The following is a 60,948-nucleotide window of genomic DNA, read 5'->3' as shown; positions in this document are numbered from 1 at the left end:
GGTTCTGGAAGGCAGTTTGAGAACCAAGCAGTTTGGAAACCGAGCAGTGTCTTCCCATAGGAAATAATGTAAATGTTATTAATTGGTTCCAGCACCCACCAATAATTACCTACAATACTCATTTATTACACTGATAAGTGCTCAGTATAATCACTACAGTACAGTACAGAACAGCACTATACTGTACAGGACATTAAACATAAGAAATGTTCATCAGAACCAGCAATTATAGTACAGTAATCACCAACTCCTCACCCATCCTTTACTCTATAGCGTCCCCCCCATCCAAGCACTGTAATTTATGGGAGATGGTGGTGCACTGCCTGTACTACTACTGCACTGTATATGCACTCCAGCAGTCTTATACAGCACTGTACTGTATGTGAAGCCTCACCACTGCTTAACTCGCCAGGTACAACCCACCATCCACGCTCGCAAAAACGTTCAAAAAACGTTCGAAAACCGAGCAAAGTTCGAATTCCAAACACTACTTCTAGGTAAATTTTCGTTCGAATACCGAGCAGTTCGAGTTCCAAAGTTCTTTTTTTCTGTGTGTGTTCTTAACTTTTGTATAGTAAAATTTTTCTTTATATATTACTTTTGGATGTGCAGAGCGTATCTTTTCCTCAGATTCTTTTCTTTTTTGTTGTCACCAGTCATGTGCTGTCACCAGGATTATTGGCATAAGCCTATTGGTTAGCGCATGAGGGTCTGGTTTCGGCTGCATGTGGGGATGTACAGGGGGGCTATGTTCACACTACGTAAGTCTCCGGACGTAGCGTGTTCCGTGAATAAGCGGCCGGAGACTTACGTAGTTTGCGTACAATGGGAAGTATGGGAAGTATAGGAAGTATAGGAAGTACGGCTGCACAGTTCACACTACATACTAACTTACGCCCGCAGCGTAACATGCGGTCCCGTACTTAGTGGTGATTTCTTCTTTTTTGCAGCTTTTTGTGCCGATCTAAAAGGTTCTGTGGGGTGTCCGGGGCTAGGCGAAGCTTTCCAAGTAAAAGACCGCTGTCAGATCGCTATGTAGGGCGCTTGGGAAGCGTAAGTAGACTTGTGGCGTAAGTTTGGGCTCTGTACATAGCCGGCCGCAAGTAGCGTAAATCCCCGGCCGGAGTTTAACGCGTATATGTCCGGCCATGGAAATATGCGGCCGGGCATATACGCAGTGTGAACATAGCCTTTAAATGTGGGAACACTAAGACTAATCAGATATCAATATGATGTTCAGAAACTAGAAAATCATGATGCTAGTTGGAGAGTGAAGATGGGGCGTCTGCAGGTTTAGTACCGGGGGCAGCAGCAGCTGTTATTACAGCCCTGGGTACATTTGAAGCAGATTTCATCCTGCCGGTATGTGAAGGCGGGTAGCGCCGCTACAGTACTGGTGTCAATTGGGGAGAAGTTAACTGCTGAGGGGAGCAGAGGTGCTGATTAGCACGGATGAAGGAGGCTTTGGCGGGACGATCCAGGTCCAAGCAGGAGATAATGCTGTGGGGAGCTGCTGGGACGCGGGATTGCCGAGTTAGAAGTTGGTGAAACCATGGAGTGGAGTTGGAGTGGATGCCGGTGGCAGAGAGATTTAGAAAGGAGGAGGGCCCGATAGAGCTGACAAAAGGCTGACAGTGTGTGCAGCGAAGAGGAGTGGGAGAGGTACACATACTGTCGGCTATCTCTTGGAAAAGAGGAAACGTGAGAAGCTTGTGATGTGTGATTGAACCTGTTGCACTTGTGTTGCTATCAGTAGGTGCATTGACCCTGTGCTATCTGCAGTGTTTTGCTACCAGTATATACAGAGAACTCTAACTACCTGCCGTTGCGTTACTACTAGTATATACAAGGACCCTGTAATATCTGCAGTTATGTTGTTACTGTAATCTGTACCTATTAGTATACACAAGGACCCTGTAATATCTGCAGTTATGTTGTTACTGTAGTCTGTTGCTATTAGTATACACAAGGACCCTGTAATATCTGCAGTTATGTTGTTACTGTAATCTGTACCTATTAGTATACACAAGGACCCTGTACTACCTGCAGTTATGTTGTTACTAGTATTTACAATGACTCTGAACCACCTGCAGTTATGTTGCTAGTAGTATAAACAAGGACTCTGTATCACCTGCAGTCGTGTTGCTATTAGTATATACAAGGACTCTGTATCACCTGCAGTCGTGTTGCTATTAGTATATACAAGGACTCTGTATCACCTGCAGTCGTGTTGCTATTAGTATATACAAGGACTCTGTATCACCTGCAGTCGTGTTGCTATTAGTATATACAGTACAAGGACTCTGTATCACCTGCAGTCGTGTTGCTATTAGTATATACAGTACAAGGACTCTGCATCACCTGAAGTTGTGTTGCTATTAGTATATACAAGGACTCTGTATCACCTGCAGTCGTGTTGCTATTAGTATATACAAGGACCCTGGACTACCTGCAGTTGTGTTGCTAATATTATATACAAGGACTCTGTATCACCTGCAGTTGTGTTGCTATTAGTATATACAGTACAAGGACTCTGCATCACCTGCAGTCGTGTTGCTATTAGTATATACAGTACAAGGACTCTGCATCACCTGCAGTTGTGTTGCTACTAGTATATACAGTACAAGGACTCTGCATCACCTGCAGTTGTGTTGCTAATATTATATACAAAACCCTGTACTATCTACAGTTGTGTTGCTAGCAGTATATACAAGGAGGTACCAGATCCGGAATACTGGATATTGAAGGGAATGTATTATGTTAAACATTTTTTTAGAGGAGGAACATTGATGCTATGAAGAACTAGGAGATATAGCAAACAGGACGATATGTAAACTAAGGTATTACCAGTTAAGAAGTGCGACTAGTGTGATTAATGGAAAGGAGAGATTAGAGATACTATTCGGGTGTAGATATTAATACATGAACAAACAATAGGGTACTAGGGCGTGTAAGGTGTGAAACTGAGAACACTGAACATCACTGGTGGAAATGTAAAAAATTAGACAACTTTTGGGAAGATACATTTAACAGCATGAGAGCTATTTTTGAAATCAATATTGGCGATAAATTCCTATGTGCAATATTGGGGGTAATGGAGGGACAACAGCTTCTGAAGGTTAAAAAAGGGGTTGTGTATAAATGGCAGCTAGATTATTAATAGTAAGGAACTGGGTGTCAATAAGAGCCCCGACAAATAAAGAGTGGAAGGAGTACCGTATTTTCCAGGATATAAGGTGACTGACCGTATAAGACGACCCCTGACTTTTAAGAAGATTTTCAGGGTTTCAGGTGAGTTACTGTTTGTTGGCGCCATGGGGTTAGGTCCTCTGGGAAATAAGGACAAATGAATGACGGCTGGTTTTTTTTTTGTTTTTTTTACTTTGGAATTTTCATTGTGGTGTTATCCTATGTTGATGTTTGGAAATGATCAGTGATGCAGTGTTTCCTTTTCTTCTTTTCAGATGACATGATATTGCCATTGTGTTTCCTTTTTTATTTTATTTTTTTATCTTTAAACAATTGTTTTTTAAATTTTCTATGGAAAAATAATATATATATATATAAATTTTTTTTTAAAGTCTGGTGGTGGATGGATCATTAGGACCTAACGCATGGTATACGACGTGGACACATTGTATATTTATTTTAAAGCACCAATAACTCCACGGAGCTGATCATATGATGAAGGGTAAAACATAAAAAAGACAGAAGCAAGTACAATTGACAGAGAAGACGACCGTGCACCACGAGGGCTTACAATCCACCATTTATTTTGTTGTTCTCTTTCAGGATAATAGGTAATAGCTCAAGAACTCCATAATACGTTTTTTTCAATTGTCGTGGAAAGTACAAGCAGATGCCAATGCTGTGGGTATGAAAAAAGGAAAAAATTGTAAATTATGTACATAACACCTCTCTTGTTGGTGTAGTAAATGTGTGACAACATCGCCTCATGTCCTTTCACATGACTGTTGATGACTGTTGAAACTAATCCTGATGGATCTTTCTTTATAGTCCTGTTATGGTCCTCATACACCTTACAATTTTGTTGGCTGTACCCGCCCACCGCTCCCAGAGGGTTCAGCTCAAATGATGTTGGTAAAGATAGAGGTCGAATGTGAAGGAAAATTACTGCCCTAATTCTTTGTTCTGGGGAAGATAAGCCGCAGCCAGAACTCTCTGGCTGCGGCTACCCCTCCCCTCCCTAAAAAGATCACAGTACAAAAACAACATCATAGACAAACAAACAAAACAAAAAAACTAAAGATGACGGAATTCACAGTAATAAGGAAGCAAAACGCTTTGTTATCCCTGCAATCCGCTTATCAGCCTGCTTCCATTTACCTGACTGCCGCTCCTCCCCAGGTGATGGGAAAAGCTGGATCCAGTCCTGAGAAACGTCTCCCTCTTTCCTAGGAATGGATCCAGCTTTTCCAGCACCCGGGGAGGAGCGGCACAAAATGACAGTGAGTTAAATGGCAGCCAACTGATGAGCGGATTGCAGAGATAACGAAGGGCTTTGTTAGAAAAAAAACTCAAAGACTCCTATTTGCTCTGGCTTTAAATATATATTTTACAGATAAAATAAATCATTCACTTATTTTCTAGGCAAAAAGTAACTAGCGCTGTTTACTGTGATAGACAGGAGTGATAACTGAGTATACCTGATAGTGGTAAGCATTGGATATCTTTGTACACGGCTGTGTGATAAGGTTCACCAAATAAATCATGCATGATTGGTTTTTCTATCATCCTGTCAAACTCGATCAAGCATTGGGTGCCATCACTGAAGAGGAGGTTTGGGCCAATACTTGAAGAAAACATCTGAAACATGTCCTTCTCAAATCCTATCCGCCCAAAGAGAGACTGGAGAGGAGACAAAGATGGAGTTACAGGTCTGATTGCATGTTGCAATACTTACCTAATGCACCAATAGAGCAAAGCAAAATGTACTATACAGCCACTAGCATAATAATCTGCATATTGCATCTCAACATTCTTACTATGTTGTAAATGTGATTTTTACACTCACAAAAATCCACAGCTGAAATTGGTGCACAACCCAAGAGAGAATGCCATAAAGGTACAGAACCTGTAGGGTGGCTAGGCCTTGCAGTGCCATAGCCAGGTGGGCTTGAGGGATCCCACAGGCTTTCCTTAATTCTTTGCACTGGTCTGGCTACTGGAAGGGGAGGGGGGAGCCTTTACTTGTTTTTTTTTTGAGATGTGTGATGCTCGACAATTCGATCAAATATCAAACCCCATTAAAGTAAATGGGGGGGGGGGCGTGGTTTGCCGTCAGAGAGGAAGGACGCACGGGATTGAGCTCCTGCACAGCTGACCGGCAATTATTGTTTTCTACCGCGACTGATCTACTTTTATTGCTTCTCCGTGGTTCCTTAATCTCCGATGCCGACTCCCGGCTCGAAAATGACATCGAGGAAGGCTTCAGCGGCAGGAGCGAGGAAGATTCAGTTCTCCCTCCCTAAGGCCAGAGCAAAGCAAGATGGCGCCGGCACCCTCCCGAGTTCTCAACGAGACTGGTTCTCCCCAGACAACGGAGCGACTTGGCATTCTTCCCGGCCAGCTGATTCTCACAGTGGGCAGCGACAGACTGTACAGGGTAAACAATTACCCCCTCCTTAACCCAAAAGAAAGAATAGGAAGAGGAGAGGTGCCGACTCTGCAACGGGTCAGCCACGCTCTGCCGATAAGGATCATCAGCAGCCACAGCGGCAGCAACAGTATTCTTTGTCTCCTACTGCTGCTCCTTTTCCGATGCCCCCTTTTTCTCCAATTGCTGATCCTGCCGTGCATCGGTCACTCTCAGACCTCTGTCTACCAGCGCTGTTTTCAGAGACATTAAGCCCTCCTCCTGGACCTAGAGCAAATTCGCCTTCTGTTGCTGGCTTTCAGACAACAACTTCTTCCACCTCAGAGGCTGTTACATCTCCCAGCCTGCATTCTCCCATGTCTGACATACATGACCTATTAGATGACGTTCCTTCCAATGATGACTACCCTGTTATGCTCCCTTTGAAGAAACTTTTAAAAGCATTTAAAGCGTAACTGTCATTTTTTTTTATTGCAGAAATCAGTAGTATAAGCGATTTTAAGACACTCTGTAATAGGTTTCATCAGCCAAAAAAGCCTCCTTCTGTACTCAAGAAGCAATCTCCCAGCCTCCCCCCCGACTTCTTATCTGTGCATTATCAGGCAAACACGTCTTCATTACAGAGAAGCCAGTGAAGACGGGTTCTGCTCTCTCCATTGTAAGCCTATGAAGGGGGGAGGGGCTGAGGGAGATGAGGAAGCAGGAAGAGGTGACATGAAGGTCAGCTGTTTGTAGACTCTCTGAGCACCTAAAATGCTAAATTCAGGTGTCAGAAAGGTCAGTGCTTATCTATGAACTTACTGAGAGAAGATTGCAGGGTGTTGTGCTGTGCAGGACTGCTCCGTGCTCAGTCACTCCTAACAGCCCCTCCCCTCTCCATAGCCACATAATGGAGACAGAAATCCTGCTTCTTGTGAAGGGAGGGGGAAGGCTGGGAGATTGCTTTTTCAGTACAGAAGGAAACTCTTTTGGTTTATAAAACCTATTACAAAGTTTCTTAAAATCGCTTGTACTATAGATATTTAATGTTTTCAGAAAAATGACCCTGAAATGACAGTTACGCTTTAAGAACTCTTTTAGGGTATATTCACACGAACGGGCTCGCAGCGAGATTCTCGCTGCGAGCCCGGCAGGTCCTGGCAGTTCCCATACACTACATACTTGCTGCGGTCTAAACGACCGCAGCGAGTATGTAATTCTGCCGTTCTTAACCCCTTCTGCTCCCGGCCGGCTCCCCCGCTGTAAGCATACTTTACCTGTCCTTGCTGCACGGGGTCCCGGCGTCCTGCTCTCCCGTCCGGCCAATTAGTGTGTTGCCCAGCCGCAGCCACTGATTGGTCGGACGGGAGAGCAGGACGCCGGACCCGTGCAGCAAGGACAGGTAAAGTATGCTCACAGCGGGGGAGCAGAAGGGGTTAAGGGCGGTATAATTACATACTCGCTGCGGTCGTTTAGACCGCAGCAAGTATGTAGTGTATGGGAACTGCCAGGACCTGCCGGGCTCGCAGCGAGAATCTCGCTGCGAGCCCGTTCGTGTGAATATACCCTTAAAGCGGACTTGGACCGTGCTGTATCATCTATCATGGACTCCATGCGCTTAGCACTGAATAGAATAAATTGTTTTGAAGACACCTTGTCAACTGTCATTAACGAACATAATGTGCTCCTTGCATCGCATCGCCAACTGGAAGCAGAGCTGATGACTGTTAAAAGACAACTAGCTGTGGTGGACAACCGCACATGGGAGTATAACATTAAACTAAGGGGAGTGCCCGAGAATATTCAAGTACCTGAACTGCCGAACTTTGTGCGGGGATTTATTACACACGCTGTGCCAGATGTCCGGCAGACCGAGCTATCCATTGATTGGGTGTATCGTGTACCTAAACCTAGTTATGTTTCCCCAGAGGCTCCAAGAGATGTCATCGTAAGGGTTCACCATATTCGCACCAAGAGGATGTTTCTTACAGCTACCAGACGGCAGAATGCAATGTCGCCCAAGTATGCACATATCTCAGTCTTCCCCGACCTCTTTGCTTACACACTGGCTACACGAAGACAATTTTTGCCAGTTACTACCGCTCTACGGCAGAAGGGGATCCCATATAAATGGGGAAAATCAGATGGTCTCATCATAAATCAGGACTCAAGCCCCATCTTGATCTCAGATGTCTCTGCTGGACTTCAATTTTGAAAGATTGCAATATTGCTCCATATAACAACTGTCCCATACCGGCAACCCGAAGTGGAGATATGATGCCTTAAGACTGCAGCGTTTTCCTGTGCGGGCTCTATCGCAGTGGACTTTAGCTCTACTATCTTTACACCTTTTTCTCCGACTTGAACTGGACTAATTCCCCCTTGGCTGCGATGACTATTCCATCTCTTTTTCCGCAGCTGTCACTCCTCTATGATTGTAATTTGCCTACAGTTACTTTTAAATGTTTGCTTTGATTTGCTTTCATACATTTCCGAACCATGTTTGGCTACAATAACAGATCTACATCTGCATATCTTCTCAGCAACCCCTAGTTAGTGGTATGTCGTGGTCATATACGTTAACGCACCAACCATCTGCCTATTCGACTACTTCAGTTTGTTAAGCTTAGTTGTATCACTTTTACTTTCTACTATAACCACTAGTAACACAGTAGGCTGTAGCGTCATTGATAGTATTGCATAGGAGATTGCATTGGCTTCCAGCCATCCACTCCCAGCAACATATTTTGCTTCATGTTAAGTTGTTATTGTGTAATTGTATACCTGCTTTGACTTTTATTTCGCAACAGAGACTTTTATCGCTTCTATTTGCACATCGTTTTACATTTATGATTGTTTTCAGCATAATTTGTTTTGCTACATTTGTTGTTTGCACCTTACCTGCATTGTAATATTTTGAAAATTTTTTATAAATAATATTGAAACATTAAAGTAAATGGGAAAAAAAATAGCTCACAACAGGCTATAAGATCATTTAGATTTAAATCGAAATCGGAAAAAGAATCTTTTGAGTAGTGCAATGCTCGATCGAATAGCTACTCAATCAAGTATTGCTCGCTCATCTCTAATGTAATCATGGTTTCCTCTGGTCATTTTCTAGTGCATCTTTCTGCCATGCTGAGAGTTGTTCTGATGCAGATAGAAATAGCAGACACAGGGTTGCAGTTAAATATATCTAGCCAACTTCTTTGCTTTGCTTAATTAAGCATAAAAACAACAATGTTTAACAGTAATCCCAAAAAGTGAGTAGTAGGAGACTGAAGCAGAAGAATGCTCCTGTAATAACACTGCGGGGAATGGGAAGGTCTCTCTCTTTTTGACAATCCCCTGTAGTATCACATTAAGCAAGACATCCAATTTATTCTGCTTTTATATACATTTATAGCCAGTTTATGTGGCTTTGCTGCCTTAATAGTAAAGAGGAGGTTTTTGATAGACAAGCTAGAGAACTATTCCATGAGCTGTTAGAGAAGGGTTAACTGATTAAGGAAGATCACTGGAAAGCTAATGGTCCATTTACACGGAGCGATTTGCCCAATCGATCGTTTATCGATTTTAAAGCAACGATTTGATTTTTATAACGATCAGCATTTAGACAAAGTGAAAAATAGTTTAAAAAAATCGTTATTGTGATCGTTTTAAGATCGCTCACACATAAGGTGAATCGGTGAAAGACTGTTTACACAAAGCGATCTGGGAATTTTTAGCAAACGACCAAAGACAATTTGAGAATGCGTTGAAAGATCACAATGAACGATTTCTTGCTCTTCACTTGATTGTTCGCTGTGTTAACATGAGACGATTATCGCTCAAATGCGATCGTTATCATGAAAATTTGAACGATAATCGTTCCGTGTAAATGCACCATAAAACACATACCCAGAAAAAAGTAATGAGAAGTAGACGCTGAAAAAAAGAGCTCCACCTGCCAACATGAATAATGTGATCCAGTTTACAATCCGGTGTCATTGGCTCCTTATAGAAATGGGTGGAGACTTGGGAGAAATTGCTGCCAGGCCCCCTTTGCTTTAATAGTTTGGGTGATTCCACATGTGACAATACCAAATATGTTTTTAAATTTTTTGTATTTTTTAAAATTTAAAAATAGGAAAAGGAAGGTGATTTAAACTTTTATTATACTGTAGGATTTTTTCAAATGTATTAATAAATTGATCTGCATTGATCCACTATCTTGACACTTGCTACAGGCTGCTGAAGGCTTGTACCCTGCAGCAAGTCCGTATCAGTCGCAGAGTAGAGGCAGCTCTGTACAACAGATCTGCTCCCTGCGATCTCATGACCCCTGAGGGAGCGCAGTAGGTAAGAATAGGATGTTTATTTTTTTCTATGCAACGCCAGCAATAGCTAAAACTCTTTGAATGCCCAGAGTACCCCTTTAAAGGGGAACTCCAGGTAGAGGTTAAAAAAAATGAAACTTCTGCAGAAGCATAACTCATTACTTACCTCTCTATCCCAGTTTTGAAACTACCAAAAATCCATTTGTTTTGGGGGGTTTTGTTCTGTATTGTGTCTCTGTACTTCCTGGTTGAGCAGTTCCCAGAATTCAGAGATGGTGAATCATTTAGGGGATTGGGGGATCCAGCCAAGCCTCCTGTGACATCACACCCTGCCCCCTGTCTGCATCATCAGCAAACACACACAATGTGAGACAGAGGCATGGAGGATTTGTCTCCTAAGGTGGGAGAGCAGTGGGGGCAGGAGACAATGTGAATTGGCACAGAGGCCATTTTTCTTCACATCCTGAATTTCTATTAGCTACCAGTGTGGCAGAACCGCACAGGTATGGTAATACATTATATAGACACATCTATATAACTTTTAATGTACTTTTAATGTGGAGTTCCCCTTTAAATACAATTCTACTAACATTGGTCGAGCAGTCCCTGTAAAGTTATACTTACTTGCTGGTTAATAGTAGTCCTTACAACTTTACTGAGACTCTCCGGACGGGTAATGACAGTTCGAGGGGCGATGCCTGTTAATTGGCACTTTCTGTAGTCAGTGACAGGGGCTCGAGATCCGTCACGACATAACAGCTCAAAATCTGCAGATTTTAAATCCTTTGCCCAAGGTGCTGGATTTTTCCCTGGAAAACAAGTGACATTAAATGTAGCACATTATCCAGTAATATACAGTAAGAATTATTAGTTACACCCAAACATTGGTTGGATATCAAACATAACATCATGTGATTAGCTGAATGAGCTCCTTCAACCATCAAGACTGACACCAGGAAGTGCTGCGCAATGTGATCGGGCTCTGACAGAATGGTTTTGGTGGGATAACAGGGAATGTGAGTACTTTTTTTTTTTTAACCTCAATTTCAATCAAGGATGAATTTCAGCATGTCTGAACTGTTGTTCACCCAAGAAGATCTTTTGAATGCTGTGAAAAATCTGTAGTGGAGGACTGGAGGATTTGCAGATTTATTGAGGACCTGTTAAAGTCCATGGGTAGTAAACTCCATTACAGATTTTACAAACCCCCATAAAGAGGTTATCCAGGCTTACAAAGTCAGCACCCCTCTTGTCCTCAGTTTGGGTGGGGGGTTGTAGCTCAGCTCCTTTAATGTGAATCAAGCTGAATTGTAATACCACACACAACCTGAGAACTGGGGTAGTGCCGATTTTGTAGCTCTGTTTTTTGTAATCCTAGATAACCCCTTAAAAGCAAATCTGTAACCTTCTGATCACTTATTAGGCTGGTTGCACCACTGGCTAGATATCAATGAAAGCATTTAGAACATACATTTTTGAGTCTGTATTTTTTAGAAAAAAAAATTTTTAATTCCCTGGGCCCGAGCACCACTATGCCTCACCATGCTGTATACAGAGCATACATGGCTAATTATGCTGTGGTATACATGGCTGTTTGTGCAGTTATACAGCACGGCAAGGAATTGCAACACTTGGGCCCTGAGAATAATAGGCTCCGTCTCTTTGACATCATTCACAGCCCAAATAAAGGAGTTTTTTTTTTAATCAAAATAAAAACACAGACTGAATGCTTTCACTGCAGAGGTGTTGCTAGCTCAGTAAGCAATAAGGGATCACAGATTCACTTTAAGGGTATGATAGATAGATAGATAGATAGATAGATAGATAGATAGATAGATAGATAGATAGATAGCAAATTTCATGTTCCATCTGTAATCTTTTTTTATTTCTATTTTTATAAGAAAGAATAAAACATATTCGTTTCTTTACCATCTGTGTTTTGGAATACAGCCATGTGCGGCACAAAAGCCACGTCTGCTTTCTCCACCAGACACCTGCAACCAAAGTAAAAGTTAATCCCGTCTACTGAACCCTGTAAAAATTTAAAAAAAAAAAAAAAAAAAACATTAACAAATTAAAAAAAATATATGATGACCACTGCCAGACGCCTTTGCTTGAGACATGGAGATCATGGGACCCCCAGTTTTGTAATAAATTAATATCTTAATAAATTATTATCCTAAAGAGGAGCTCCCTTCTTGCCGACATTTATGGCATAATTCTGTAGATATTCCATAGTGTGGCCAATGCGGTACCGTGTCTTTAATACAAGCTGTACTGTATGTATTATTATTGTTAACTTTGCCTTTGGACCCAGAGATAAGCCTGAACATGTTCTATATTACAAATGGGTAGACATAGATGGCTTTATATGCAGGTTATATGGTTCTGCAAGACTCCATATTTAACCCTTTAAAGAAGCAGTCCAGTTTTTTTTTTTTTTTAGAAGAATCTCACACTATACTGGACATGTACTGCTGTATTTGTCAGGAAATCTCCATAGAGCCATATTTACCTGACAGATATGTCAAAGGAACACTAGGTACTATTTAAATTTAGTTTTAATTATTTTTATGATGAGACCCTATAGCTATGTTCACAATATCATAAATTCATTGTTGATCTCTTGAGGTTTACTCTTAGTAGGAATGTATTCACATTTGACCACCATTTGAGAGGAGTAGCTATGGGGAGCCCTAGTGCCCCCATGGTAGCCAATCTCTTCCTGGGCTGGTGGGAGGAACTCCTTGTGTTTAATGATGACAATGGCAGTCACACAGAGCAGGTAGGCCTTTGGTAACGGTATATCGATGATATTTTTATCATCTGGAATGGACCAGTGGCACTCTTTGTGGATTTCATTAATACCCTAAATAATAAAGCGGTAGGTTTCAAATTGACTTATGAGATTCACAGGGACAAGCTAGCTTTTTAAATGTCCTGGGGATGCTGGGGGAAATCTGGCTACCTCAGTATCATAAACCAACATTTACAAACTCACTACTTCATTGGCAGAGTAGCCACCTGGAAAGTACCTGCACATGAAACGGAACTGCTTCTCAGAGAGGGAACTTAAACCCCAGGCCAAAAAAAAATGTTCCTGGCATGTGCTTTCCCCAATAAAATACTTAAAGAGACATACCACCTAGCAAGGAAAAGGGACAGATCCACACTCACACCCCAACGCAAACAACAGGACACCTTAACTACATGTGTTATTGGGAATTTTGATGCAGAGGCCTCCCAGATCAGACAGATCTTATGTAAGCACTGGGATATACTTAGACTCGACCCAGATCTACAGGACAAGATAGGCCCACACCAGAGGTCATCATTAGAAGGGGGAGAAGTCTTAAAGCGTAACTGTCATGTTTTTTTTTATTGCAGAAATCAGTAGTATAAGCGATTTTAAGAAACTCTGTAATAGGTTTCATCAGCCAAAAAAGCCTCCTTCTGTACTCAAGAAGCAATCTCCCAGCCTCCCCCCCCCGACTTCTTATCTGTGCATTATCAGGCAAATCCGTCTTCATTACAGAGAAGCCAGTGAAGACGGGTTCTGCTCTCTCCATTGTAAGCCTATGAAGGGGGGAGGGGCTGAGGGAGATGAGGGAGCAGGAAGAGGTGACATGAAGGTCAGCTGTTTGTAGACTCTCTGGGCACCTAAAACTCTAAATTCAGGTGTCAGAAAGGTCAGTGCTTATCTATGAACTTACTGAGAGAAGATTGCAGGGTGTTGTGCTGTGCAGGACTGCTCCGTGCTCAGTCACTCCTAACAGCCCCTCCCCTCTCCATAGCCACATAATGGACACAGAAATCCTGCTTCATTTGATGTGAGGGGGGAGGCTGGGAGATTGCTTTTTCAGTACAGAAGGAAACTGTTTTAGTACATAAAACCTATTACAGAGTTTCTTAAAATCGCTTGTACTGTTGATATTTAATGTTTTCAGAAAAATGGCCCTGAAATGACAGTTACGCTTTAAGGATCATCTTGTTAAGAGTCACTTTGTGTCATCAACCAGTCCCACTTGGTTGGATTGCCCAACAGTTGGGTGTTTCCAATGTAGTGAATGAGTGGCATGTAATTATATTTAAACGGGCAAGGAGTTTAAAAGCAACGTGACTGGCAAAGCATATAAGATCAGAGGCTTCATAAACTGGGGTCATATACAAAGCCACATGAATGCGGCACTCAATATGTAGGAAAGACTGTACCAGTTCTGCTGCAGAATAGGAGAACATCTACGTGACTTCATTAACAAGGCAGATAAACCATTTGCGAGATACATTAACATGGAACACTGTGGAAACATGACAGGTCTTAAATTCATAGGTTTTGAAGTAGTGCGACCCTCGTTCATGGGGGGAATTGGGACAAGAAAATTCACAGGGCATGTGCAGAAGTAATGACAGATTGTGGACTTGAAGGGGTTAATAAGACGTCAGCTATTGCTGCATTGTAATTGATCTGCAATGCATTAAAGACAATTGAATGAGAGACGTCCAATGCACACAGTGTGCTAAATGACGTGGATGTCAGGTGGCCAAACAACGAAATGACTGACATCGTTTTTTCTATTAAAAAACGGAGAGGAGAAAATGTTGTGGGAACACAGACCATAGGTGACCTGAACCACTGGATTCCTATCCAGTGGTCTATGTCAGAGCCTAAAATGATTGTAAACAGTGCTTAATAAAAAAAAAAAAAAAAATTGGAAGAAAATGCGGAAAGAATTATCTTTCAATAGACAATAGTATGAGAGAGAGCAGAATAGAAAATACAGGGTTCACTAGATTATTTTACCTGATGGCCCCATCATTGCCATAGTAAGCCTCTTTGTCATTTGGAAAACATTTGGTATCTGCGTTCTTGTTTTCTGGATCCCCAATACACAGTTTGCAGAGGTTGGAATTAATGGGGGATCCAGGGGCACAACTCTCACTGAAGTAGGAACCTGTCCCGGACACATAAACATTAATTGAGTTATTAAGCATTCAGCTGGAGGAGCTTGTGCAGGTGTTTGGGATCAGTTTACGCAATATGATGCAGAAATGTTCATATTAGTGTGAGAGACTTTTAAGAGTTTTATATACAGTATATGAAACATTTCAGTTTTTTTTATTTGTCTGTAAAAATGTTTTTACAAACATGTCCAGAACATCTTTGTTTTAAATCAATATCTGTTTGGTTTATATACTGAACTGTAGATCTAGAATTGGAAAAACCATAACTGTTTGCTTCAGGAAATAGTGCCACTCGAATGATGGTTCATGCAAACATAGTTACTGTCATACCTCCCAACTTTTTGGATGGTCAAAGAGGGACACTTGGGGGGGTTAGATTACACAAAAACCCTTGCACAGTTTTTTGGCTAAAACAGCTTGGGTAAAAAGCAACATGCCAGGGTAGGATTGGACTGAAATTTATTCTTTACAAAGTACAGTACAATTCGTGTCACAAAAAATAAGGCCTCACGTGTGTCTTTAGGTGAAAAAAAATTAAAGCGCTATGGCCTTTAAAAAACACGAGGAGGAAAAGCAAAAGTGCAAAAATAAAAATTGGTCTGGTCATCAAGGGGTTAAGGAGATATTCTTAAAACTGCTTGAAGGGATAAGTGACAAAAAAAGACTACTGAAAATAGAGAACCATTCACAATTACTCCATGTTTCCTCTACACCAGTGTTAATAAATCTCCGGAATTGTAATATCATGGTAATACAGCAAATATACATCCATCCAGTTATTACATGTATTCTACTCACCAATGTCACAATTCATGGTCTTCTTACTAATCAGGCCAGTAGGGATTACCCATCCAGCCTGATGACCAACTCCGGTGTGACATGACTTTTTGCCTTTAAGGTTGTTCCATGTAATATCTTTGTCACTTTTCTTTACTAAGGCGACAGCAGAAATGTGGCCAAAATCTAGAAGGAGAAGATTATCCGGTAAATATAGGCTGAATATAAGCTGAATACTGAAGACAATTTCTTACAAAGGAGTATTTGACACCAATCCTCCTGCATTAACTTCAAAGAAAGATTTGAAGAGCAGTTATAGGCTATGTTCAGTGTCAGACTGGGGTATCTGGGGCCCACCAGAGGAATTGATCCTGGGGGCCCATCAATGGAGAATCAGTGAGAAATGACATGTCATTCAGTGTTAGTGCATGTTCTAAAGCTGGGGGCCTACCGGAGGATCCTCTAGTGGGCCAGTCCAACACTGGCTAAGTTCACGGCGCCAGTTCATGGATCATTCTTTAGCGCGGAGAGACCCTGAGAGACGTCATTATGACTTGGAGGCTGGCGGCATGCCGCGGCGAACAAGTTCGCTGCGGAATTCCGCCACTTTTGCTCCGTGTGCACGGTGCCTAAGTATAGGTATTCAGAAGGATATTAAAATAAATATATGTAAATGCCATGTTCACTTGTGTCTTATTATTTGATGGGTGGACTGCAAAATACATATTGGACTTACCTTCCTCTATATACCTTTAGCACAGGCAGTGAGGAAAAAAAGTATCTGATACACTGCCTATTAACAATATAAAAATGGAAGGTATGTATAGATTGCTATAATATACCTATGTATTATCAAACCTAACTACACTCAAGGGTTGAACAGTCAGATGGGACTATATTCCATCATGTTACATCACAGGGGTTTATTAGAGAATACTATTGCAGGAAAGCTGTAGTTTACTCCTATGTCGTTAATTCCTATTTTCTGTTCCCTTATAAACACATAAAAATGAAAAAGACAATGTCAGATCAACCAACAAGTCAACAGGGCCAGATGGACCCTGTTGACTTAAAAAGAGGGTTCTGTCTTGGTGCCCATTGTTTTAATGAGAAGATCACTGTGCAAGTGAGTGCCCTGCAACTTTTTTTTCTCATATCTCAGCTTCCTTACCCTATGAGTCTAATATGAGATGTTGTGTTGGACTTTAGGCTAAGTTTTTTGGTTTCAAGTGGAGACGGGATTAAATAGAACTGGTCACATCCAAGTGTGTTTAACCCCCTCCTCTCCTCCCCTACTGGGAGGGGTTAAACATGATGAGGGACATGACTGGTTCCCCTTATTAGGCCCCGTTCCCACTAAGCAAAAGTAGCGGAATTCCGCGACGGAATTGTCCGCCGTGGAATGCAGTTAGCCTCCCGCTCATAATGGGAGTTTATGGGAGGCGCGCGCTCCTGCTCTGTACGCGCTGAAGAATGGTTCATTCTTCAGCGCGTATAGAGCAGGAGTGCGCGCCTCCCATAGACTCCCATTATGAGCGGGAGGCTAACGGCATTCCGCAGCGGACAATTCCGTCATGGAATTCTGCTACTTTTGCTCAGTGGGAACGGGGCCTTATGGTGTATACGGTAATAGTTTTATGGCATTCATACTAGCAGGTTACAGCTGTCCACTAGAGTGTTTCTCTACTATATTAAGACAGTATTTATTTAGTATTTATACCTGTATATTTTGTTCCAATTACTTGGCATGGCGCAAAGTCATCTACAAAAGAAAAAAAAATGATAAGATTAAAACGCCTTTTATAAATGTCTTTATACATGATTCAGTATAATAAAACGTATGTACTGTATGTTTTACTATGTACTGCCAACCCTCCCCTATCCTCTTCCCCTATCCCCTTCCAAATCAGATCTCTGACTATCGCTTCTTACTACTTAACAACTCTCTCCCCAAGCCAAATCAGGCTATTTCTCCATATAAACAAAATTTGGGGAAAAAGAATCATCTTTAGCAGACTCATTCTCTCTGTCATATTCAGCAGGAACCCAAACCATATTTTAACCCTAGCTTTTATTTTCTACAATGCAGGGAACACATTTAAATTTATAACAGTGGTTTAAGAGTACTTGGATTGAGAGCGTTTTGCAAAAAGAGCTCACAGTTTTTCAAAATTGTAACTTGGTTTAAGAGCATTGCTGTGGTTTAAGAGCTCGCTGTACTGGGTGGGAGGGAAAGTCCGGGAGGGGCATGGCCTGCATAGCGGGGTCTACAGCACTGTACTCTGACCCAGGAAGCCTCCATCACCTTCCATATCCTGGCAGATCCACCTCAGGCTGGGGTTTGCATCAGGGGACAGGATTTATGTGACCACAGGTGCTGTATTTATGTGCCCACATCTGCCCTGCTCATTCCTTCATGCTCCCTGCAGTCACTGTCAGCCCTTGTGTTTCCCATCCTCTCCATACCTGCTATAATGTGCCAGCACTAACACTCAGCTATACACACTGCTGCTATATTGTGCCTGCACTTACCCTCAGCCACTCACACTGCTGTATAGAAAAGTTTCTGTCACTGTCCTCCTGCACAGCTCCATGATTCTCACTTCCTAATTGGACCATGCTGAACACACAACCCTTCCCCATTGCTGTCATGTGACCACACAGGCCTGTGACAGCAGTCCTGCTTCTCTATTCTAGCCTGTTGTACTATGCTACTGTATTATGGGGATCTGCAGTTCCATCCTGCATCTACAAACTGCTGATTTTTTTCCGGTTTATGGGCTTACTATACAATATACTCCACATGCTGATTGCTATACTGTACATTTACTTATAATATGACATATCCAGCTTTCTAAATGTTTGCTTCATTTGTTTTACATGTTATTCAGAATTTTTAAAAATCTTTTTTTTGGGGGGGTGGAACTAATTGTCTGCATTCAATGATTCCCTTTGCTTTGATTTAGGAGTGGATTTAGATTACAAGTACGGTCCCAGAACGAATTATGCTCGTAATCCAAGGCACGTATCCAAGTAACCAAGTATCCATAACCAAATCAAGGGAGTCCTTGGTGTTTCCTAGGTGTCCTTGGTGTGTCCTTGGTGTGTCCTCTCTCCCCCAACATCCAAACCCCCTAATCTCCTTCATAGCCCTAATCCAGATCGCTAATGGCTCTATAAAGAGGGCAAAGATGTGTGGAGGGAGAGAGGACAACCCTGCCTCATCCCTCTGGACAGCCTGAAACTGTCTGTTATCATTCCATTAATCAGGATTGAGGCCCTGGGGTCCCTGTAAAATATCTTTACCAAGCTCAGCTCACTCCGAAGGAAGAACCACTCCACCCTGTTGAACGCCTTAACTGCATCCAAGGACAAGATGGCGTGGTCCCCCTGCCCATCTTCCTGGAGGTTGGCAAACAGTCTCCTAACATTATGGGCCACTGATCTTGCTGCTCTAAACCCATACTGGTCCTCAGTTATCAGGAGCTTAACAATGATATTGGCCTTTATGAACCTGAATCTTGTGCTTATTTCTTTCAAAATAAGAGTTATCGTAGCATCATACATTAAAGGACAACTCCCATGGGATCCCCCTCCCCCCAAAAAAACACAGACACACACAGACACCATACTCACCATCCCTCCGGTGGCGATCGCCACTCGATTTACCCGCCGTCCGCCTCTTGCTGCCGTCCAGCGATGTCTCTCACTTCCAGGTCCATGGGAGAGAAAAGGCTGCCAGTGCGCTTGCGCACCGGCAGCCTTTTCATTGGCTGGAGCGCATCACATGGCTTCCAGCAAGCTCAGACGCGGACCGCCCCCCGGCTCTGAAGTCGTCGTCACAAGATGGCGCCCGGAAGAAGAGGACAGTGACGACCGTAATTGGTAATGTATACTTTCTCTAACTTCCGGGGGGGGGGGGGGGGCTTGGGTCGTGGGTCCAAAAGTGGGGGAAGGGGGCCAGACCGGTTATTTAACCACATTACAAAGTTATATAACTTTGTAATGTGTGTTAAATAAGCCAAAAAACATTTTTTGTGGGAGTTGTCCTTTAACAGCGGTAACCTCCCTTCCCTCTGGTCCTCCTTAAACACTGGCTACAAACCGTTGTTGATGAGTAAAAAAAAACTGCTTGCTGCACCTCCAGTCCTCTCCAGTACCTTGCTTCCTCTCCAGTACCTCCTTATATTTCTGCACTGCTGAGTCCCATGACCTCTTATCTTCTTCTTTTTAGTTTGGACATACTGCAGTTCGGCCCTTTCTGCCTCAGCCCTCCTCTGGTCTTCCTCCCTCCAGGCATTTCTCTTGGATCTAACATTTTTTTTTATAAAACTCCCCTCCGGTATGCTTTCACTGTCTCTTATACTATACTTTCAGTTGCTTCATCGATTCAACTCAAAAAAAAGTTTGAATGCTCTTCATCATTTCACTATCTCACCCCCCCCCCCTCCCCAAACCACTAATCAATAAGGATTAAACCTCATCCCTCTTTTCTCACTTCTTCTCTGCTTTTCTATCCATACTAACAAGGGGGAGTAGTCAGATACACTTATTGTGTCATACTTTACTTCTTTCACCCAGGGTATAATCACTTTTTACACTAAAGCCAATTTTGTCCTTGATAGTATCTGTTTTGTCTTAATAAATCAAGAGTGGAAGCTACCCTCTGGATTGTCACTTTGTTAATCTTTTTTCCCAACCTAACTGCAAATCTACCTCCATAGCGTAAATGAAATCCCTTATTGTCAATATGGTAACATCTCCTTTATCTTCTAAAAAGCTAGACAAAACCCCTATTACAGCCTCTGAGTATGGTGGAGGAATGTACACAAATGCCCACACATATTCATACTTTGAGTTGCAACATATAGGAATACACATCTACTGTGAACTTGTAAGGATTTCACAATCGACTGACCTATGAATCAACACACTGACTCCTCGGGCGTAAGTTAAATGTGTAGAATGATACTCTATTCTCACCCATTTCTGATGTAGTAACCATACCTTCTCCTTTACTAAGTGTGTCTCTACTATACAGATAACCCCTGGGAGATGATTTGCAATAACTTTATATATTAATTTTCTAATATTTTCTAATATTCTATGATAATATTTGCATCCCCAATCTTAAAGGACAAGTGCCATGAAAAACCTTTTCCCAGTAATTGAAGCACATTACAAAGTTATATAACTCTGTAATATGCTTCAATCACGTATCTGCCTCCCTTCCCTGTCTTTTCCCCCCTCCACCCCCCACCAGGAAGTGTCCTGACTCACACAGACCTGATTACTGTCGTCACCGTCACCAAGCTCTTCTCTCAGCTCCTTCTCCTGTTACACTAGCCTCCCCCCTCCCCTGCCTTGTCAGGTGATAGCTTGCTCAGCTCCCATTGGCTGAACAACTGCAAGCCATCACTTGTCACATCTCACTTGCTTATCTTCCCTCAGACTGACTCCAGCACATAGGCAGCTCCCCCCTCCCCTCATACCCTCTCTCCTGCTGCTGTGGACTCAGTGAAGGAGTCATGTCACTAGAGAAGATAAGCTGAGCAAGCAGAGTCACCTGACAAGGAAAAAATAAATAAATTTGAGATGTATCTTTTAAAAACAAATTAAGTTATAAGCACACTTTGCTTTGCACCATCCTAACATCCTAAACAATATAATAATATTATATAAGAATTTTATGACACTAAATAAATGACATTAAATATTTAAAGGAGAAGTCTGTCGACAACATATTACTTAGAAATCCCAGGGCACAGGGGGGACTTTGCAGTGATGGATGGCAGCTCCGGGACCCCGTCGGGCTCCAGAATATCTTAAGCTGCCAATGTTACGACCCAGTTGATGGACATAAATATCCAAATAACGGAGATAAAGGTGCCATCTCACACTATTGAAATTGGGCCCAGTGGTCAAAAAGACTATAATGTTATCACCGGTGTACAGGGACCACTTAGGGACTAATTAATACTTAACTTTTAATAATTCATTAAAAACATGGTCCACACTAACAAACATAGACACCCAGTAGTGTACTCTATATACAGTGCAGTTTCCTGATGGACACCTGTAATTAGGGAAATTGGTAGTTCCACACACCCAGGGGGTACTGATATATGGGACTGCAGGCAGGACACTTGGATAAAGGAGACAGAGTCAGAAAAGGGAGAGGGGGAAAGAAAAAGGGTTATGGTGCACCCTGCTTTAAGCCCAAATAACCTCTTACCCTGCCTTTTGGGGAACCTACCTCCTTAACAGGGTGGCCCCAACCACGATGACAGTCCCTCTCCTGTTGTAAGTGCCCAGGAGAAAACCAGGAGGGAAAGACAGAAGACAGAAAAGAGTGCATAAACGTGCCAACTCAAACCACCTATAAAATATATTTAACTGCAAGATATATAATTATATACAAAAACGTGTTCCATATACAGTACTTGTTCCGACGCGTTTCCACCGTCCCAATTGTGGACGGATTCATCAGGGAACACACATAGCACTCCAAAGGATGTGCTTAAACAGATTCCTGCTGTGAAGATCTCCTCCCATCAAAAGGATAGTGGACCTCTTTAAATATGATATAAAATTCAATATTGCAATAAATAACTCGTGAAAAATGCAACGATTGAGACCAGGTAAACTATCCCCCAGATGTATTTAGGTCACAATCCGCGAAACAAAAATCAATGTACAAGATATGTGTATAGCCAACTCAATGAAGTTAAATACATGCCACTGGTTATACTTAGCTTATTGAATTCTGGGTAGAGTGGTGATACCGGTTTGCATGTTTGTTTCCACAGGAGTCCATGATCCCCCCACGATAAGAGAGAGATACTGACTGGTAATACTGCCGGGTTCTTATACCGGCTGTTACTCTATCACTTTCGGGTCCCGGGTCACATGACCCGTATGGTCACGTGGTAACCCCACCTGATCAATAGCCTGGCGTAATCCCCATAAAATCTAATAATAAAGGTGACAGACGCCTGCAATCTAGTCATCTTGCAGCAGCAAGGGTGCAGTATATGATTTCTGCTAAGAGCTACTGTCTCGTGGGAGAACAGTCGGCAGCCTCCGGTATTTGGAACGCATATGCATTCCACCAGGCGGAAGTGATATCAGTGTAGGCGGGGAGAGGGAGGATGGAACGCATAATGCGTTCCACCCAAGGAATCTGTTTAAGCACACCTTTGGAGTGCTATGTGTGTTCCCTGATGAATCCGTCCACAACTGGGACGGTGAAAACGCGTCGAACAAGTACTGTATATGGAACACGTACTGTTTTTTGTATATAATTTTATATCTTGCTGTTATATATATTTTATAGGTGGTTTGAGTTGGCACGTTTATGGACTCTTTTCTGTCTTCTGTCTTTTCCTCCTTGTTTTCTCCTGGGCACTTACAACAGGAGAGGGACTGTCATCGTGGTTGGGGCCACCCTGTTAAGGGGGTGGGTTCCCCAAAAGGCAGGGTAAGAGGTTATTTGGGCTTAGAGCAGGGTGCACCATAACCCTTTTTCTTTCCCCCTCTCCCTTTTCTGACTCTATCTCCTTTATCCAAGTGTCCTGCCTTCAGTTCTATATATCAGTACCCCCTGGGTGTGTGGAACTACCAATTTCCCTAATTACAGGTGTCCATCAGAAAACTGCACTGTATATAGAGTACACTACTGGGTGTCTATGTTTGTTAGTATGGACCATGTTTTTAATGAATTATTAAAACTTAAGCATTAATTAGTCCCTAAGTGGTCCCTGTACGCCGGTCATAACACCAGTTGATGGACAGCCTGCTCAGCCAGTCAGTGACTGGGGTGGGATACGGCTCCAGTCACTGATTGCTATGTGGGCTGTCCATCAACACAATCCGGGGAAAAATGCCTTCTGGCGGTGGTCCCGGAGCTGGTTCAGCAGCGCATCATGGGCAAGGGGAGAGGTAAGCAACCTCTGATTGTTGTTTTCTCCCCTTCCCCTGCCGCCTGTTAGCAGTTGACTACAGACAGACTTCTCCTTTAGGGTGCCATCACACGTACCGTTTCGCTGCGTATTTATCGTTGCGAGTTTCCCGCACATAAATCCACAGTGATACTTATTGCTATAAAGTCAAAGTATGTGTATTCTCACTGCGTTTTAGTGCGATATTTACATGTGAGTTTTGATTTTAACAAGATTTTCACAGGAGAGTTTAACACCACAAAAAACACAGCTACTTTCGTGCGAGTTTCCTGCGAGTTTTGTGCGATAAATACGCAGCGATACGGTATGTGTGAAGGCACCCTTAAGTGTAATATAATGACACAGCACCTTCCATATGAATGGGTGGTCTGTATAATGCAGTAGTAAGAGATGCTCTTTGTAACCTCCCTATCCTGTGGCCAAGGACCTACCCCACCCCCACTAACTCAGTGGCTTCTCTAATGAAAATTGGCTTTAAAACTAGACAGCCCCTTTAACGCCTTCTTCATCTTAGACTACCAGAGACAATGGGTATTATTTATTCACCTAACAACTCCATCATGAGAATGACATGGATAATATTATATACCTTGAAACCACCCCATGTAAAAAGTATATGATATAATTTGTTTAAAAAGTGGGAAAAGTGTAAATTATGGGGACATGTTGTCGTTTTCTTTGTTAAAGCCAACATACTTGGAAACTTCTTTGCTCAATAATGGGCGTCCCTTCTAACAAAAAGAATTGTACAAGGTGAATAACCACTTTCATAGCTACGGATTTACATTGAACCTTCATTCTTGTAATAGAAATATAGTATCTAGACATATGTCCCTATTTAATTCCATGAGTATTGTGCAGAGGACAGAAGATGGTAAGAATTAGATGTACAAATCTACCCATGTTATGCTACAAAACTAAGATGTACATGTTAAAACTGTTTGGGTTTATACTTCAAAAACTTACCTTTATTATAGTACTCATCAACTGCTGGCACCAGTCCACATTTCAAAGCGGTGTACATGTGGTCTACACTAATAGTTACTGCTTCCGCTTCACCTTTCTGCAATCAAAATAGTCCTGTTACCATCGACCATACCACTTACCACCCCTGCTTCCCATTGCTGAGATTATCCAGATGGTGCTTAGACTTACCACAACCTTTTCCACGCACTGCTCTGCAGACACTGGCTCTGTGCATTTGAGAGCACCACCACTTACTGCCGACCAGTTATCACATTTCTTCTTCTCGTCCTTGCTCTGTGTACACCAGCGTATTTCCTTCCTGGATGGCAGAGGTCCCCCTAATGGAAAAATAAGGAATATGGAAACAATTGCATCACCGCTTGTTAAACCTACAGACAAATGTATGGCTGTCACACGCTCATGATCCCTACCGTGCAGGGTTTCCATGGCATTGTACATTTCTGGTCCCAAAAACAGACGTGTGTCCATTGCTGGTGGAAGAGGTATTAGACTTGTGGTTATGTCTTCAAACATCAAATCGTATCCATGATCGGAGCTGAAAAGCTTACACTGCTTTTTCTGAGATTGGATAAAATACAGAAAGTGAGAATAAGAAAAATAACATAAACCACCACTGACTACAGCTCATTGCTAACTACAAAGCTTTATCAAACTGGAACGGAATACATTGTAATTCTTGGTTCTATATACAGTGGGGGAAAAAAGTATTTAGTCAGTCACCAATAGTGCAAGTTCTCCCACTTAAAAAGATGATAGGCGTCTGTAATTTACATCATAGGTAGACCTCAACTATGAGAGACAAAATGAGAAAACAGATCCTGAAAATCACATTGTCTGATTTTGTAAGAATTTATTTGCAAATTATGGTGGAAAATAAGTATTTGGTCACCTACAAACAATCAAGATTTCTGGCTCTCACAGACCTGTAACTTCTTCTTTAAGATTCTCCTCTTTCCTCCACTCATTACCTGTAGTAATGGCACCTGTTTAAACTTGTTATCAGTATAAAAAGACACCTGTGCACACCCTCAAACAGTCAGACTCCAAACTCCACTGTGGTGAAGACCAAAGAGCTGTCAAAGTACACCAGAAACAAAATTGTAGCCCTGCACCAGGCTGGGAAGACTGAGTCTGCAATAGGCAACCAGCTTGGAGTGAAGAAATCAACTGTGGGAGCAATAATTAGAAAATGGAAGACATACAAGACCACTGATAGTGTCCCTCGATCTGGGGCTCCACGCAAAATCTCACCCCGTGGGGTCGAAATGATCACAAGAACGGTGAGCAAAAATCCCAGAACCACACGGGGGGACCTAGTGAATGAACTTCAGAGAGCTGGGACCAATGTAACAAAGCCTACCATCAGTAACACACTACGCCGCCAGGGACTCAGATCCTGCAGTGCCAGACGTGTCCCACTGCTTAAGCCAGTACTTCTCCGGGCCCGTCTGAAGTTTGCTAAAGAGCATTTGGATGATCCAGAAGAGTATTGGGAGAATGTCCTATGGTCAGATGAAACCAAAGTGGAATTGTTTGGTAGAAACACAACTTGTCGTGTTTGGAGGAAAAAGAATACTGAGTTGCATCCATCAAACACCATACCTACTGTAAAGCATGGGGGTGGAAACATCATGCTTTGGGGCTGTTTCTCTGCAAAGGGGCCAGGACGACTGATCCGGGTACATGAAAGAATGAATGGGGCCATGTATCGTGAAAACCTTTGGAGGGAGTTGAAAGTCCGTTTTGCCAAGCGACAGCCCCAAAACATCACTGCTCTAGAGGAGATCTGCATGGAGGAATGGGCCAACATACCAACAACAGAGTGTGTCAACCTTGTGAAAACTTACAGAAAACGTTTGACCTCTGTCATTGCCAACAAAGGATATATAACAAATTTGATGAAATTTTGTTACTGACCAAATCACTTATTTTCCACCATAATTTGCAAATAAATTCTTACAAAATCAGACAATGTGATTTTCTGGATTTGTTTTCTCATTTTGTCTCCCATAGTTGAGTTCTACATATGGTGTCAACTACAGGCCTCTCTCATCTTTTTAAGTGGTGGAACTTGCACTATTGGTGACTGACTAAATACTTTTTTTCCCAACTGTAATCTCCAATACCGTAACCAATGTTGGTGCTATTTGACAATATCTATACAGGAATAGTAATTATCCTGTGAGCCAAGGGACACCAACAATTTAATATAATACTTTTAATTTTACCTACCACAGCTTCAAAAAGATACTCAGTGATATCCTTAGTCTTGTCTCCAGTTTTTCTGGTCACTACAGCACGTGTGGGGACTTTTCCAAAGTTACAGTCTTTATATTGACTTAGCGGTCTTCTAGTATTGTCTGGACACAGCAGCTCAAAATCATCAGGGTTTAGCGCTAAAAATCAATACATCAAAATTGAATGTGAAGAGGTTATATATAAAAGGTCGGGGGATCAAATCTGATGTTTGGACAAATAAACTTACAAGTGTTTTATCATATCAGACAGTAGTACATGTTAGAGGTGTTTAGTCTGTGTAAGGCTATGTTCACACAATGTTTTTTTTAAGTAAAGAATGGATGCTGATTGCAATGGAATCAGCGTCCTTTATTTACAATAGGGGCAGCATTGCATTGAAGTGAATGAACAGCGTCTGGAAACAATAGCTGTTCACACAATGTAAAGTGCGGAGGTGGCCGCACTTTACAATGAAGTGAATGGTAAATTAATTTGCGGGCACACCTATCAGTCAATTGTAAGAAAAAGCACGTTCCTGCAGCCGATACAGAGGTATTACGCAAAAGAACACTGCAGAGACATCATCACGTGTCTCGACGTCAGTGAACTAGACAGACCTTCCTCCGGGAAGGAACAACCAAGCCAAGGAATGTCTCCAATCAAGGAAACCACCCAAGCAAGGTGTCCATTAAAAGACAGCTGTTTCGGGGTATTTGCCCCTCATCAGTGTGGAGTAGGATTCTGGCTAGTGGTAGCAATGCCTAGTAAGTGCATGCAAAAGGACGTTGGTTGACCTCAGGGAGATCAACCAAAACACCGCAGAGACACCATCACATGTCTTGACGTCAGTGTATTCTAGAACATTGCCCCCTGGGAAATCAAATATGCCAAAGAACACTGCAGAGACACCTTCACCTGTCTCAACATCAGTGAACTAGCCAGACCTTCCACTGGGAAGGAACAGCCAAGCCAAGGAATGTCTCCAATCAAGGAAACCACCCAAGCAAGATATCGACTCAAAGACAGCTGTTTCGGGGTATTTGCCCCTCATCAGTGCGGAGTAGGATTCTGGCTAGTGGTAGCAATGCCTAGTAAGTGCATGCAAAAGGATGTTGGTTGACCTCAGGGAGATCAACCAAAACACCGCAGAGACACCATCACGTGTCTCGATGTCAGTGTATTCTAGAACATTGCCCCCTGGGAAATCAAATATGCAAAAGAACACTGCAGAGACACCTTCACCTGTCTCATAGTCAGTGAACTAGCCAGACCTTCCCCTGGGAAGGAACAACCTAGCCAAGGAATATCTCGAATCAAGGAAACCACCCAAGCAAGGTATCCATCCACCGCAAGCTGTTTCGGGATATTTACCCCTCATTAGTGTGGAGTAGGATTCTGGCTAGTGGTAGCAATGCCTAGTAAGTGCATGCAAAAGGACGTTGGTTGACCTCAGGGAGATCAACTATAACACCGCAGAGACACCATCACATGTCTCAACGTCAGTGTATTCTAGAATATTGCCCCCTGGGAAATGAAATATGCAAAAGAACACTGCAGAGACACCATCACGTGTCTCAACATCAGTGAACTAGCCAGACCTTCCTCTGGGAAGGAACCCTGAGGTCAACCAACGTCCTTTTGCATGCACTTACTAGGCATTGCTCCCACTAGCCAGAATCCTACTCCACACTGATGAGGTGCAAACACCCCGAAACAGCTGTCTGTGGATGGATACCTTGCTTGGGTGGTTTCCTAGATTGGAGACATTCCTTGGCTTGGTTGTTCTATCCCAGAGGAAGGTCTGGCTAGTTCACTGACGTCAAAACACATTATGGTGTCTCTGCAGTGTTCTTTTGCATATTTGATTTCCCAGGGGGCAATGTTCTAGAATAGACTGACGTCAAGACACGTTATGGCGTCTCTGCTGTGTTTTGGTTGATCTCCCTGAAGTCAACCAATGATACAGAGGTATTGGCTGCAGGACATGCTGAATGCAACCTGGTGGACGGCAGTTATACAGTGTCCGTTGCTATGCAATGGATGCTGTTAAATGTAGTGTGAACATAGCCTTAAAGTGTAGCTTTGTTTTCAAACAGAAATCAATAGTACAAGCGAATATAAGAAACTCTGTAACAGATCTTGTTAGGAAAAAAAGCTTCCTTCTGTACTCACAAGGCTGTTTTCCCTCCTTCTCTCTCACTTATCTGTTTATCATTCAACAACTGAAACCATAGGTTTCTCTAATATTTTCTGTTATAAAGAGGTTAGACTTGTGGCAAAGTGATTGTGTAGAATGCATAAATGTATGTCTGTATTTTTGTGCAAATGAAAGGTTTAGATCTTTTAATAATTATACCTGATAAAGTAAAGTGTTCCACAAAAGCGATTTCTCCGCTACCTTCTTTCAAACACCTGACCATAGAAGAAAACACATGCGGTCATTATAGAGTATTTATTACCTATAGACACATTACTTACTCCTAGTTATTTAAAACTAAAGGTCTCTCGCTCCTTGTCGGAGAATCAGGTCCTGTTAGCTACTGCCTGCATTATTATTATTATTTTTGTCCGGGATAATGTGCCTAAGAAATTGAGAATGATGAAACTAGTACTGGCTCCTGCTTGTAATGTTAACTTCTGGTCACTAGGTGTCAGAACTGGACCTCCTCTACAGTATACCAGTTGCTTTTCCTGGGTCCTAACTGTGGCTACCATTACTTAGATCCCCCCAGGGCTTACAGTACAAAATTAATTGAAACATGTTATCGATACTGGTACTTCAGGTAATAAGATCATGAAATAGCAACTCATCAAAGATAGTGTGTTTTTAGTCAGTGTGGTGTAATTTATATTTAGCACTAGAGATGAGTGAATACTAATCGATTGAACAGCTATTCGATCGAATAGTACGCTATTCGAGGTATTCGACTGCGGTTAAATATTTGAGCCAAAACGCAGTAAAAATTCGATTCGCCCTCGCACATCCCCTGGCGTTTTTTTCCAGCCAATAAACATGCAGGGGGGAGGGACAGACACTAGGAATAGGCAGGATGTTTAAAAAAAAAAAAAAAAAACTCTAACTGCGATTGGCTGGTTAAACCATGTGACTTCCTGAATACAAGAATAATAATTTGAGATTCGTATCACTTGCTGTTTGGAGCTAGAGAGGGACAGACTATATACCAGGGAGAGAGAGCTTTTGTTGTGAGACAGGCAGTGTGTATACACTGTATAGGCCGTTGTGAGACAGGCAGTGTATACACACACTGTATAAGCAGCTGTGAGACAGGCAGTGTGCATACACAGTGTGTATACCCATACACAGTGTGTATACAGTTGTATACTGTGTGTGTAGGATAATAACTGTTGTCTTGCTACTACAGATTTGTGCAGTCTGCATCCAGTGAAGGCGCTGAACAGCCCTTTATTTCAATTTTTTTTTAAAACATTTCTATATTTGGTATACGGCTGTATACTGTAATTGTGGGATAATACCTTTTATCTTTCTACCACAGATTTGCAAAGTCTGCGTCCAGTGAAGGCAATGAACAGCCCTTTATTTTTATTGTTTTAAAAACAATTCTATATCCGGTATATGGCTGTATACTGTAATTGTGGGATAATACCTTTTATCTTGATGCTGAAATGCTTCTGGGGTTTCAAGCCGCGGTCAAGTAATTGGGGATACAGCACGTGCTTCAGAGGGACGTCCAGTATCGCACGTATCCACCGTCCCTGGCTTTATAGGACAGTTGTGCAGGGGGCGGGGTACACAACTGTCGAGGCCCGATCAGCGTGACCTAGTGTTACGATGGATGGCGGAGATTGCTTCCAGTCATTTATCCACTCACTCCAGTCTCGAGGCTAGCCAATAGTCTGACACTCATGTCTCCAAACCTGCACAATTAGTCCATAGTCATTCCACCCTTGCCCACTCCGAGGAGCTCTTTTCGGGTCCTTTTCCCCAATTGGACAGTGTTTAAATACTTGATGAGTCCCAGGAGCTACCTGAGGATTTTATCTGTAGCGATGCACTAAATCTGGAGCATTTGCCATGTCCAGTTGATTTTGCTGTTGTGGACCGGCAACCTCAAGTCGAGAGGACTGACGATGAGGAGACCCAATTGCCGTTAAACCAAACAGTTGACATGCCCAGTGTACAGGAGTAGTAGCAGAGTGAGGAGATAGAGGAGGAGGCGCTGGACGATGAAGTGAACGACCCGACCTGGCAAGGGGTGATATCCAGTGGGGAAAGTAGTGGAGGTGTGGAGGCCCACACAGCACCAAAAAATAGGCAGAGGGATGTCCAGAGGTAGAGAACAGATGAGTCAGCGAAGGCAGGCCAGAGTCACCAGAGCCGAGGCTTTTCCCCGAAGCAGCCAGTCAGGCCAAGACTCCCCCTTGAGGTCATGCAGTTCTTTGGTGTTGAGGTTTTTTTAATGTTTGCGCGGATGACAAGCTGAGCACTGTGTGCATGCTATGTCACTCCAAACTGAGTAGAGGCTCTATGAAGAGCAACTTGACCACCTCGGCCATGCGGCGTCACCTGGAAGCAAAGCACTGGGCTCAGTGGGAAAGAGCAAACACAGGAGAACTTGTGCCCGGCGTTGCCACTGCTGACTCTTCCCCTGTTCTCTCTGCTAGCGATACAGTCAAGACCACCAGCCAGGACACCTCACCATCTGCCTGTGCTTCGGCCACTTTGGTGCCTTCTTCACCTTCCCCTTTGCCTGTGTCTGCTCCTTCGTCTGCACCGTCATGCGCCTCTTTACTGCAATTGTCCATCAGTCAGGCAATTAATCATAGGCATAAGTACGCCTCTACTCACCCCTCTGCCCAAGCCTTAAACTGCCACATCTCCAAATTGCTGGCTATGGAGATGTTGACGTTTAGGCTTATGGAGACGCAAGCCTTCTGTGACCTGATGGCAGCTGCCGCACCTCAGTATTCCGTCCCTAGCCGCCACTACTTTTCCAGGTGTGCCGTCCCCACCTTGCACCAGCATGTATCCTGTAACATCGGGCGGGGCCTTAGTTACGTGGTTAGCGCGAAGGTCCACTTGACCATCGACGCGTGGACAAGTGCTTGCGGCCAGGGACCCTATATCTCACTGGGTGAATGTTGTGGAGGCGGGTACCAGGTCTCAAGCAGGGACAGCCTCCCCCCGCCTAAGATTGCCAGCATGGGCTCTGACACCTCCTCCCTCTCCTCCTCCTCTGTAAAATCTCCCTCAGCGGTGAGCTGGAAACGCTGCAGCACTGGCGTGGGGAGACGTCAGCAGGCCATGATCAAGCTTAAAGAGCCTTAAAAAGCTACAAAAACACATTTGCCCGAACACCGGCTATTGTGCGATGTCACCACTTGCTAAAATTCTGCTTATCATATGTTGTCCAGGTTTTGTGAGTAGCAGAGAGCTCTCATGAAATACCAGCTCCAAAACCCACGGGTGCCTTAAACTCAGCTCCCTCATTTTGCCAACCATGAGTGGCCATGGATGGCAGACTTATGCAATGTTTTAAGGATATTCGAGAAGTCCACTAAAAGGGTCAGCTACGACGATGCCATAGTGAGCATAACCATCCCACTCCCATGCGTCGTTATAGAATCCCTCATCGCCATCAGGGAGAATGCCTTGCACGCACAGGAGGCGAGGATAGGAGGAGATGTGACGGAACTAGACACACTACACTCCTGTCAGCTTCTCAGCATCAATTCCTGGAGGAAGAAGAGGAGGACGCTGTTGGCCACACTGTCGACGAGGCAGTTGTATGCCTCCCTATATCCAGCAAGGATGGGACGAAAAGGAGGAAGAGGAAATATTGAGCGATCCTTCTGGTGGGGGCAACAAAGTCATGCCAATTCACAGCCTGGCACACATGGCTGAATTTATGTTGGGCTGCTTTGCGAGGGAAGCGTTGTCCACATAATGGGGAGCAAAAAATACTGGGTTTTCGCAATGCTGGACCCCCTGTATATAGATAATGTCCCCTTGTTCATTCCAGTAGAGGAGAGGACCACCAGACTACTTGAGTACCAGAGAGAACTGCTACAGAATATGATGGTGATATTCCTACCTTCCCGGCAGAGAAGAGGGTTCCTCCCAAAGCTGGACAACATCAGGTCCATCGGCCGCCAGGGGAACACTCTCTAAAGTATGGGACACGATTATGGCACCCCCTCGCCAAAGTACCATCACTGCAGGCCCTAATACGAACAGGAGTGACAAGTATCAGCAGATGTTGCAGCAGTACCTGCCTGACCACAAACCTGTCCTCCTCGATCCCTCGGCGCTCTACACGTATTGGGTCTCTAAGTTGGACACGTGGCTCCAACTCTCATTTTACGCCTTGGAGGTGCTGGCCTGCCCTGCTGCCAGCGTTATGTCTGAAAGAGTCTTTAGCGCAGCTGGGGGCATCATCACAGATAAGCACAGCCATCTGTCAACTGACAGTGCTGACCGGCTAAAAAATGAACGCCCAGTGGATAGACCCACCAGTTGAAAGCCTCGAGAAGTGAAGTCACATGTTTCAGCTCTAGGTCATTTCCTCCTCCTCCTCCTCCTCCTCCTCCTCCTCCACTACCATAGAAATGGGCCAATTCAAAAAAAAAGGGCCATGTTCACAATTTTTTTGAGGGCTCACCTCATGGGCCAAAGTTCAAAGGCCTCTATACAAGTTTTTTGAGGGCTCACCTCATGGGCCAAAGTTCATAGGCCTCTATACAATTTTTTTTGAGGGCTCACCTCATGGGCCTAAGTTCATAAGCCTCTATACAATTTTTTTAAGGGCTCACCTCATGGGTCAAAGTTCATAGGCCTCTATACAATTTTTGTGAGGGCTCACCTCATGGGCCAAAGTTCATAGGCCTCTATACAATTTTTTGAGGGCTCAACTCATGGGACAAAGTTCATAGGCCTCTATACAATTCTTTTTAGGGCTTACCTCATGGGACAAAGTTCATAGGCCTCTATACAATTTTTTTAAGGGCTCACCTCATGGGTCAAAGTTCATAGGCCTCTATACAATTTTTGTGAGGGCTCACCTCATGGGCCAAAGTTCATAGGCCTCTATACAATTTTTTGAGGGCTCACCTCATGGGACAAAGTTCATAGGCCTCTATACAATTTTTTTTGAGGGCTCACCTCATAGGCCAAAGTTCATAGGCCTCTATACAAGTTTTTTTGAGGGCTCACCTCATGGGCCAAAGTTCATAGGCCTCTATACAATTTTTTTGAGGGCTCACCTCATAGGCCAAAGTTCATAGGCCACTATACAATTTTTTTTGAGGGCTCACCTCATGGGCCAAAGTTCATAGGCCTCTATACAATTCTTTTGAGGGCTCACCTCATGGGCCAAAGTTTATAGGCCTCAATACAATTTTTTAAGGGCTCACTTCATAGGCCTCTATACAATTTTTTGAGGGCTCACCTCATGGGCCTCAAGCTAATTTTTCGAGTGCTAACCTCATAGGCCTCAAGCTAATTTTTCGAGGGCTTACCTCATGGGCCTCAAGCTAATTTTTCGAGTGCTAACCTCATAGGCCTCAAGCTAATTTTTTAAGGGATTACCTCATGGGCCTCAAGCTAATTTTTCGAGGGCTCACCTCATGGGCCTTGCGAAAAGATACTATTTGTCATTTTAGAGGACAGATACGTGTCACTGAGGTGCCTGGCCATGGTGAAGTGAACTGGTAGCTTTAGACAGTAACTGTAGGTTATTGACACTTTTATTAAATGCATCAGCTGTTTCTACAGCTGATCCGGGTCCAGCTTTACTGGAGCAGTCAAAGCGACGGGTGGGACGACTGCTCCCACGTATTCCAGGCTTATCCATTGCCTCAAAAAATAAAAGGACTGCTGTTTGGCTAAACAGCATGGGGAGAGAGACGCTATTGCCGTTTTAAGTAATCCTCACACCAACTTTGCTGTTTGTAATTTAAATGGTTGTATGATAAATTTTCTTTTGCTCAATATTTGGCTTTCTGTCCATGCTAATGTAAAGGAAATAAGTTGTCTGAGCATTTTTTCCTTTATACAAAGTGGTTATATTGTGTTTGGAGTCTATAGTTGATAGTCTGTGATAGTAGCGTAATACTGAAAGTGGATAAATATATGTATATATGCAATGTATACATGTGTGCAATTCACATCACTGGCTGGGCAATATATAACTCTGCAAACAATTGTACTGTGTACTGAATAAACAAACAAAACATTCGATAATATTACACACCACCTAATACGTATGCAAGTACCACTAGACCAAAAGGTACACTTCTACTTTACTTTCATTTACCCAGGCATGCTTCCCCTGCTGTCCCATATGCATTCCAGAGGTGTGGGCATAATTTCCTGAAGCTTCATTGTGCACTTGCTGACCACCTAGTGGTCGAATCTTGATTTCCAGGTCTCAAGGATTTTTCTCCCATAGACTATAATGGAATTCGATATTCGTTCGAATAGTCAAATATCGGGAGCTATTCGAATCGAATCCAATCAAATCGATTATTTCACTATTCGCTCATCTCTATTTATCACTGTTAAGATTGTATTTGTTGTACACTGGCATGTACAGTATACATGCTTTTTTAGTCAACTCATCAGTTTCCTAAACAGGAAGATAGATCTTAATAGACTTACTAATTACATTCCAACTCACCTAATAGCCCCATTGTCCCCATAATACGGCTCTCCGGGACCGCGCTTACATTTATCTCCCTGTCCCGCACACTGCTTACACAGGTTTTCCTCTTTGGCTCCTGGAGCACAGCTGGCCGAGAAGAACTCCGAGACAACTATGGTGGAAACATAGAGCATTATTAGCTTATAAAGACTACAATATTCACCAAATTACATATAAAGTTAACACAGTATTGTATGTACTAGACACATGGGGTCAACCATAAAAAAATAAAAATAAAAGAAACTCAAATTCTCTTGTATTTAAAGTTCATCAGTTTTAATAGAACCTAGTATAAGGCACAGCCCGGCATTTAACACTGCAGATCCTGCTTCTGAAATTAAGATGTGGGTGGCCACACATTTCCCTTTCAGCAGCCATAGGAGAAATGCAGTATTTACATGCAAGACATTCATATGACAGGATGATGATGTGCAGCAGCCCAGAAGGGAGTGTAGACAGTGATTGTAGTGCTGGTAGGAATGTTGAGGATAATTGTCCGTTAGGCTATGTTCACACAACATTGTTTTTTTATATAAAGAAAGGACTCTGATTACAATGGAATCAGCGTCCATTCTTTACTGCAGAGGCGGCATTGCATTGAAGTCAATGTAATGCCGCCAGCTTTGTCTACATATTTTAACACCTGTTCTTTCCTAGACGCCCGTTCAGTGAGTAGTATGCAGAAATAATAGCTGTTTACACAATGTAATGTATGGCAGCCGTACTTTACATTGAAGTGAATGGTTAATTGATTTGCAGGCACACCCGATGGTGCCCGCAAGTCAATGTTAAAAAAAGAATGTTTCTGCAGCTGATACAGAGGTATCGGCTGGGGGAACGTCCTGAATGCAGCCCGGTGGCCCGCAGTTTAACAGCAACGGATGCTGTTAAACATTGTGTGAACATAGCCTTAGACTGGTGAAGTGAAAAGAGGCCACCCTTACAGATGGTATTTGTAGTTTTGAAAGAAAGTGTGACAGAAAGTGTGACAGAATCTGACTAGGTATCATAAGCACAATAGAGTACATACTGTACATGGCACTGGTTCTTTAAGCCTTAGTGCTCTCAGCTATACCTGGCATATTCCAATTACAACAGAACAAACAGTATAAAAGGTTATAAATCAGTACAAATAAGTACAAAAGATCACATATTTAAATAAACCTAACTCTTAAAAATTGTGTTTGGCTCTTTATCTACACTCTGTTACCATTTTCTTGTACCTTTTTCAAAAGATTTATGTTCAGGTCCTTCCCACGACAGTAATTTCTTCTTAAGGAGTGCATGCATAGGAGCAATCCAACCCGCAGTTTCTCCCACCGCAGAATGACATGACTTCTTGCCCTTCAACTGGTCCATCTGAAATGCACTGGATTTTTTCACCACAGCTACTGCATAATGGAACGTTACGGGATCTAGAACATTACATAAAGAATAATATTAATGTTTACTGTACGTTGCCGAGTATAACATCTCATTGTAAAAAAAAAATATAGAAGCATCTCAACCAGAGATACGAAAGGAAGGTATAAAATATTGGCAGTTAACTGCCGTCCCTCCATGTTTGATTTAATGTTCATAAGAAAACTTACCATGGGACGCACAGTTTTTGGCTGGTTGTCCAGGTGGGGTTTTTGTGTCGGCTATCTCTTCACCATTTGCATAAACACACCAACAGTACCCGGTGCTACCATGACACTGCTGTGGGCGGTAGCGACCCCTCTCATCGCACTGAGGTACAAACCTTCCAGCTAAAGGTCTCTCTCCCTGAACCAGTTTTCGACGTTCCTTTAAGCAGGGAGTATCGACCGCTAAAAGACAAACAAGAGTTGTATTTTCTAGATTTTCTATACCTAAAAATCACTTGCTGCTCATGTCTACTAAAAGTTATGACTAGCAACTAAAATATATGTTGTCTGGAGGGTCACACCCGCTATGCCACAATGGTAATGAATGTAATACTGCTGGGTGAATAACAAATTATGTATACTCCTGTGTAGCTACAGGCCAATACAATATATACCACCTATTTGCAAAAATGCCACACTACTACAAACTATATTAAATTAGTATTCTTTATAAGATTAAAAAATATTTAAGCAAAGAAAAAGAAGAATCAGCACCGATAAAAAGCGGCGTAAGGATAAAGGAACATGACTAAAAGCAAGTGTAATATAAACAATATGAATAATAATAAGTACAATAGTAATGAGTTGCTAACAAACAAAGAGACTAATGCATATAAAGTCCAATAGTACCTGGACAATAATAAAGTGCTTACTGCAAATAATAAAACACACAGATCCTTGTGGGGCCCGATGCTACATACATGCAGGTGTTATCTAAGTTCTTATTACCCGTAATGGATCCCATTAGCCACGTGCTCCAACGCACGTTTCAGCATCAACCTTTGTCAAAGAGCATTCCCAAATGACCGGACAGATCTTATTTATATGCTAAGCCCCACCTCCGATATTAATAAGTGGCAATTGCCAAGAACTATTATTGAAATTCGTGTACCTGGTGTTTATCAAAAATATTTTTTAATCCAATAAAGATTTATAAAGATAATATAGTTTGTAGTAGTGTGGCATTTTTGCGAATAGGTGGTAAAAATTATGACTATATAGTGTGAATATATGTATAATTTTATTACTGAACTCATCTTTTTGAATTATTGCTATTATTTTGAGTCTGTTTCGGAAATGGAGGCGGGATGGTCTCAGGAGCACAGCAGAGACCCATAGTAGGACAACAGAGGAACATGGAGAGGTAAGTATCAGCTCTTTATTATTTTTTATATTTATACTTGCCAACCAGGGCCGCCTCCAGGCTTTTGTGGGTGCCCGGGCGCAGAGCCTCAGCAGGCCCCTCATCCATTCAATATGCACCCATCATCCACACCCTACTGTATATGCAATCACTTGAGACACCACTTAACATACACAAAGACACATTATTGACACAGACACTGACTGACAGTGAGAGACTGACTGACACTGACTGACTGACACAGACATTGACTGATTTATAGCTCAGTCTTCCCTCTCTTCCTCTCTGTCGAGCTGTTCTACATACTGTAAGGTTGAGGACCTCCGGGTCATGTGATCAGGCCCTTCAACCTTTTCTCTCTCTGTGCAGGTCCTGCTCCCTCTCCTGTGGCTTCTGATGTTCAGCAGTCACTCTGCACTACAGTGAGTGGGCTGAACATTAGAATACCGGGCCCCTCCCCCTCTCTGGGCCCCTAGAGGCGCTGTGGGCCCCGGCAATTGCCCGGATAAGCCCTGTGCTGATACCAGCCCTGCTGCCAACATATAAACTGAGTTTTCCACAGCTGAATCATCCCTTTAAAGTAGTAATCCAGCACTACAAAAACATGGCTACTTTTTCCCCCTCTATTGTCTCCAGATTGGGTGGGGTTTCAAACTCAATTCCATTTAAATAAATGGAGCTTAATTGCAAACCACACCTGAACTGGAGACAAGAGAGGGAGAAAAGTAGCCATGCTTTTGTAGCACTGAATAACCCCTTTAAGCCTTGCTAGGTTTTAACTACAGTTAGGGTTTACTACAGTTAAGTCTAAGGGAGAATTAAAAGAATAGCAGGGATTAAGGTTAGTTTGGTTGTCAGACCACTTTGGAAGAACGAGTTAAAAAGGATAAACAGAGCAATGTCCCCATGTTTTGGAAGAATAGGCATATTAGACTCATTAAATAAATTTTTCCATGAAGCAGAGTTGGTAAACTTCCATACAGTAAAACAGTGATTTGGTCTGAGAGATTAGCATATTTTTGATTTACAGACGGAACATGCAATAAGATTCGTGACTAATAAAGAAATGTTTCAGGTGCAAGAACACATTTTTCAGCTTATACAAAGCATGACCGCACTATACAGAGCAGAGGGAATCTATAGGTATAATAAGGGGGTGGAGAAAGTGGAGAAGAAGTAGGACCAATAATCCAGGTACAATGAGACATTGCTCCGTCCAATAGCAAGCTTCTCGTCCAATAGCAAGCTTCTTCTATTAGCAAGAACCACTGTTTAGCCTAATTTAAGATATTAAACAGATGACACTACTCTCCAATAGGACTCCACAAAATGTGAGGTAGACGAGATACTGATAACCGCCCCAAATGTGGAGAAAGCAGAGTATAGTCATATAGGCCCCATGCTTTGGGGATGTTCCCTTATTCGGAAATCCTGTCCACAAGCAGTGGAGCGGAAAGGGAAAAAACTGGTATTAAGAGATATTAAAGAAGACGGGGAGAATAGTGTTACGGCTGTTAATGCTGGTGAAAATATTGATTCTGAGGATTGGATTAGCCCCCACCCACCAATGATATTAGAATGGGAAAGTTTAGTTAAGAAAACTGAGAGCTTGAGAGAATTTTTCTTTTCTCAGAAGAAGAACAAAGACATGTTATGACAGTAAATTGTGGAAAAATATAATATTACTATTTAATATTCTAGGCTCAGGTTTTGGTTGTAGATTTTTTTTTTGTTTCCTCTCATTGGGGCCATTGGATAGGGGAAGATTTGTTATGAAATATTTTTGATACCGTGTTTCCTCGAAAATAAGACAGTACCTTATATAAATTTTTCCTCCCAAAGAGGCACTATGTCTTCTTTTCGGGGGATGTCTTATTTCTGTTTCCCTGACCTCCCCCCTTGGCTCCCCCCTCTCTTCCCCTAGCCTCCCCCTTGGCTCTCTCCCCCTTGTTCTCTCCCCCCGGAACCCCCCCAGCATACTCACCAATGTCCTGTAGGACCAGGAGACCAGGAGCATGCAGTGGGATGTCGGGACTTGCGGCAGTGCAGCAGGACATTGATATGTGTGGCGGGACCTGTGTTAGGACGTCGGGATGTGTGGACGGACGTGGTGGCCATAGAACAGTGTTCCTGTGGGGCCGGCTGTCAAGGTCAACAAGGGGATTTGGTGAGTGGGGGGGAGCTGTGCCAGTTGGGTGGCTAGCGGCCTTACTTTTGGTGGGGCCTTACTTTTTAGGGGGGTGCTTTATTTTAGGCTAGTTGGTAGGATAGTTGGGGTGTCTTATTTTAGAAGGATGTCTTATTTTCGGGAAAACACGGTGTGGTCATCTTTTAAAATAATAAATAAATGAATAATTAAAAAACTAAAAATTATAATGATAAGCAAAAATAGAGAATATAACCACAAACTTCAAGCAATTTACCACTGAGACAAAGCACATGAAGTAGCTACGTTGAAGTGTTCTCTATGTGGCAGTGACAAGGTAGATAACCATAGTAAAATAAAAAAGAGACACAAGAGTTATCCAGGATTAGAAAAAAAATACAGCTACTTTATTGCAAATAATCCTCAGTTTGTGTGTGGTACGATTCACCTCCATTCACTTTAATAGAACTGATCTGCAAAACCCACATCCAAGCTGAGAACAAGGGTGCTGCTGTTCCTTGGATTTTTCTGGATAACCCATTCAATGGCATCTTACACTGCAGAGTGGTATTGCAAAATGAAATGGAGGAGCATTTCAGGCAAAAGAATGGTAAGAAGGTATAACAATAGGAGCACAGTTTTTATGCCATTTTTTTATGTTGAAATGAACAAACAGTGTTTTCAAAAACTTACCATGGGCCGCACAGTTTTGGGCTGGTTGTCCAGGTGGGGTTTTTGTCCCTGCCATCTCTTCACCATTGACATTAACACACCAACAGTGCCCAGTGCTACCATGACACTGCTGTGGGCTATAGTGACCCTTCTCATCACACTGAGGTACAAACCTTCCAACAGTAGGTATCTTTTCTTCACCTAGTAGCTTTTGCTGTTCTTTTAAGCAGGGGGTATCAGCTTCTAAAAGACATAGAAAAACATATGACAGACGTATGAAAAACATAGCTTTACTGTATGTTTTAGATTTACATTGCAAAAATAATTCTATACTTTATCATGTAACTACATGTATATCATTACTAAAGGTTGTCCTGCACCAATACTTTCAGTCACTCTCTTATGCAAAGATTAAGAAAAGGGGTGTCAGCATTAAAACATAACTTTTATTTATTACGGTTAAAAACAACCAAACAACATGCAAGTCAGTCCTGTAGGACAAATAGTCAACATTCTCCCTAGCGAACGCCTCGGGCACTACAATGATAAACCTTGGGGGGCAAGGTGTCTTTCATCCAACTAGTAGTTTTTGCCGTTGTTTTAAATGGGGGTATCAGCTGCTAGAATACACATAGTATATGAAAAACATAGTTAAATAGTCCGGATTTACAAAGCAAAAAGATGTTCTTCATGTCTACTGAAACTATGAGTATATATGTGAAAATATCAGTATTTAACTGCATTTCCCATTGTCTTTTCTCTGTTATTGGAGGAAATGTATACTATAAACTATGTCATTTTCTTGGGGAGTGGGGGATACTGAGGATATTAACTAGTTTACAGTTTTACACCAGTTTAAATTAAAATCTGGATGAAAGAAAAGGACTATAGCGTTATAAAACAAGCAATGGATTGCATATTAATGGGAATATTTGCAGACCCTGAGAAAGCAATCATTGTTTACTCACATCGATTCCAGCTCCGGAGGTTCACATTATGCAACTCATACAAACCCCCGCACCAACTTCATGGGACGTCATGTCAGGTAAGGACAGCCTCATGCTTTTATAGTGTGCACAGTGTGAATAGAAACAACACATGCAAGAACAGAACATAAACTCTCCTTGACTTATTGGATGTGCGCTAAAGAGCTCAGTGCTGCAACCAGTGTGCTAATATACAGCACAGACTTATAGGGAGGCTAGAAATGAGAGTTCTTTATGTTAGTAGTTTCTGGTATTTATTAAAGTATTGGGATTTAGCCACCGAAATTGATTCATAATGATTGTCATTTCCTGATATCTCCTCTAAAAGTTAAACTTATGTATTTTTTTTTGGTATACAGTACTTTTCCAGCCTGGTAATGCACTACATAAGATACTTGACATGTGAGCTGCCTTTTAAGCAGAATATTTTTTTTTCAATAGGCATTAACTTATGGGCAAAAACTAGCTCAATTTGCTTCAATTCTCACAATTGACATGGTAGCACCTGTTGCATATGGTAGCACCTGTTGTATATTTGGGACAGGAACTAAAAATATCAATATAGGTATAATTCATGGGGGGAAAAAAATTTATGACTTTCTGGCACCTGGCCTAAAGAGTAAAGGCCTTATTACACCAAGCGATTGTCTGGCCATATCTGGCCAATTATCGGCCATTACAGTGTAATAGGTAGTGTTAAAAGGCAATAATCAGCTGACATACACGGTGTCGGCTCATCCTTGTCTTTAAAAAAAACAAACGACAACAATAACAATGATCTGCTGGCTGTTGCTCCATGTAATAGGAACGGTGGCAGCAGACCGCCACTCTCTCCAATGGGCCACCTGGCCAATCTAAATATCATCTGGGTAGCCCCTCCCACAGCTCCCCGCGGCCTTCCTGCTCACTGTCGGTACATGTAACAGCACCAACGAGGAACGAAGGGGAACGAGGAGCAAGCGAGAGCTAGCTTGCTTATAAATATCGGCTCGTGTAATACGGCCTTAAGGCTATACCTCCTTACCTTTTCAAGTTAGAGTGGCTGGATACAATGTGCAATTTAGTTTTTTAGAAGAATCCATAATGATAAGCTGATCACAAGGGGTCTTGGAACCTCCTAGATCAGTTTTATGCTATGTTCCCACTACATATAAAGAATGGCCGTTATTTGGCTCTTAAAAGAATGGCCGTTGTTTTGAGTATCAACAACAGCCGTTGTTTTAAATTAAAAAAACTGCACTGAAGTCTTTGGACAACGGTTGGAAATGAACAACGTGAACATTATTTTGACGGCTGTAGAGAAACAATAGCCTTGTATATTCACACAACGCACAGAATGGCCGTTGTTTTCAATTTACACAATAGACGTTCCTTTCATAATGCAATGATTTATATTGTAGTCAAGCAGCTGTCTTATCTCAAGTGTATTCAAGTATTAATAGGCGCTATTGTGCTTCTAAAGCTTGTCTTACCAGGACACTGTATTTCTCTGCAAAAGTGTGTGTAAACTTTGTTTGTATATTTTCCTCCCTGCCGGAGTGATTATCGCTTTAAACAGTATCTCTGTCATACATACATACATACAGCAGTTATGGTGCTATATTGTATATGACAACTATAACTATGCCACAATAACGTAATTGGTAGACTCAGCTCACCCAGCCAGTGCACGACCAAAAATCGAAGTATACAGGTAAAGGCAAAAAGGAGGTCAGCACTTCCAGTAAAACTTGTTCTTTATTTCTTACTCCATTAAAAGCGAACAAAAGGCAGATACAAAATAAGTGAGAAAATACACATCTGACGCGTTTCTGGCTATACGCCCTTAATCATAGATGACATGTACAAAGGTATACTGGGATAAATATAGGGGAAATAAACACATGTTCCCTCCCACATAACACCTGAATCACATTGTTTTCTCATTAACATTTAAAGTGAAAGACATGAAAAAGCGCACATAAAGTGCACAGTGCTATATATGATAGAAAATACAAAATTACAAATATGTATATAAAGGTACAAAAATACAAAAATACAAAACATCATACAGATTAATAATTCATGATAAGATCCAATCTATGGTTCAATCCTTTTGGAGATGAAGAATCCAACATGAGAATCCAATATCCTTCACGGTTTAAAAGTTTCTGTTTTCTATCACCTCCACGATCAGGGCGGAATACTCTCTCTATGCCCATAATGGAAAGTGATGAAATGTCTCCTGCATGGACTAGAGAAAAATGCTTAGCCACATTTGATGGATTTTTCACGTTCATGTGTGTAGCACCATAAATATGTTCCCGTAAACGGTCTTTTAACCTACGGCTAGTGCAACCTACATAACCAATTTCACATGTAGTGCAGAATATATAATAAATTAACCAAGTAGTATTACAATTCATATAGCTTCTAATTTTATATTCTGTGTTGTCTACTTTGTTTACAATAACTTTTGTTTGTTTAATATATTTACAACAGTTACATCTTACCCCTCCGCATTTATAATTACCCTTGGTATTTAGCCATGTGGGATTAGCAGAATGTGCAGTAATATGAGAGGGTGCCAAAAGGCTACCTAAAGTTGGGGGGCGTTTAGTAGAAAAGTTGCAGCCATCCTGCATAATTTGTTTGAGCGTACAATCTTGATACAGTATTGGCAAAAACCTTTCAACTATATCACGTATCTCAACAAACTGTTGTGAGTAGGTGGTGACAAACGTAGGTTTTTTTGAGAAACTCGTGGACTGTTGTTTTTTATTATGCAAAAGGTCCTTGCGGTTTCTAGTTTGTGCACTATTGTGAGCTTTAACAATATTGTGATCCTTATAGCCTCGTTTTTTTAAACGTGCGCTAAGGTTGGCAGATTCACTCTCGTAACTCTGCAAGGTGGAGCAGTTCCTGCGCATGCGCACGAACTCCCCCACCGGCAGGCCACGTATAGTATGGGCAGGATGGCAAGAATCTGCTCTAAGAATAGTGTTACCGGCAGTGGGCTTCCTATAATTGGATGTGTCTATTTTATTAGAATTAGAATTTTTGTAGCATGGTGGGAAGAAATGTACATTTTTGACACCTCCAATCCTTTCCGTGAGTCCATCGTCTGGTATGGCCGCTACATTGATGATGTCATCATTGTTTGGGCTGGTAGTGTGGCGGCCATACCAGACTTTATGGATTATTGCAACAAAAATCCAGTGTCTCTGAAATTCACTTACGAGTGGGACCGGCATAGTGTTTCTTTTTTGGATGTTAGATTAACAGCTAATTCTAATAAAATAGACACATCCAATTATAGGAAGCCCACTGCCGGTAACACTATTCTTAGAGCAGATTCTTGCCATCCTGCCCATACTATACGTGGCCTGCCGGTGGGGGAGTTCGTGCGCATGCGCAGGAACTGCTCCACCTTGCAGAGTTACGAGAGTGAATCTGCCAACCTTAGCGCACGTTTAAAAAAACGAGGCTATAAGGATCACAATATTGTTAAAGCTCACAATAGTGCACAAACTAGAAACCGCAAGGACCTTTTGCATAATAAAAAACAACAGTCCACGAGTTTCTCAAAAAAACCTACGTTTGTCACCACCTACTCACAACAGTTTGTTGAGATACGTGATATAGTTGAAAGGTTTTTGCCAATACTGTATCAAGATTGTACGCTCAAACAAATTATGCAGGATGGCTGCAACTTTTCTACTAAACGCCCCCCCAACTTTAGGTAGCCTTTTGGCACCCTCTCATATTACTGCACATTCTGCTAATCCCACATGGCTAAATACCAAGGGTAATTATAAATGCGGAGGGGTAAGATGTAACTGTTGTAAATATATTAAACAAACAAAAGTTATTGTAAACAAAGTAGACAACACAGAATATAAAATTAGAAGCTATATGAATTGTAATACTACTTGGTTAATTTATTATATATTCTGCACTACATGTGAAATTGGTTATGTAGGTTGCACTAGCCGTAGGTTAAAAGACCGTTTACGGGAACATATTTATGGTGCTACACACATGAACGTGAAAAATCCATCAAATGTGGCTAAGCATTTTTCTCTAGTCCATGCAGGAGACATTTCATCACTTTCCATTATGGGCATAGAGAGAGTATTCCGCCCTGATCGTGGAGGTGATAGAAAACAGAAACTTTTAAACCGTGAAGGATATTGGATTCTCATGTTGGATTCTTCATCTCCAAAAGGATTGAACCATAGATTGGATCTTATCATGAATTATTAATCTGTATGACGTTTTGTATTTTTGTATTTTTGTACCTTTATATACATATTTGTAATTTTGTATTTTCTATCATATATAGCACTGTGCACTTTATGTGCGCTTTTTCATGTCTTTCACTTTAAATGTTAATGAGAAAACAATGTGATTCAGGTGTTATGTGGGAGGGAACATGTGTTTATTTCCCCTATATTTATCCCAGTATACCTTTGTACATGTCATCTATGATTAAGGGCGTATAGCCAGAAACGCGTCAGATGTGTATTTTCTCACTTATTTTGTATCTGCCTTTTGTTCGCTTTTAATGGAGTAAGAAATAAAGAACAAGTTTTACTGGAAGTGCTGACCTCCTTTTTGCCTTTACCTATGCCACAATAACACTGAAGAGTGTGACTTACTTTCAGTTTCTTCACATGTTGGGGCTGGTTGCCCTGGTGGAGTTTTTGTCCCATTAATCTCTTTCCCTTCTTCATTAACACACCAGCAGTAACCTGTGCTGCCATGGCATTGCATTGCATTATAGTTGCCTTTTTTATCACACTCGGGCACAAACGCTCCCAGTAGAGGCCGTCCTCCTCCAAGCAGAGCCTGACGTTCCCTCTGACATGGGCTCTGAATTCCTAAATTAACATGTAAATTAAAAAAAATATAAAGTGTACAAGAAAAGTGAGATTAGGGTTATGTGCTACATATTTAAGACCTGCTCCTCAGCTCCCTGATACTTATGGGAAACTAAGCTCCTTATCCATGGCACTTTAGTATATATAAAAAGACTGTAGCAGTGATGGTGATGTAAGAACCTCGCCTCTAATGTGTATGGGCACCTCAGATGTGTAGACTTCTCTGCTTGGTTTTCTCAGTTCAATCTATGAAAACAATGATTTGGTGCTTTTTTGTTCATTTACAATAATGGAAAAAAAAACTCAAAAACATATTATTACTCACCTTTAAGAGGATGAAAACTTTCAGTCATGATAGGCTTCAAAGCAAAATGATTTAGTGAAGCTTTGTAAATGCTTCTACTATTAAGAGAAATGGCGTCTGCCTCTCCATCCTGAAAAACAATAGGATCAATAATGTTACATTGATCTCTTTTATTCCCTTTCTGTTAGGCTAGGTTCACACTGCGTTTTCAGCATCCGTTTAACGGATCCAATTTTTTTAACGTCCAGAAAAATAGGGTCAGCAACGTTTTTTGGTCCGTTTTGGTCCGCCAAAAAAAACTGATCCGTTTTTTTTTATAATGGAAGTCAATGGTAAAACGGATGCACATAAATGAATCCGTTTTTTGCAATCCGTTTTTCATGCGTTTTTTGCAAAAACCGGATGCATTAAACAGATGCTGAAAACGCAGTGTGAACCTAGCCTTAGCGAGGATCCCCAAGAGTGAGCTGATCACGAAAACCCCCAGCGATCAGGTGACAGTAACAATTGTATACTTTTCCTGAAGCCCCAAAGTGTAGAGGACTAAAGTATAACTGTCATGTATATAAACTTTTTAGGGGAACATACAGTATATCAAAGTCCCGCCCAAGGCGTATGCCAGGGTGAAGGCACAGATTCACCCCTTCTCCCTGACGACACAAAAATAGAGCAGAGGCCAATTTCTTAACCAGGACAAATCTTTTACTGGGAGAACTTTAGTGCAATACAATACAGTCGTGGTGATAACCTAAAGAGCAGGTGCAGGTAATAGAGGAAGAGAAGACTAAAGGTTAAGGTAGCTTGAGGAGTGAGTACGGGGACCATCTTGGGGGCCTTGTCCAAGTAGTAGTGTACTCTGCCAGGATGGGGTTTAGTATACATAAAGAAGAGAAGAAAAACGTTACTCACGTTTAGATAGTGTGCTATCTGACCGCCTTCTGCCCAACAAGTTCACCAACTGCCAGGTTAGGTAGTATGACCCCCAGGCCTTTACAACTGGGTGTAGCAGACTTTCAAAGACTTCCCAGAAGAGCCGTGTGCAGTCAGTAGGATATGTCAGCCTAAAGCTATTTGTCCTACTGGGCGTCAGTACCTAGCTGTGGTTACTACCCTGAGAATAGAGAAGAAGGATCCCAGGCATGGACAAGGTTTCCTCATAGGACAGTTACCCCTCCTGAGGGTTTAGCACTGCATGCTTAAGTGGGTTACTTGCTTGAAAGAATCTGACTTGTTTCTAGTCCCTGACATGGGTCCTGGCCTGGGCCAAGCTCAGCTTCATTGCAGCAGGAACTCTCTCTCTGGCTGTGTCTCTTTCTCATAAGCTGACAAAGACCCCCACCACCACCACCACCAGAAAAAGTAAGGGAAAGCACCTACACCTGTAATAGGAGAATAGCAGACATGTGATAGACAAACTGTTAACCCAAAACCTTCCTTCAGCTGTGCTCAATAGACAAAATATACATACACAGAGCGACACCTAGTGGGGAAATTACACAACAGCACCCTCATCCCCCTCTAGTGCAATACCTGACAGAGACACTTTACCCAGGTGGTATAGAAACTTAGTGAACTATCCGTACCAGGACACTACAAATGTTTATACAGTATAGTACAATGGACTCCCATGTAGATGTACTCACACTGATAGCTTTCAAACAGTCCTCAGTGCTGGATTTTTTTACACATATGAGCAAAATCCCATCGACATTGCAAGAATTCACTAGATCATTGCACTTTTTGACTTCAGGATCTGACGTCACACACCAACGTATATTTCTTGATTTTGGCACTGCAGAGCTCAGCCCTGGAGGAATGCAGTATAAGGATTAATCATAAAAACGACACAATATTCTTAAAGAACATTCTCTTTCCAATAAATCCAGGCCTGTTGTAAAAGGTTCTGATTTTCATGAAAACATTTTTTTTATAGAAAAGAACCCGGCAAGACTATAGTTTGCCTATTCTCAGATTCACTCTGCCTCTTTCCATGTCTTTGTCAGCTTTCATGTAATTGGGGAAGGGGTGAACAAAATAAATAGGTAAAATACATAAAGGGTATGGATGGTGGTGGACCTCTTTATTGTGAATCGAGGCATAACTGTGAGTCTGATATATTCCATCTGGCTCTATATTTGTTTGTAGTGTTTGGTACAATAGCTCAGTAGACCTGTTCCTACATCATACACACAGACATGTCAAAGGTTTAATCAGTTGGGGTCTTGGTACTGAGACCCCCAGTTAATGCTATTTATAGCCAGGAGAAGTGCATACTGTGCACTTCACCCCTCGTCTCTCCTTCTGCTACAAGTCAGATCAAGCATTGGAGAATTTACACGGAGCTGATCATTTCTTTAGACCCAGATTTAAAATTATTGGGCGCCGATCGCGCATTGCTAAGTGTCATAGTAACAGTTTACATTACCTCTCCACGCTCCCGGTCTCCTCTGTGCTTCGATTCCTCCCCAGTCCCGTGTGCTGCAGCTTCAGAGCGGCCTGTCTCAGCTGACAGGCCATTGAGCCAATCACTAGATGCGGAAATCCCAGCTAGTGATTGGCTGATCCGCCTGTCAGCTCTGATGGGCCTCTCTGAAGCTGCAGCGCGCGGGACTGAGGAGGAAGCAGAGCACAGAGGAGACCGGGAGCGGGGAGAAGTAATGTAAAAACTTTTTAGGCAGAGGTTGCACGGAAATGGCTAACAATGTCCGTGCAGCCCTTGCTAAACGATTTTCGGGCCGCGTAATAGGCCCAGTAAAGGAGTGACGATTTAGCAGACAATATACAATATTGATCGGGCGGCCCGTGTAATAAGACCCTAGAGCGGACAGCAGCTTAGTTCTCCAGCCATACCCGGCAATCACTGGGGTTTTATTGTTTTAGCGTAGGGATCTTACTGCTGGGATCCAGTTGCTGTTAGATCCAACCTTAAATAAAATCTTATGTAAATCTGAATTGATAAAGAAAATAACAAGAGATAATAATAATAAAAAAAAAAACAATCTGAAAACCTTTTTTAACAAATTAAATTTCAGAATTTATTTTACAGATTGACTGGTTGCATACTGAATTGACTACTGTAAGTGCTATTGTATGAATGTAGTGATAGATGTCTGGCTTACCCAGCATGCAGAGACATAGTAACACTTGGAAAGCAGGCGTCATCCTCAGTTGCTCCAGAAGAGTCCCATGTAATGCTGCCCCTTGTTGTACTCTATATAAGGGAGAGAAGGATGTCCGAGTAATCATTAATTAGCAATGAGCAGATCCTCTGTCCTGGTATTATTTACATGCATTTCTTAATCAAATCTGTTCCCTCTCTCTTAGTAAGGGTTATTGCTTTTGGCACTGAGCCTTGTTTTCTCTATTACATGACACATATATAGCTCTGCCAATTCAGAACATTAACTATCAAACTATATTCTGGTGTGCATTGCTCAGCTTATTTGTATGAGACAGTTCTCAACAGTAGAGAGATTTATCAGATGTGGGGCTTTAAGACAGTGTTGGTATTCTTGTTTTGGGGTCTATTCTTTTATTTCTGTAAAAACAAAGTGGGAAATGACTTGCTTTCTTCTCGTGTGGGTGGGTCAAGATTGTGTATACACTGGACACCCCAGACGTAAGCCTTGGATTTTTTACCCAGTGCCCCAGATGCCTGAGTGACTACCACCTACAACTACATCTGTACCTGGAGGACACAGAAGTAGTTGAATAAAATTAAAGAACAAAAAGCGTTCAGGTCTCTGCTCCCCCATTGACTGTGATAGGCTGAAGTCCATGAACCACTGGGACAGGGTCCACACACTGGCCAGCTTAATGTATTTCTTTGTCGCACCTACCTGGGAATCTGTCCTGGTAGCTCATGTTCCACAGAACAGCATTGTAAGAATGGGGCTAGGTGAGGATTAGGATTGTTTTTCATTTGATAACAGTCCATGAGTGGGGGGGGGGGGGGGGTACCAAGTGGGCATAAGTAGACAGTGGGGGAGTATTCTGAAGTAAGATCACTTAGGGGGCATAATATCTTAATAACACTGCTACATAGGGCATTATTTGTAAATTGGGGCATTATGTGGAATGTAACTTGTGGGGGGGGGGGGGGGGGGGGGCTACGTGGGACATCATTAATAAATATAGGCATTAGAGAAACATTTCTAAGTGGAGAACTAAGTGTGGCATGATTTTACATGGCACGATATGCGGCTGTGTACACCCGCAAAGCCACACGATTGGTGCTCACTTACAGTACCTTTAAAGGGCACGATTAATCAAATGATTGCCGTATTTTTTGTGTAGCCATTCAAATACAGTGTTATCAACCTCTGTTGCCACAGAGAGATGTGATCCTGTAATGTTCCTGTTTGTTAATCTCTTTTGCTTGCATAGCGCTGTACAATCAAGGGTGGTTTAAAAATAAATAATGATAAAATAAAGTGCTGGGTGGAAGGGAAAAGGTAAAGTGAACAACTACAAGAAGACGTCACCTTTGAGTCACTCAATGTAACTGTACTGTGATCACTTATGACAAGCCCACAGAGTGGATGCCGATTAAGGCCCAGCAGTAGTCAACATGGATCCTACTTAAGGCCCAGCAGTAGCCAACATGGAGGCTTTATTTTCAATTTGACTTTGACTGTAGCAGTTGGAGTAACATTCCCTGCACCACTCCCCCTACCGCTGTTTTGATTTTCAATTTGACTTTTGACTGATTTCTTCTAGGGCCACAGGGCATCTCACTTTAGCCATCACCATTAACACACCACATACATCCCTACAGCCATCACCCAGGTGCGTCACGTGGATGGAGGGATGGATATGGGCTAGTTATGTAGCTGCTTATGTGGAACTTTACCAATTATCCACGGTGAAAACAAATTCACAGCTGCTGTATGTCATGCAGGAGATTTCGTTATACAATCTCTGAGTGACACATTGCTCTCTGTTGAAATTTGTGTGTCCACATCTCAAATCTTTAGAATCAAAATAATAGAGACCATCCAAACCCTCTCCTGCTCTGGCCACTTCCTGCCTCGGCCACAGATGTCAGCAGAGAGCACTGTCAGACTTCAACACATACCAAAAAAAATTACAAAAAATTATATATTTTTTTTTTTTGGGGGGGAGGGTTGTTTTTACCTCGCAACCCTAAAAAAATACATAGAGTTACATTTATCCACCCCAAAAAAATTAAAGAAGTAAAAATAGTCAAACAGCGATATATCTCAAACTATCTTTATTACATGGTCAAATAAATCAACAGCACAGGATAGTGGTTGAGGGGGGGGGGGGCAGAGGGTGTGTGACCACTAATCACAATCATTTATGACAACAACCTTTGAAGATCTTGTTGTAACGCCGGGAGTAGTGGATCCACTGGACCGGCACCAGCGATGGCACAAACCTCACCAGGGAGCGGAGTCTAAGGGGCCGCTGGTTTTCACCAGAGCCCGCCGCAAAGCGGGATGGACTTGCTGCGGCAGACGACCCCCAGGTCGCTACCCCTGGCTTGGTTGCTGGTGACGGCAGGCGAGGCGTGACAGGAGCAGGTACTGACAGTGGCGTGTAAGCGTACCGCAGGTGACAGGCTGAACACAGGAACAGCAGAGAGACGGGAAGCAGGAACCAGGGACTAGGAGTAGGGACTGGGTAGCGGACAGGAATCAGGAACAAGGACTAGGGACCAGATAGCGGACAGGTATCAGGAAGAACAGGGAGCTGGGCCAAACGCTATGGGAAGCATGTAGAGGCTCCAACACAGGGGACAGGGCATGCTGGGATTTATAGGGAGTGATTGGGTGCAACTACCAATTAGGGGCGGACTGGCCCTTTAAATCTGAGACAGCCGGCGCGCGCGCGCCCTAGGAGGCGGGGACGCGCGCGCCGGCCGGCACAGACGGAAGGTGGAGCGGGACGAGGTGAGGCGCCCCCCGGGGCCGAACAGACCGCAGCGCCGGGTCCCTGCACCAGGACCCCGGCAGCTGTCTGAGCTAGATGGCGGTTGCGGCGGCGTCCCGGAGCACGGGACGCCGCCGCGGCCATGACAGTACCCCCCCCCTTTGGCCTCCCCCTCTTTCTTGCCTGCAGGAACCCCTTGATGAGATCTTTATCCAGGATGTTAGCCTCGGGTTCCCCGGACCTCTCCTCAGGACCAAATCCTCTCCAGTCCACCAGGAAGAAACGTCTCCCTCTGACAGTTTTCATGGCCAGAATATCTTTAACAACGTAGACGTCGTCTGAGACGGCTTGTGGAACAGAGAACGGAGACTGATCGGAGAACCGGTTGAGGACCACAGGCTTCAAGAGGGAGACATGGAAGGTGTTCGGAATCCGCATAGTAGGGGGCAGGCAGAGTTTGTAGGTGACAGGGTTGATGCGTTTTAGCACCGAAAAAGGACCAAGGAACGAGGACCCAACTTGTAGCTGGGAATCTTGAGTCGAACATATTTGGCCGAGAGCCAGACTTTGTCACCTGGACGAAAATTCGTGGCAGGTCTCCTCTTCTTATCAGCCTGGTCCTTCATGCGTTCAGAGGCTTTGAGTAAGGACTGTCGAGTTTGTTCCCAGATCGACTGCAGGTCAGATAATAAGAGGATGGAGAGAGAGGCAGAGGAGGACGAGGATGATGCCCGTAGACCACATAGAAAGGAGACTTGCCTGTGGAACTCGAGTCCAGATGGTTATAGGAGAATTCCGCCCATGGAAGGAGGTCGGACCAGTTGTCTTGGCGGCTGGACACAAAATGCCGTAGGTAGTTACCCAGGATCTGATTGACTCTCTCCACTTGCCCGTTAGACTGGGGATGGTAGGCTGATGAGAAGTCCAGCTTTACTTGGAGCTGCGAGCAGAGGGCACGCCAAAACTTAGAGACAAATCGAGAGCCTCGGTCGGACACAATGTGAAGAGGAAGTCCATGCAGGCGGAAGATGTGTCGGAAGAACAACTGAGCCAGACGAGGAGCAGAGGGTAGGCCAGGAAGAGCCACGAAGTGAGCCATTTTAGAGAAGCGGTCCGTCACCACCCAAATAACTGTATGGCCCGCAGATGGAGGTAGGTCTGTGATGAAATCCATCCCAATGTGGTGCCAGGGATGGTCCGGGACTGGCAAGGGCAAAAGTAGGCCGGCAGGTCTTTGACGGGGAGACTTATTCCTGGCACAGACTGCACAGGAAGCCACAAAATCCTTGACATCCTGGAGGAGATTGGGCCACCAGTAGTGACGGGAGATCAATTGCCCAGTCTTTTGAGTTCCTGGATGCCCGGCCACCAAAGAGGAATGCCCCCACTTCAAGATGCGTTTACGGAGCGCTGGGCGCACATAAGTCTTCCCGGGGGGCAGTCTCTGCAGAGCAGAAGTAGCAACTGGTACTAGGCGGTCGGGAGGTATTATGTGACGAGGAGATTCCTCTTGCCCCATGACATCGGATGCTCGGGATAATGCATCGGCCTTTAGGTTCCTCTCGGCTGGACGGAAATGGATGGTAAAGTTGAACCGAGAGAAGAAGAGAGACCACCTGGCCTGCCGGGGATTGAGGCGTTGAGCCGACTGGAGGTAGAGGAGGTTCTTGTGGTCCGTGTAGATGTTAACGGGGTGTTTAGCCCCCTCTAGTAGATGACGCCACTCCTCCAGTGCCAACTTAATGGCCAGGAGTTCACGGTCCCCAATAGTATAGTTCCTCTCGGCAGGGGAGAAAGTCCTAGAAAAGAACCCGCAGGTTCTGGTCTTGCCTGATGTGTCCCTTTGCGAGAGAACGGCTCCTGCGCCCACAGAAGAAGCATCGACCTCGAGAGAAAACGGCCTGGAGACATCCGGGCAGACTAGGGCAGGAGCAGAGGCAAAGGCAGACTTGAGGCTATTGAAGGCTTGTTCGGCCTCTGGAGGCCAACGTCTGGGGTCCGCCTTCTTTTTAGTGAGAGCCACGATGGGTGCGACCAGGGTAGAGAAGTGAGGGATGAATTGCCGATAATAGTTGGCGAATCCAAGGAAACGCTGGATAGCTCTACGTCCCACAGGGTGTGGCCATTGGAGGACAGCTGAGAGCTTGGCCGGATCCATTTGTAGACCCTGGTCGGAGACGATATAGCCAAGAAATGGAAGACTGCGCTGATGGAAAACACACTTCTCAAGCTTGGCGTATAAATGATTGGCCCGTAGTCTTCGGAGGACCTGACGCACTTGTGCCACATGAGTCTGCTGATCCGGGGAGAAGACCAAAATGTCGTCCAAATAGACAATGACGCAGACATAGAGGAGGTCTCGGAAGATGTCGTTCACGAATTCCTGGAAGACCGCTGGGGCATTGCATAGGCCGAATGGCATGACCAGGTATTCGTAGTGCCCATCTCTGGTGTTGAAAGCGGTCTTCCATTCGTCTCCTTTACGAATACGGATCAAGTTATACGCTCCCCTGAGATCCAGCTTGGAGAAGATCCTAGCTCCACGAAGACGGTCGAATAGTTCAGGAATAAGTGGAAGAGGATAGCGGTTCTTAACAGTCACCTTATTCAAGCCCCGGTAGTCTATGCATGGGCGAAGGGAACCGTCCTTCTTCTGGACAAAGAAGAATCCTGCGCCAGCGGGAGACGTGGATTTACGGATGAAGCCCTTTTGTAAGTTCTCCCGGATGTAGGAGGACATGGCTTCAGTCTCGGGCACAGAGAGAGGGTATACCCGACCACGTGGAGGAGATGCCCCGGGAAGAAGGTCTATAGGGCAATCATAGGCCCGATGAGGTGGTAGAGAGTCCGCCTCCTTGGCCGAGAAAACATCACCGAAATCTTGGTAGTCCTCCGGTAGACCGGCTAGAGGCTTGACATAAGCAGGAGACCTCGTAGAGCACTTGGGTTGAGGAGATCTCAGACACCGGTTATGACAGTCCTGGCCCCAGCTGAGAACCATCCCAGTTCTCCAGTCCAGCTTAGGGGTATGAAATTGCAGCCAAGGAAGGCCCAGCAGGATGTTAGAAGAGGAATGGCACAAGACATAGAAGGAGATCCTCTCCTGATGTAAGGCGCCCACCTGGAGGGCTAGGGGTGCCGTCTGGCAGTGCACAGTTTCGGTAAGAATCTCCCCCGTAACCGAAGAGATAGACCGGGGTTGGGCTAGCTGGATCACGGGTAGCCGCCATCTTTGGACCAAAGAAGCAGAGATGAAACTGCCAGCAGAGCCAGAGTGGATGAGGGCAGTAGTCTGGAAAACTTGCCCTGAAGGTGTCTGGATGGAGACGGGTATAGTCAACCTTGGAGAGGTGGCATTCACACCTAGGGAGGCCTCTCCCACCGGACCTAGGTGCGAGCGTTTCCCGGACGCTGAGGACGTTGGGGACATCTCTGCCGGTAGTGATCTGCACCACCGCAATAGAGACAGAGATTCAGCTCCATCCGACGGGCTCTCTCATCAGTCGTCAGGCGAGCTCGTTCCACCTGCATAGGGACTTCTGGAGACGACTGGAGTATAGGAGCAACGGGACTCTGGAACACCGGTGCCAGCCGAGGATGGCGACGGGGTAGGCTCAGTCGTCGTTCCTGCCGGACCTCCTCCTCTCTCTCGGAAAATCGGTTGTCGACTCTGGTAGCCAGTAAGATAAGATCGTTTAGGGAAGGCGGAGAGTACGTCTTTCACTCGGCTGGATAGACCCTTCTTGAAGGTGGCTACTAGGGCGGCCTCGTTCCAGTCCAATTCAGCTGCCAGGGTGCGGAACTGGATGGCGTAGTCACCGACAGAGGAGCTCCCTTGAGAGAGGTTGAGAAGAGCAGTCTCGGCTGAGGTGACACGGGCAGGTTCCTCAAAGACGGAGCGAAACTCGGCCAGGAAGGCCCGGAGATTGGCAGCAACAGGATCATCACGGTCCCACAGTGGCGTGGCCCAGGCCAGAGCTCTACCCTCCAATAGGCTGATGATAAAGGCCACTTTAGAGCGCTCGGTGGGAAACTGACTATTTAACAGTTCAATATGCATTGTGCATTGAGTCAGGAATCCCCTGCACAACTTGGGATCACCTCCATATTTATTCGGGAGGGCCAATCGAAGTCCCGAGGTGGTTGCAGGTGGTGGTGGGCGCTGGCCTGTAGTATGCTGCTGTAGGGCGGCAGTCAATTGCTGGATTTCCTGCGACTGCTGCTGGATCTGTTGAGCCTGTTGAGCGACCACTCTGGCGACGTCACGGAGATCAGGCACCTCGCCGGGATCCATCGTTGGAGCCTACTGTAACGCCGGGAGTAGTGGATCCACTGGACCGGCACCAGCGATGGCACAAACCTCACCAAGGAGCGGAGTCTAAGGGGCCGCTGGTTTTCACCAGAGCCCGCCGCAAAGCGGGATGGACTTGCTGCGGCAGACGACCCCCAGGTCGCTACCCCTGGCTTGGTTGCTGGTGACGGCAGGCGAGGCGTGACAGGAGCAGGTACTGACAGTGGCGTGTAAGCGTACCGCAGGTGACAGGCTGAACACAGGAACAGCAGAGAGACGGGAAGCAGGAACCAGGGACTAGGAGTAGGGACTGGGTAGCGGACAGGAATCAGGAACAAGGACTAGGGACCAGATAGCGGACAGGTATCAGGAACAACAGGGAGCTGGGCCAAACGCTATGGGAAGCATGTAGAGGCTCCAACACAGGGGACAGGGCATGCTGGGATTTATAGGGAGTGATTGGGTGCAACTACCAATTAGGGGCGGACTGGCCCTTTAAATCTGAGACAGCCGGCGCGCGCGCGCCCGAGGAGGCGGGGACGCGCGCGCCGGCCGGCACAGACGGAAGGTGGAGCGGGACGAGGTGAGGCGCCCCCCGGGGCCGAACAGACCGCAGCGCCGGGTCCCTGCACCAGGACCCCGGCAGCTGCCTGAGCTAGATGGCGGTTGCGGCGGCGTCCCGGAGCACGGGACGCCGCCGCGGCCATGAAACTTGTCACAACGTGACAGGAGGTGGAACAGTGTGCAGATGCTGGAGTGTTCGCATTATGTCAACCCCACATCTGTGTCACAGCAGCTGCCCACAAGCAGCCTGACTGTAGGCTGCCAACACACCCAGAAAAAGGACAGCCACATCCCCCCAAGCTCTTTCTTGCATCCGTGGCCAATGGGATGGCAGACATAGTAAGAGTCTGGGGTTAATGTGGGCCGGGTCGCAGACCTTGGCAGAAAATATTCATCCTATCAATCCTACCTTGCCACCAGGGCCCTACAGTGTAGCAGACAGGGGGTGGTGTTGGTGGTGGTGAGGAGAGGGAGTGCGGGCCGCCCACAAATTTTTTAAGGTCAAGCCAGATGTTAGTCTCCCTCGCCAGGCTCCACAGGACCCTGTTGGCCTCTTGGTGGTGGAGTCATGGGGCGGCCCTCCGCCAAATGAGGTTCTTCATTATCTTCATCCGATGAGGCCTCTGCTGGTTGGGGTGCTTCTTCAGCTCTGCTGACAAAGGAACAGTGGACACAATATGTTATTCCCAACATGTTTGGCACATTGTTGTCATTTGCCCTAACCAATATGCATCCAATGCAGTAGCTTACTCAGGCAGTTTTGGGAATATTATATCCAATATGTCCAATGTGTCAGCCTTAACTTAGCTCTGAAGCTACAGTATTTGAGCAACATTCACACACTGCTCCCCAAAAATGTTGCCCTTTAAAAGTTGGCTTGAAATTAAATAATCTGAATAGTCACATCTGGCGCTAATTTGCCCTTGCCTACCTAATGAAAAATGACAAACTGGGTGGAACATTGTTAGGTCGTATGTAATCATTTATGAGAACTTTTACTTATCCTGTCCATGCTTTATACAAAATGCTAAGTCCAGTTATGTCTTAGATCATGGACTGAGCAAAATCCTTTTAAAATACGGTTATGCCACGCTGCATTTCTAAAGAATATTGAATGTCCAGCAGGGGGCGCATGATCTTACAAAAGTCCATTAGTAGACAGTTACAGAAATATAGTGCTCCCCCTGCAGGACGCTCGATGTATATAATCTATGGACAGATTCAATTAAGACACACACTTACTGGCGCCATCTGCTGACATTCAAAATGAAACGCAGAATTCCAGCAAAATGCAAAGAGCCGAGTTCTTCTTGTGAGGCCCCACGCCTCATCAGCTCACGTCGCTCCCTGATGAATCTGTCCCTCACACTGCACCACCTGGTCTCCACATGTTTGGTTGAAAGCAAAAAAGGTACAGACATTTGTAAGATATGAGCGTCTTTGAACCATACGAGTCGAGTTTGTTGTTTGGCATAGTGGTTAAGTAACTTACCAATGATCAACTTCTGTAATCTACTATGCTTGTCCCAACCTGGGTACACAATCCGGTCAACCTCCCTCCATGCGGCACTCCGCCTTAGCCGGCTTGTGTACCCAGGCGCAGGGCCGTCCCATAGCAGTGGCCGAGCATGGACCTTTGAAAGAAAAACAAAAAATACAGTAAGCTCTTGCAAACACTGATCGCTTATGAAGGTAATAGCTAGTCGAGGAATTGTCCTTGTTAGAGGCCATGTTGATGACAAAATAGTACGTCACTTATGTGGGTGGGTTCTCGAGCTTCCCGTGCAGCTAACTCCCTCCCTCCTTCCTCCATGTCTGCTGCCAGCCCATATCAGATACACAGTACAACTACTCCCATCATGTGGTGATAGGCTAAAACGCTAATCTTAGTGATTAGAGTACTAGGAAATTTAACCCCACAATCCGCCGCGGGAGGATGGTACCGGATAGCCACACAGCGGGGACACGCCTCCTCTCTGTAGGCTCGCCACCTCATCACTGGGCATAGCGGGGGTGTTCTGTGCTAGGCTAATGGCTAGGTTAGACCATTTAGCTCTGGTCTGGTTTGTCCTTTTTCTTGCGTTGTAACGTCGGAAGCAGGCGCACTACAAGTGCCATAATCCCCGTGCACGGCACTTACAACGTGGCTGCTGGCACTTGTAGTGCTCTTGTTTTCTCCATTAAACAGAGAGCAAAAGTTGCAAGCACACCAGCGCTAAAAGCATAACTAGCCATTAGCCTAGCACAGAAAGCATATGCACAAATAGGTAGCACATCACAAAAATACTTTATTACAATATAAACACAAATACAGAAATTACCACTAAATAGATAAAGCAGGAGTATAGCAAAAAGGGAGACAAACCCCAATAACACTCTGCATTAAAAACAATTAAAATGTCCACATGAGTCCGGCCGGTATACCAGCAAGGACTATTCAACCACCCTGGCCCAGGACTGTACAACCAATATCAGAATATAACCAAACTGCCTAAGCAGAGTCCTTGTAACATATACCCTATAACAACACCACAATGACGTATTGGCTTTAAAAATATAGTAAAATTTGTGTCTAAAAAATTAATGAATTGGTGTTTTAAAGTGCAGGAATTATGAGTCCACAATAGCCTATAAATTATAATACTTTGCTTAGACATAATCTAAAAAATTTTCAAACATTAATTCGAACACGCGTCAACACATGTGGCAAATAGTCAAGCTAAGCAGCAAGCCACGAGCCTACAATCACACTACTGTGGTTTGTGTGGTCTGGTGTGTTGACATCAGTAGTGTTAAAAAATAACATTGGCCAACGGCTATGTTCACACACACTTATATTTAGTCAGAATTTTTGTCCAGAGTTTGACATCATAAACCATAGTGTCTGATAAAGCAATAAAGGCAGACAAGTTAAAGTATGTATTTTATTCAAAAG

The 60,948-nt window shown here is 43.7% G+C and overlaps 1 protein-coding gene across 1 annotated transcript; it reads right to left on the bottom strand.

Annotated features, from left to right (window-relative positions):
• Positions 1–3,756: 3,756 nt before the first annotated feature.
• On the bottom strand, positions 3,757–50,488 carry LOC138795916 (saxiphilin-like). The gene is made up of 20 exons (XM_069975648.1): positions 50,383–50,488; positions 48,907–49,070; positions 47,285–47,393; positions 46,738–46,959; positions 41,133–41,354; positions 37,114–37,332; positions 36,745–36,936; positions 35,498–35,633; positions 29,197–29,252; positions 26,835–26,998; positions 25,013–25,160; positions 24,771–24,919; positions 24,582–24,678; positions 17,375–17,416; positions 15,676–15,840; positions 14,717–14,867; positions 11,845–11,909; positions 10,540–10,724; positions 4,668–4,869; positions 3,757–3,868 (listed from the first exon to the last, which is right to left on the bottom strand). Exons 1-20 carry the CDS (start codon positions 50,423–50,425, stop codon positions 3,834–3,836), a joined length of 2,766 nt encoding a protein of 921 aa, XP_069831749.1. The 5' UTR covers positions 50,426–50,488; the 3' UTR covers positions 3,757–3,833.
• Between the last annotated feature and the right edge of the window lie 10,460 nt (positions 50,489–60,948).

Source organism: Dendropsophus ebraccatus, chromosome 6, assembly GCF_027789765.1.
Source record: "Dendropsophus ebraccatus isolate aDenEbr1 chromosome 6, aDenEbr1.pat, whole genome shotgun sequence".
Classification (NCBI taxonomy): Eukaryota; Metazoa; Chordata; class Amphibia; order Anura; family Hylidae; genus Dendropsophus; species Dendropsophus ebraccatus.
Note: the sequence above shows the minus strand (reverse complement) of the source record. Positions and strands in the feature narration are given on the sequence as shown.

Coding starts and splice junctions, on each gene's coding strand:
- LOC138795916 (XM_069975648.1), bottom strand. CDS start 50,425: ATGACGCCTGCTTTCCAAGTGTTACTATGTCTCTGCATGCTGG. Junction 37,333..41,132: donor CCAAAACTGTGCGGCCCATG/GTAAGTTTTTGA, acceptor TTTGTCTTTTAG/CGGTCGATACTCCCTGCTTA. Junction 36,937..37,113: donor CAAAAACTGTGCGTCCCATG/GTAAGTTTTCTT, acceptor GTAATGTTCTAG/ATCCCGTAACGTTCCATTAT.